This window comes from Ptychodera flava, chromosome 1 (assembly GCF_041260155.1).
Source record: "Ptychodera flava strain L36383 chromosome 1, AS_Pfla_20210202, whole genome shotgun sequence".
NCBI classification, from domain to species: domain Eukaryota; kingdom Metazoa; phylum Hemichordata; class Enteropneusta; family Ptychoderidae; genus Ptychodera; species Ptychodera flava.
Genome location: NC_091928.1, coordinates 48,411,038 through 48,483,126, shown reverse-complemented (window position 1 = coordinate 48,483,126; position 72,089 = coordinate 48,411,038). Strand labels below are relative to the sequence as shown.

Below are 72,089 nucleotides of genomic sequence, written 5' to 3'. Positions count from 1 at the left end.
TACTTAATTAGTGGGTTGTTTCATTCAAGTGATTTATTGTACCGTTGTTCACATACTGACAGTTCCGTGTTTCCTGGTCGTTGTCGTCTTCGAACCCTGGGCACCGTACTCCTCACGGGATCTTCGGATCGGTCGAAGTTCGATGGAGGGTCATACCTACACTTAACGTTTCAAGCCTATTTTTCATTTACAGATCGTGACCTTTGTCCGCCAGTCTGACCATGCAAGAAACTTCAACATGGGATGTTTTCGACGGATACACTATGTCCCTCGTCCAGTTTCTACCGCGCATACAGCTTCTGGATTCATTGATATTTCACCGTTCATTTTGTAGAAGTCCTGGCTTTTCTATTTTGGTTTTCATTGATTTTAAAAGTTTGATGCATCTATGTATATATTTTGATGCAATTTTGTAAATAGCCAATTTTCATATTGAATAAATGATTTGTTTGAAAACTACTACCACTACTACTACCACTACTACTACTACTACTACTACTACTACTACTACTACTACTACTACTACTACTACTTCTACTGACGTAATCTGCTTTTACAAATGAGGTTTGCTTAAAGCACATTACCTTCTTTGTCTATGAGACTGTATGTTATATTTTCTGCAGATTCAATTACAATTTCAGCTGATACTTTGCAGGAATACTGTCTGGCAGTTTTTGAAGCACATCTGATATCATTCCAATGGTTTGTACGATGAAAATTTGTAATTCTAATCATTGCACATCTTTCAAAGCTCCCGCCATCTGGCTGATCACCTTCTTGACGAAATCTACTAGTCGCCCTGGAAATTCAAATTCATTACTCATTTTCAATATTTTTGTATTTAAATTACCAGTAATGTGTCAATACCATACACTGAAAAAAAATGCAAAACACACGAAAGAAAAGCTATTTTGAAATCATAATTCACTTTTTATGAAGTAAACGAAGTTGGTGCAATAGGAGGTGTCAGGGTACGTAAAAATGCTAATGTGAACGTCGGAAAGTACTTTTAAACGACCATCACTGACCAAGTTGTTTCCTTGAAATAGACCATCACAACTGCCAATTTAATCATTCAGTTTAATTCATGTGTTAGTGAAAATATACCAATTATGATTAAAATGTTAGCATATATCAGTTAGGAACGGATCTTACGAATATGTTTTGTTTGATGCAGGTTAAATGTTCACTTCATGCGCAATTATTGCAGAATTAAGTCTTCTTGGTTCTTTCGTCAAATAACACGCTACACTTAATGTTCTTTTGTGACAAGTGCTTCGAATCAAGCAAAGTAATTGCAATTATACATACCAATCCGAATAACTCATCGGGTTACCATCTGTCCATCGATAAGTGCCATTCGAATCTGATTTAGTTAAACCTTAAGATAATTAACAAGTAAAAAAAGAAACCTGTTGATGCAAGATGTACTATTACAATGAATACGTATTAGAAGCTAAACATAGCCATTATAAACAATTCAAACTTACCAATGTACATCGTTGTATCAGAGTATTCCCTTATGTAGTTTGTGATAAATATTGACTCTTCCTCATCAAGAACGCTGACAAGATGGGCGCCTTCATGCAAGCATTTACTTTCAGCTTGGCTCCAACTTATATCTATATCATCGTGAAACATTCTGTAACAGTTTTTGCCGTATTGCTTCCATGTACTGTTTCCACATTTGTAATCTTAAACAAAAGCAGAACAGAAATCAGGTGCAGCCAACGAACAATGCACTTTTAAAGGGGTCTTTACTATGATAAGATATTTTGTGCATGACAAGTAATGTGAACTGACTAATTTTAAGTCATGAGGGTAATTAATTAGCTGTTCATAATTTGCCCTGCCACTGAAAACTTTTCAACTTGCCCTCCCGCACTCAAATTTCATTTTTACCCTCTCCCCACTCATTTTTGCCTGTTTCCCCTCTCCACTGCCAATTTTTGAAGCTCCCCTGCCCTGTGGCGGAAAAAACTTACCGATTTCCCCTGCCCTGCAAAAAAGTCCCCCCCCCAAAAAAAAAAAAATTGTCATTCCATTTCCCCTGCAGACATGGAGCTACCCTACACTGTGATGAAAAAACCTGTCGATTTTCCCCTGCCCTGTGAAAAAATTTCCCCTGAAAACACAATGGCTCAACTTCCCCTGTCCCCGGGACAACCAATCGATATCTGCCCTGCCCAACAAAAAAACTAAAATTTGCTCCCCTGCCACCTAAAAATATGTCCCCTGCCCTAGAAAAATTATAATTTCCCCTGCCCTCAAATATTGCTCCTGGAATAGCTTTTTCGATGAATAGCTTCGTTGGCTGCACCTGAGAAATATGTTGAGAAAATCACTCAATATGTTACATCACACGTTTTGAAGAACGAACGTGTAGTATATGGTCAGTTTGAAAAGCTTTGGCAGTAAAGGTGAGAACAAAATGTAATCTTTGTAAATAAATAGAACATGAAAGAATTTAAACCTTTCATTTGAGACCTGGTAGATACTCATCTGTAGACGTTTATCTCCCTGATACGAGTCCTCGTGCTACATGTTTCCCTTTGCACCATGCAAAAGATAACAGAAACTGTATTTTCATTACTTGCATAAACATCAGCGTTACTGATGGCAGATTAAACAAATGTGTCCCTTATAATGATTGTTTGTTCATAACTCAAGGCAGTTGAATTAAAAGTTCATAACTCTAGTCGGGGATGGGTCAATTATGACACCGCACATCAGATGGCACACAGATTAAATCAGTCATGCTAGCACCTTATTGTATTATTCCTATGCAAATAAGATGTTAAACATGTTACGGGCTGGAAGGAAAAATCTTCAGATTCAAAGTAAGTCCCAGCTCACAGGCACAAATAAGATTGTCAAGAAAACCTAAACACCTCTTAATTTTCTTGCACATGGCTTAAATGATATCGAGATTGATCACAATGTTTTGTTTTAATATTTTGCAGGTACAGTCCAAGTAAAAAGCAAACGCTGCTATAAATAATGAGAAATCTTTTGAAAGAGTGTACGGTGAAAGTCTGGCTGTACGAAGAGAGCTGCCTATGCTGCTGGTCAAATTAGGAAAAACTGTACTTGGCATTTATTGTGACTATATTCTTTGAATTTAATAGCCGTGAAATATGAGTAGCAGCACATGAGTTGAACTTACACTACAACATCTATACCAGCCATGTTTTGCTCGTAGATATATGTGTATATGGAGAGTACAGACATTTATAATTTTGAAATGTATTTCTCGGTAAACATCAAGGTAGTGCCAAAATTTCACTTCTTTGAAATTAAAAACAAACAGAATAAGACAGTGAGAGGGCAAGGGTGATTAATCGAAGGACTTGGAAGAGTAAAAATGTTCTCTACTTACTTGAATAATTTTTGTTTGAAACCAGATTTAAATTGTAAGGAATAGCCTTATACTTTGCTAGAAATCCGGTTTTCTCTTCTTCCTTTCTTTGTACCCCCTCGAATTGCACAAGTAGTGTGGAAGTAGCTGACACCACATTTCTTGGAATGGTACTGCCGCAGAATTTTCCCAGAAGTAAGTATTCACCAGCTCTCTGTGGATTGAAAATCTTCACGGAATTGCACAAGCAGTTCCAATCCCCCACATCAAACGATAGGAATTCTAACTCAATTGCTTTGTCTTTATCCACAGTAATTGTCCAATTCATCGATACTGGTGAAGGATATGCATGGGGATGTGCGTCAGACATGATATATCCGCAATTTGAGGTGGCGATGACCTCGTCACACTGTTCAAAAGCCATACAGTAACCTGGACAATCTGTATATGGAAAAGAAGTAATAAATTCATCATAAATGTATATATAGGTCATACTATCAAAATAGTAATGGGCTAAATTGAAGTAAAACTTAAGGAATTAGATTTTTGAAAAAATACTGGTGAAGTATGGGTTTGACAAGAAGAAAATATTTTCAATTTTGTCCTGTGGTTCTATAATAGAGGTTTAACATAGCAATTTTACAAAATCGGTGGAAAATATTGATACGAATGCTGATAATGGTTCATTGTTGTGTGATTTTGTGAATATTTAACGAAATATCAACCACTGTCGTTACACGATTTCGTGAAAACTGCTTCAGACAAGGAACAAATCATACAACTCTACTTCCGTCATTTTCTTCAAATTTGTTGTATCGTAAAAATACTTTATTTGTCCAGATGAGTTAGAAATCAGAGAAACAACGGAAAGTGTGGTGTCGGCTTCATATCTTAATCTCTTTTTTCAAATAAGACAGAATAATCTATACAAAAAGTTATTGACAAACGGAACGATTGTGATTTTAAAATTATCCACTATCCAAAATTTGTCTAGCAATATTTCCATCTGCTCCATCATCGTCATCTATAATCCTATAACACTAGGTCAAAATTCGTAATAGTTGTAAACATAGACTAAAAAAGCACAGAACAGACAGTAAATCACCGGTATACACAACAAAGTCAAATTCATGAAAGAAAGATATATGGACCTCTGGCCAAAAGACCAAGAAGTGATGTCGGGTGTTTCGAAAATAGTAAGCGCATCCTGCGTCACATGTGGCATCGGCCATATAACAATCTGTATGTTAAATAGGTAGTGGTCACTAACTATGGCCCAATGTCACTGATCACATTAGCAATCATTTGTCGAAGAGAGATATTGTATTTATCTACCAGCTTGCGATACCTGCCAAAAAAGCTTTTGAATGTAGAGACAAGTCTTTCTCTGGCGTAACCTTGATTTAACAGTTTCTAAGAGAGATGGCTATGTCTCTCTACAAAATGACCATATGAACTACATGCTGTTGCACATCGAATAAGCTGGGAAATGCATACCCCATAAGTTGATGAGAGTGGAATATTACTGACGAGGAGTGGGAAATTGATGATACTAAAGTTGACATTATCTCTCTTGTCATATAGCCTGGTAGAAAGGAGACCATTAGAGTAAAATTCAAGGAAAACATCCATATATGAAGCAGAAGAGGCCGTTTCTTTAGTTTCTTTTATCTCCAATTCTGGAGGATAAATCATAGCGAGATAGTCACTGAATTTGGATTTATTCATTGATATAACATTGTAAATGTATCGAAATGTTACTTTGACAGTTCTAGCTAAAGAGACCTTTTTCTGTTTGATTAGATTCTGGATAAATTTTGCCTTGTATGAGAATAGAAATAAGTCGGCAAAGGAGCACAGTAAGTACCCTAGGAATTCCTATACACTGCGTGAAAATGTGTCCTCCAAATTCAACAAATATGGTGTCAATGAAAAAATCAAGCATACTGATGATGTCTTTCTCTTATTATTTTTTAAAAAATATGCAGAATTATACCCTAATACTACATATTTGTGAACCGTTTTTGTAGAAAAATGCTTGGTTGATGATGTTTTTCGAGCGTTCTTTCAATTTGTTACGTGGTATAGTGGTATACAATGTGGAACAATCGAAAGTTTTAAAAGATGTTGATTTTTGAAACACATCTTGATTTCAAATTATCCAAGAGTTCCTTAGAATTTTTTGATACCCACATTTAATTTATATCACTTCAAGCATACCAATCACAGTATGCCTGAAGTCCCCATTTAACGGTACAAATATTAGAAGTCAGTATCTTTGATAACTCTGTTGTTGAACATTTTGAAGAACCTAGCTTTGTACGGTGTTTTGTTGAGTTTTGGCATCGATCAAGTATAAGCTAGGCAACTAATTATGGTCATCCTTCTTTGTAATATTAAATTTATCCATAAATGACGTATGGTTTGCCAAAATTTCATTTGACCAATTATGTCAGTGTGTCTAGCTCAACATGCTCCATTTTAGCCAATTTCCTGGTATATTCTTCAACAGAGTCCATACTGATCTTAAAATTATTGTTCCAGTTGATCATGCGAGGTTCTCTGAACTTGGGTCCAAAAGATAATATCTTACAAAGGCGGTGATGTTCAACCAAGTTCAGGTCACCAGTGATGACGTGGCCAACAGGAGTATATGAAAAGAGATGTAGAGTAGTCACAGGATGCTGGTGTTTGAAGGAATTCATAAATTTTTAAATGCCGCAATGCCTTATTGTAATTGAATATTTTATTGGAGATTGTCTTGGTGTACCGATGTACAGACTGTTTCTGAAAGTATACAGGTACATTTGATGTAACCTTTTTGTTGTGAGGTATACTGCTGATATTAATGGCATCAATTCCTTTGTTTGTAAATGCGAGATGTATGAAATGACGATGGTGACAGTCATAGGTTCAGCACGACATGACTTGTACAGTCTGTACAATGCAATATCAGCAATAACACTGACCAGTCTGCATGGCTGTTTGATCTGTCAAAGCCAATCCCAATGCATAGGCATGTAACCTTCTCAAGTCCTTGATGTAAAGAGAAAATAGCGAAGTAAAAATGTGATGGAAAACTCAAGCCATATCATGAAATTTGTCATGGCAGTTGAAGGCGGATGTATGTTTAGGCCGATGGTAACGCCTATGTCCATGACTACGTCTTCTACGGACAGAAGACTCAAAGAGGCACATCACATTCACTTCTGAACGATCCACATAGGTATCAGGATGGCTGAAGAAGACGTGGATAGCGTTATCTTACCACAATAAAAGGGAAGGAGTGAAGACAGTGAAAATTGGGACCCTTCTTTTCAATCATTTCCCAAAAATTTACCAGCCCCCATCTTACCCCGAAATAACTTATAACCTCTTTTATGACGTAACCTTTGAACCCCTTTCCATAATTACACACATCTTTGATGTCATTATTCTGTGGCTATACTACTTGTAAAATGTTGTGTCGGTGTTCTTTTGCTTGACTTTGTGACCGGTAAAGCACACTCACACGCGCACGCACGCACACACACACACACACACACACACACACACACACACACATATATATATATATATATATTATTATATATATATATTTATAATTATATATATATATAAATATATATATATATATATATATATATATATATAATTATAAAGATGTCCTCGTAAGAAATTAAAGTGCTCGATGCGTCAAGCAGAGCGTCATGAATAATAACACGAATTACTTAAACTACAAAGTAAATATATATATATATATATATATATATATATATATATATATATATATATATATATATATATATATATATATATGCAATCTTCAGACAGAAGATTGCAGGATGCGTATAACTTAGGTTAGTAACACATATTATTTCTTTGTTCTAGAAGTAATTTGTGTCATTTTATATTACATATATATATATATATATATATATATATATATATATATATATATATATATATATATATATATGTTATGTTATATATATATATATATATATATATATATATATATATATATATATATATATATATATATATATATATATATATAAGAACAAGTAGCTACGTACATGTACATGTTTATATCCGTAAGTGTTGCTTTTAGATGTATATATGGATACTTAGCCCATCTAATTTCGCTTTACACATGTCAAAATGTTCCAACCTATAAAGTTATTATTTACATAAGGCGCCTGATACATGTAGGCCAATTTACCTAAAACACGATTGAAAGTTATTTGGTTGACTTTGATATTAAAATAGTTAAATTTTATCAACCTGTAGCTGAACAATATTTCAAATTACCTATAAAAACAAGTGCGTTGCAAATAAAGAAAGGAAGATGAGCTTACAGCTTACAGCTAATTAAACCAACATTAAATCGATATCCAATTATCCCTTATCCCTAATTTAACCTACATGGTGATATAGAACTTGAAGAGGTTCATCTGTAATTGGAACTACGCTTCAAAAAATTGGCTGACAAATCACTTTTAGCTGGCTATCTTCAATTTAGGCAAATATTTAAAAACAATAACATAATTTTATATTCAATGCATTTCGACAAAAAACGTAAGCCATAGACTTACCCATAATTGTGTACAAAGCCTCGAAAGCTGTCCCAAATTGGTCAGCGATTATTTTGAAAACAAATGTCACTTCATTTGACAATGGTGAAAAAAGAGGAACTTTTTTCTGGGATACACATATCCTCCTTTGAATGTACCTTTCATCGACGACAGAACGGCTGTACAAAGCAATGTAAGATGAACAAATACTCTCTATTCGCATCAGCATATTAAAATATGTAAATCTCAGCTGAATATACTTGTGCTCCGCTGCGATTATAGTCCATTTGCAGTAGGTATACGGCTTGTTCTTCCGATACCGTGGAAAGAAATTGTTAACGCGAAAGGAGCCATTGCTGTCAGTCAGATTACTGGGCGGGCCAGAAGCAGTGCATTCCTTACTGTTACGCTCTGTATAATAAGATAAACATCAAGTTGAAATTTGAATGATGATGAAACTCTTTCCTTAGTTATAATGCAACATTCATCTGTTCGTTTAAAATAAAATGCAGTAACTCTCAGGATCACAGTTTTGTACTGCGTTTGGTCATGGTGCTTTAATTTCTTATTATTAAGTGACATTTCTCGTTATTTTAGTTCAGTTTGCGGGGCGTGTAATTTTGAAGTGACTTGACGGGAATTATCATATGGAAAGCACGATCTTAAGAATATTAACCGAAAATTATCATTAAAAAATCGATTGAAACAATAATAACACAACTTGCACCTTTTAAAACCTTTTGCTAACCAACGCTCGTTGTCCACATGTTTAACAATTACTAGTGGAAGGAATTAATTTGTACATACAGCCTTTATACATAAAAATGTCGAAATAATTGCAACCTACCTTCTTGCAATATTGCAATAATTGGCAACCGCATAGCAACTGCTTCAACTTCAAAAATGATGTTATTGCTAACTTGCGCACGGCCATTTGTAGATTTCTTTAAAATGTTGCGTGTAGAATATTTCGAACAGTTAAAACAATAGTCTCCGACATTCTGCAAATAGCACAAGGAATCGCAAAACAGCCCTGAAAATTGATAAGAGAAATGGATCAGAACTGCTTTCCTGTTTTCAAAACTAATCTGTATAGATGATTCAACTTTAAGTTTATACGTCGCGTAATTTTAAAGTGATAGGGCATGCATAATCATGTGAAGAGGACGATTCGCGGAACATTAATTATTAAATTATAATGAAATGTCGCTTAAAACAATAATCACAATAAACACAATAGGAACTAATTTGGGATGTGTGATCATGAAGTAATGTCAGTTAAATCTGCAAATGTAAGCTCGTCTGCTTTTCATTTTAAGTTATACACTTGTTTTCATGTAATCTGTGATATTGCAACATTCAGCTAAAGGGCACCTAACACTTATGAGAAATTTGAAAATATGAGGGTACAATTATACTGAATTAGTTCAAATCGTGTTAATATAATTTTCACCGAATAACACTGCTATGCCTGGCTTGTACTATCCATGCCTCAATAAGATGTTCTTTTAACATCTGAACTCTCAAACACAACAGTCATAGTAACTGTGCATTTAGTGTGCTGCCAAAAGGGCATAGGAATATTCTGCCATACTGTATTAGAATCTGCAATCATACAAACCCAACTCTAACTGAGTGATTTAGCCTTGAATCTTCAGAGAGTAATGCATGAGTATGGTATTCTAGAGAAGTAAAAAATATCTTATAGGTAGATTGATAGGCACACTGACTGATTGTCGGGTATTAGTTGACTGATTGACTGTTGGATTGATTGCATTTAAAAACTCACAAATATTGTTGTCTGATGTATCATTATAGATTTATGGACACGATGGCTTCATGTTACTTAAGGTATGTAACCAGTATTTCCATGCATAATAACAGTGACTTATAGATGAAAACACTTTACTTTGATAATCTTGTTTCCAAGATTATGCACTATGAACTTGATGTCTTACCAATAAAATCGCCAGGCCGAAAAGCAATTCTTTCTTCCTCTTCTACAGGAAAGCTCTTATTTCCATCTGTAACATTGGTGAGTCGAAATGTATTCTCTTCGACTAGATAAAACATGTATGGTGAAATAAGATTGCGGCGGTAAATTCCAGGCTTTAAGAGCAGATCCCCTTCTGTCTGTGCCGTGTAAAGTTGCCATTCCTTGATGTAACCAGTACAGGGAAGCCTTGAAAAGGTGTCGATAAAAATAGCAGGGCCGTCACGCACTGAGGCCATTTCACCAGTAAAGTTTCTTACTCCAATTCTCTCTGGACACTTAAATATATCTATGAACAAAAAACAGCATTAAGTCTACGACATGAAATTCATGGGGGCAAATAAGTAACCGTTAGCGAATTGCGAGGTAACGAATGTAAAATTTGTACACATTTTACAAATTTTTAAAAGATTTACATATGTACAGTAAAATACGTGTTAATACAACTCGCATGGAAGTACACATATGCATGAACGTAGATATATGATTTCAAATGTGTATAGGCGCAGTCTATCTGCATGGATACATAGATGCATAAGTACGTAAACACACACACATACCAAACATACATACACACATACAAAATACATACATACATACATACATACATACATACATACATACATACATAAATACATACATACATACATACTCTCTCTCTCTCTCTCTCTCTCTCTCTCTCTCTCTCTCTCTCTCTCTCTCTCTCTCCTTATAGGTTTGAATGTGTAAGTACGCGTGTATGTATCTCTGTACATATCTATGTATACATGCGGAGGGACTGTTGTGTACGTGTGTGTACCTGTTGCAATGTATCGCGTACTCATTTGAAATAATGGCTACGTTCTTGCATACGTTTACCTACATGTGTGTTGTATGTATGTGTACATATGATGTATATGGACATAGTCAACCAATCTTGTTTCATCTCTAAAAACGTCTTAAATCTCTAAACTAATTGTTTCACATTCGACGCCTCATACATGCATTATTTTCAATATAAGAAAACATGCACTTCTGAGAAATCGACATCGAATGATTTGCTCCTTTGTTCTCCCTGATACTTATCAATTCAATTGAACTACTTTTGAGATATTAGAGTCACTCTTGTAATTCGAAAACTATTACCCTTCGAACGATTACATCACAGGACATACCTCTGGGCATGAGCACGAGTTCAAAGCGATTGTCGTGGAAGATGAAGTCTTGCTGGAATGCAATATACGTGGTGTTCTGAATTCCATAGACAATCTAGAGAAATTAAAGGTAAATTGTTGTTGAAGTTAAAGTGTCATATATTGATAAAATAACACTAAAAGCATAAAACATCATGATGATGATCATGATGATGATTTTGTTGTTAACACCAACAACAACAACAACAACAACAATAATTAAAATATAGGATGGTTTTTGCCTAACAAAACACTTTTTGCAAAACAATACAACCATTTGCATTTTAGTGTATCGTATTAGTGTGGTCTACGACTTTTTAGATGTATTTTATAAGAAAAGACTGCTTTGCATTACACTCGAAGTGAAACTCTATGATGTTATCTAGCCTGCGTTCGCAAATTCGCGAAAATTACCATGGCTGACACAGATTACAGACTGGTTACATAAAATATCAGGGAGACTGGTAAATGAAATTAACACTTGGAACTGGAGTTTTAATCGATGGAATGCTGCACAAGTCACAGCTCTGCTAATGTTACATTAAAATTCGACTTTTATCATACAACACAACGGAAGAATAAAACTTGTTAGCTAATGTTGCGTAAGTGACTTGGATTGATAAATAGCGTATACACGAGCACTCATGCAAAGCATGGTTGCTATGGGAACGCATAATGGCGTAAAATAAAAGTACTGTAACATGTTTCTCGACTTTTTGACACTCCTTAGAGTGCCAGTACTTATTACTGCTTGATAAGAAGTAAAACGTTTTCATAACAGTACCAGATAATAAATGCTATTGATGATTGCGAGCCGTTTTAGTTCTAAAAGGAAAGCATCATTATCCACGGTTTCAATCACCGACTCACAAACAAATATACAGAACTGAAATGCACAGGAAAAGAGCAATAGCATTGACCTGGGTAGTCGTCTAAAATTAAATCTATACGAATTTTTCCAATAAAAGACATAAACATTACCTCCTGGGGGCTTTCATCATCGCCACAAACCATCGAAAGTAGATTGTTGGCATCTCTTGTGACATCGTAGATTTCCAATGCCGTCGCACAGTCGCCAGGTAACACGAAATTTTGGATTATAACATCAATAGTATAGCCTGTGTTGGCAAAATCGTCAACGTTACAAATATTTAAGACATGTAGAAATATTATACACAAAGTGGGTAGGTAGGTAGGTAGGTAGGTAGGTAGGTAGGTGGGTAGGTAGGTAGGTAGGCAATTAGGTACTGTACGCTAACAGAAAGAAGAAAAAACCTCAAATTTTTGGGACTGTGAAGTCCATACATCGATTTTGTTGTGGCAGTTGATGTTTTTGGCATCTGTGTACACATACATATCACTGTTTGATTTCTTCAAATATGTTTATTCAAAGACAGGAAAATCATCTGAAGGAACTCACAAGATGACATACCTCGTTGTACTGTCACAGTCCAATCACAATAATAAGTTTGAGACTTTAACGTAATTAAGCCTATGTCTAATGGATCAAGAACCATATCATGCCCATCAAAACAGCTGGCGGAGTAAACTAAAAACATAAAAAAGTTGCGAAAAAGAACACTTTTTATTAGGTTAGTCATTCATTAAATATAAATTTATCATAACTTGCACCTTTATAATATAATGATGACTTTTGAGGAACGACAAATATTGAAGCCTTGCGATTAATGTCATCGCTAAACGATCTCGCCGAGCACTAATTATGTTCTATGATCAAATTGCTCCCTGTTGGTTCCTTTCATAATAAGGTAGTTTATGTGAGGGGTACAAGAACAGTTTTAGCAACAATGCGTGAACACTGCGCAATTGTAGTAAGGCTACAATATTCGCTAATTTATGATCTGTGTCTCGTTGATTTCGTCACTTTACTCTGAAGTAAGCTCAGTGACATAACATTTTGCTTGAAGACTAATTAGTTTACTTCTGTTTACAACTCATAACTCTAATGACAAGCAGGCCGAGCAAGCATCTATGATAAACTAGTCCAAAGCCATTTACTCGCAATTTAATAGACATAGATGTAATTCGAACTTTGCTTCTCCGCCTCAACATGTAACAGAGAGGAGAGATATTTTATTATGTTAGCTTCCATCAAAGTCTTACCAATGCATCCTTTCTTACCAACCGGTTTTCGATCACTCTTTTGGTAGCCTGTTACCACAGAATCGTTAAGACATCTCTTGTTGCCGTAACACCTTTCATCCTCAGAGGCACAGTCAAAAATATCTGTTACAAAATAAAGAAGAACACCACACAATAAAACAGAATGGCGATGTAGGCTCGTATACATAATATCAGTTTCTGACAATTTCCAATGTAGTCGGAAAATCAGGAAAAATCGAATAGAGACAACTTATATTAATTATTTGCATAGCTAATAAGCTTTCACAGTTTTGCATATATAGCTTGAAGGATTTGACCAAAGGTATATTAAGTGGTGATACAATGACAGTACTCGAAGAAATTAATTATTTTTATTTCAGCTACTTATATATATGAATACTTAATGACCTTAAGCATTTATCTGTGGTGAATTTTTTTCATTATGTTGATCATAACACTTTCAATGAAGTTGCAAACATGTAGCAAAGGTTCAAATTTGCACATAAAGGCAATATATAAGAAACACGTGAGCACTTCCAGTTCATATCTGATTTTGTTTATGTTTCCTTTCAAAAAAATCGCACAGTACTTACCAGCACAGGCATCCAATGCTTTAAATCCGTCGCACGAACAAATCATGTGACCTAAGTCATGTTCACAGATATCATCACAGCGGACTGTTATTTTTTCGAAGACACAATCGGTGATATCTGTACGATAACAACAATTACAGTTACTGAATCATGATCAGCAATATTTTCCTTAAATATCATGATTTTTTGGTTAAGAGATAATTATGATTAAAGGTTCACCAAATTTTATATTGTCCTTTAGTAAAGAAAAACATTTATATTAATACGAACATCGTTTCTGTGGATGGTTTCTATATGAAATGATATCGAAGCAATCCTCAAAACAACAGGATAGAGTAACAGCAATTTAGTAGCCATTAATACCCTAACTTCTGACAGTTATTAAGTAAACCGTTAAAGGCATTAATGTGTAAATTTTGAGTTCATTTTGAAATATCATGGTGTCAATGACACATGCCCGACATTTGGTTTGATGTGACAGGCCAGAGTGAGTGTACAAACGCTATGTAGTGGCTCCTCTGGACCTTAGCTTGTATAATCGTATTATTTGAACACATTTGGATGAATAGTCCATCTAATACCAAGGCGAAGTATGTAATTGTTGACAGCTTTTGCAAAGGACACACACATTCCACAATACCAGGCAGCTGGTACGTCAAAATTACGATGTCCTCTTGTAATATTTGTATTTGATGTACAGGGATTAATGTAAACAATGTTTGCTAATTTATCAAGCAGTAATATTTAAGAAAACAGATAATATTAGCTCGGAGGCTTTCGTCTGTGGCTAAGTAAGAATATCACCAACATGTAAAATTCTGACTCACACTTACTGATATTTTCACAAATTTACACTTTTGCTGTTTATATTTATTTTTTACATACTTTTTGCCGATGATAACTTCATTCAAACTAATTCCATTTACATTTAAGAATGCACCTACACACCAAAGACAAAGGTGTAATGGGTAGCGGTTCACAATATTTTTCAATTCGACCACAAATGTAAAGAATGAAATATTTGGCATTTTTTTGACCAAAAATAGCAAAAATTGTCACAAAAATACAATAATGCATGTTTTGTCCAAATTGAACATACTCAACCAAGTGAACCCCTAAAAACATACATACCAAGATTCAAAGCAATCTGACTCGCTATTTCTGAGAAAGTGATTTTTTAACAAAAAGTGACAAAAATTACCCAAAAATAAAAATATGAAATTTCGCCAAAATTTGAAGTCACTAAAGTAAAATCGCCCATAGGTATCTGCATAGCAAGTTTCGAAGCAATGAGAATAGTTAATTCGGAGAAAATAATTTCTGCCTAAAGTGTTTATATTTGCCTTAAAAACAGGTATAAAAGTTCCAGCTCAATTTGGAAAAAAACCGACAGAGGTTAACCCAAGGACCATGCATATCATGTTTGAAATTATTTAACGAGAACGTTTGGAGAACATGATTTTTTTTAATAAAAATGGGAAAATTTGCCCCAAAATACAGAAATGAAAATTTCACCCCAATTTGAACAAATCCGATAGAGGTCAACCAAAAGATTATGCATATTATGTTTTAAAGCAATCACACAATAAGTTTTGAATAGAATGATTTTTTATTTTAAAAATGGGAAAATGTGCCCTAAAAATACAAATCCGAAAAGTTCATCACAATTTGAATAAATCTGACAGAGGCTAAACTTCAAATCATGCATACTAAACTTCATGAACCCCAAGATTCACAAAATAAGTCACTTAAAGGAAAACACATCGATAAATAGTACAAATGTGGTGAATCTTACCATCCAAAACACAGGTTGGTGGCGTGCCACTCCACTGTCTATTTCCTTGACAATGTATTTCAGAATTTCCACTTCCTGACAGATTGAATCCATCATGACAAAAATATGTCATCACAGTGCCAAACACTCGGCTGTTGCCTTTGCTTGCTTCCATTCTACCATTTTTTGGAGACTCCAGTGGTGGACATGTTGCATCTACGTCATTGAAAACACAGTGGGGATGAGATTATCTACTAATACAAGCCCCTGGTATTGAAGCCCTTCCCTGAAGCAGTCAAAGGACTGATGGATTATTCAGTTGGTAATTGACTGTTGACCAATAGGCTGGTGGCAACAAAGGATAGACTATTGATCTTTTGTGGCTCTTTGCTCCTGGGCTAATGGATATGGAAATGATTTGCTTACCCTTTTAGTAACTGTAAAATAAATCTACATCTAATTTATGATAGTCTGTTTAGTGTTCAGCATATAATACTATTAAACTAAACTTTCAGCATAACTAAAACTAAGGTGTGATCAATGTTCCCCAGAAGAGTAATCAGTTTCAGTGCAGTTAGATATAAGGCCTACTTACAAAATCTCGATAAAAATAGCCGATTATGATATGTCACACTTGTTAACTTAATTACGGTGCAGCCCGTATACCTGACAATTGTGATCAAATCATTACATTCATCAAATAAACAATTGAACTAATATGAGCAAATGGTACTCATCAAACTAAAAGCCTTATTAAAGGGACAAAGTCGCCCTTTTTCATGAATTTTGTTTGATACGATATACTACTTATATTGTTTGACATGCTGAAAGACACTGAATGAATGGGTGACCAAGCAAATATTCGACCCCGGTTTTTGACACATTAAAGGAAACAAGAGCGAAAATGAATTAATGGTCATGACCATTAATTCATTTTTACGATGGTTAAATGTATCGTGTCTAAAACCAGGGTCGAATGTATACATGGTCACCCATTCATTCAGTGTCTTTCAGCATGTCAAACAATAAAAGTAGTATCTCGTTTCAAACAAAATTCATAAAAAATGGGCGACTTTGTCCCTTCAAAACAAAATGTAAGGAAAGTTAACGTTGACCCATACCATGTATGATATAAAGCTTTGAAATATTGCGTTATTACAGAAGTTCATTAAATATGCAAATGGCCAATTATCTTAATGCTAAACTAAAATGACTTTCAACAATTCATATGATAAATGAATTATTGCAGAACGTGGTTGAATATCAGTTCACCTAGTGTTGATGCATAGCCCAATTACATTATTAAATATGTAAAAGAGTAAATAATGAGATTGTCAGCTTATTAACCATTTTGCATATAATAACTAGACATAAGTATGACCTACTACGTCAACAACCTTATGAAATTTAGTGCGTAAACTTTTGATGTATTGCGTATATTGTATCATATAAGTATACTGATGGCGAAAATAAAGTGACCTCATTGTTTGAGACGTGAAAATAACCGTGCTTAATTCGCAATAAAGTATAGTTGGCACGCGTGCGAGCTTCGATAGTTTTAAAATGGGGGGTCAGCCACTTGTTGACGTCGGTAAAAAATAATCCCCCCTCCCCCCTCCTAAAAGGCAGAAGAAACTGACCAGTCCCTTGCGACATAATCAATTTTACAGCCTCATCTTTATCGACCATTACAACACCCAAGGAAGCCCCCAAAACACCCAAAGACGTAAACAAATATACAATAATGACAGCAGCAAACAGTTGTTACCGAAATGGGAAGTAATACTCTGTTGTTCAATGTTGAAAAAATATCTTTGATATTTTGCAAAAATCTTAAAATTATTACAAACATTGTATTTTAATGGAAAAATATTGAGCTATGTATTTCTGAATTCATCATCTCAAGTGTTAACATATGAAGTGCGGAACAACAAATTTTCAGAGAAGCATTATAACCAAATTTAACCATAAATTAAATAAACCTATCAGATGTGTGATTTCTGAGAAAAGGGTTTTACATAAAAATTTCTTAAATCAAAGTACTGATGCACCGGTTTTGCATGTAATCATGGTGGACAGATATACATACTTACGTTTAGTCTCTGGATGCCATATGATCTCAAAACTCGATCTTATTGTCAGAAATACATGTGGCTAATGGGCGATAAAAATTTTGCGACTTACTTGGATTGATACAACTAAAACCACACACATCATCACAGAGACAACGCTTGTTTCCAGAGCAATCATTGTCTGATGAACACTGTCTTTTGCAATCTCTTCCCAAATCAGATGATCTTCTTGGACAGCCATTCTGTCCTGTAAACAAAGTAAGTATTTTGATTTCAAGTTGAACTTTACCTTCTTGGTAAAACCCTAATTCATGTGTTGAAAAAGTATTCATTTTAATAAAGTAAGTACAAAAACTTTGAAAGTTAAAAGTTGACCTGTAAAACTTTTTCAAAATAGAAACATGTTTTTGACAGAGTAATAATGGCAATATACTTATCATTCTTTAATATCACTTTGAAGCGAAAAAAGGGCTTGGTTATCATGAAAATCTCAATGCTTGTTGAGGTTCTTGTAATTGTTTTGGAAAACAATACTTTATTACTGAAAGTTCATTCATCAAAGACATTACATTACATTACATTACATTACATTACATTACATTACATTACATTACATTACATCACATTAAATCACATTACATCACATTACATTGCATCGCATCTCATCACATTACATTACATTACATTACATTACATTACATTACATTACATTACATTACAATATGAAGGACTCTCACTTTTTGCGGATGTCTCATGAATATTCATTCATGACCATACTATTTGTGAAAAAATCAGCAATATTTCTTTAAAACTGTATTTGCTTGTAGGTTACTTGCTAAATGTATCAACATTATAATGAGGATCATCCACCATACCTTCAAAATACTTTTTGTATCTTGTAAAAGATCTTAATAATTTTTTCAAATTCTGTTAAAAATGATGTTCTCCCTTGATATATTTTTTTCACTGCACTTATCGGTATATCGCCCTACATCGCAGTAAAACGTTACATCATCACAGTGAAAATCCGTGCCTGTATTTTTCTAATGACCGAGGTTGACATGTAATTGCATGCAACTGTGAACTAACTACGATTAAGGCTAACAACTCGGGGTGTCCTGCACCAGTTGAATATCGGTTTGAATTGAATCCAATTTTTCGATGTCAGAGCTGATAAGATTTCTTTTTGACACGCACTTTACGATTGGGTTTGGTTAGTTAGTTCATGTCATTGTGGCAATAAGATTCCTTCTTTTTTTGGACGCAACACCGTCTATTTAATATTTTGAACATGTTTTACATCAAAATTATTTTCTATACAAAAATTAACCCCGAATGACTTGACCATATTTACCAATTTTCCTGCACTGCACACACCAATACGGTATACTAATATACATGGAAATTAAAATGCTATTTGAATGCAAATAACGATAAATATGACAACCCTTTTTAAAACAGAATTGCATACTTTTATTTCCATATCATATGCCTAGAAACGTAAAAAAAAAAGTCTATCTTTCGTAATTAACTTAGACACAAAATGTCAAGAAACTTCTGGGTAAAACAGTTAAAAGGTTACAGATTAAACAACGCCCCTCAGCTATTTTTCTCCCCCCCCCCCCCCATCTTACGAGGAAGTAAACATACTAAATAGATCTGACAAGCACTCCGTCAAAAAGTAGGACTGTGGGCGCAATGATGTAAGTTGATTGCCCTTTTTAGTATTTAGGGAAGCACTTTGAATGTAGTGCTTAGCAAGCCGTCTTTGTTTACGGCCTGGGGGTTCCAGAAATCTGAGAGGGGGTCACTAAAAATTGAAAGCCACAAGGGGGTTGCTCAAAATAAGGAAAGAAAGAAGGGGGATTACTCAATTCTTGGTGCAAAATAAAATGAAACACCTCTCAGATTGCACCATTGCACACATTAATTCCTCAAACGTTTCGATGCAAAAGAGGGAACCCCCCCCCCCCTCATCTTGCGCTTTCCCCTTCGGGTATTATAACAGTTTTACTCAATAAAAAACAAATTGAAAACACCTTACAGATTGCATTAGACTACAGCGTTGCAAACATCAATTTCTCGAAATTTTCCATGCAAGAGATTGGGTTTTCCTCTCTGACACTTTCTCCCTCCGCCTCTTACATGTTCTCCCCTGTACTTTCAAAGTCCGCCCTTTCAGATATCCTGGTGAAAACCCTGTCATGCTACCCATCGAAATTAACCGACGCTATATTTTTGGATAATGGTTTTAGCGTGAGCTTTTATATCTATATTTTTTGTGTGGCATTGAATTTTACTTTGTTGGTTGCCCCTTTTTCCAACGTCATGAGATAACCAATGATAGTGTAGTAGGGTACATCACGATTTAAAAGGTCTTTACTATACCTGTATTTTTGTAAATTTACAAATACATGTATTGATATTTAACTTTTCACTCGGATTCGAAACGCGAACATCATAATGATCACATCATGAACATTTGATACACTCCTGCTACATGTCATCATAGCTTCTATTTATTGAACACTTGCTGACACACCTGGAACTATAAAACACAAAAACAAATGTAGGGGGCCTATTTTCCACTTTATAATATATACCATTCCGCCAATGCCATTTGTTCTTGAGAAGGGTTATATGTAGTAATCGAGCGCATGTCCAGTTTAATGCTCAAGCTTGGAATGTCTGTCACAATATTTTGCAAACGAACATTATTTATTTCTCCAGAAGTGTACGATGAGGGCTTCTCGATGAGAACATAACTTGTAGTTCGACATGTGTACTTAAATTTCGTCCCTTGCGTGTTGACAGTGAGGGAGCAAGCTCTTGTTCACGTACAAAGAAATCACGATACATTTCGCATGGCAAACTTCTCAACGACGATTAAAACATCATAAAATTATTTAGCGAAATATCTCAAAAAAAGTTATCTGTCATAATTGTGTTCAATTGTTTGTTCTTAATTGCCGTCAAAACACACTGAGTATTCAAGTTGATTTAACAATGTCGTTACTAGTAATAAGTGAAAATCTGGATGCTACTTGATGTCGAACATTGTGGAAATTCAAATACTGTTGCGGATATTTTAACTTATATTCTGTATTCTCTTTTAACCTACATTCTTCAGTTGGTTAATTCTTTATCAAGTTTAACGACATCCGTTTGCTTAACACATTTTATTGAGTGTGGCGATGTCATTAATATTAATTAGAAATGTAGAAAATATGCTTGAACTACAGCAAGAACTCATAATTTACTCAATACTTTCTACAGTGATTGACATGGTCTAGAATACTATACCACAAAAGTGGAAACGTCAATTTTGTTAGTCTTTTTTTGTCGAGATAACTACTTTACATTTTGCCATTTGACTTCCCAAAACCGATTTAAATTTAAATTAAACACGCCGAGCAAGAAAAAATCAAACAAATAAAAACAATAAATAAAAAATAGGCTAACAATACCCTTTGTCATGGTCTATTTTCTGTTTTAGGTGACGTTAAAGAAAATTTAGTATATTTCACTGGGAACCTCTCAGCAGACACGACAGTGACGTAGCGGGGGACTATCAATTGATACTTTGCTATTGGGGACGATCTTTGTCCTGCAGCAACCAAATAGGCAACACTGACTGTCAGTACTGTGAGTGAATAGAAACACTCCTTCATCTGCTCATTAAATATTTAGCACTGCTTCCCTTAAGTGAATATAAACGAAAATTTTAGTCGGTCGGTAGAATAACTGTTAGATAGAAAAATAGTTCCATTGGGATTGGATATTAGTTGAATGCAAAAAGACCTTGAATCTACCGATTATAGCAGCTATACAATTACCTTATCATCAAAGCAAAGAGTACTGCCGCCTGTACTGAATATACACTGCAAGTAGCACGATTTAAAACACAAATTGACATTGACAACAATTACTGTAGATTGAATGAAAATTCACAACTGTTCAAAGACACCTGGTGCGTGGAAGACTCCATTTGGGCACTGAACAATACTGATGAACTTTGTTTAAAATTAAAATTGGCCAAATGCTTATGAACTACTTCGTCACTAGGCATGAGGCGCTCTCTCAGTATCAAAAGGAGTGGTACATTTTACAAAAATACCTTACCGTCGAAAGCCAGCACATTGTATATGAGAAAGCACCAATATAAAGCTGTCCAGAGAAGACTTTTTGTCATGTTGCAATCGGGTTTGTAGTTAGCGATGTTGAGAGAGCGGCAAGTCACCACTCGGACTGTGACGAGCGATGATCTACTGGCGCATATCTACCTAATACTAACGTAAATGTACTTCAAATCGCATGGATACATGCCACCTTCATAAAATATGATCTCCTTTGATGAGTAATGGCACTAGTAATGAATCGAGTGATTGGATAATAATGTTATTTGGGGAGGTGACGATATGGTCACTGCGTTTACACAATTAGGAAAGGTTTGTTGTCGTAGACACCTTTTCAAAGTAGTATTCGTCCTTTCCGAGTGTTTGCTTTCATTTTTCACATGATCTTACATTCTTGTATACAGTCAATTATATGATTTGTAAGTATATGTTCTGGGTTTTTGCATGTCTGCCGAACTTGACCCCGTCACAAGATGGCCTCTTAAGATATTTTCTTTCTTCGATTAACACATCGCTGCAAAATCAAGATGACTTTTCTCCCTTTTTGATGCTGGAGTTAGAGTTTTTTATTCAGGGCATCTTTTTCCAAATATTTCTCTAAAGAGATGGACATGCATGAATGCCAGGACAGTGTCGTGTAATTTGGAAATCAGAGCATTACTTAATCACTTAAAGCTTTCGAAGAAAAAACATCAAGGAATGCTGATTCAAAAATGTACTTGCGAAAACTTCAAAATTGCAGTTTTTGCGGACAGTTGATGCAAGAATCGCCGATGCAAATTTATCTCCGCCAACTCAACTCGAATAAAATGTTCGAATAAACAAAATAATACCCGAGTGTAATAGCAGCGTAATGTGTCACTGCAAATTACAAGATTCAATTGCCGCGCTAAAAAAAGAGAACCAATCGAACAAAATGCTCTAAACGACCGGGAATCGGGCATTTAAATGTGAAAGTAGACAACCTAAATTCATCTGCTTTTCAATTTGTTGGCCTCAGTGTTTATGCATTCTGATATGCTTCCATTTAGTTTCTTGTGCTTGCTTTGATTCATTTTCTCCCCTGTGTCATTTTCAGATGACATCACCTTAATAAGAACTGTTGTGAGTACGTTGAACTCTGTGGTACAGGAAATTTTGTTGGAACGTTAAAGAAATCACTTCAAAAGTATATGTCGACAGTAGGCAAATGAAGATAAGTTGACATCGAGGAATATGTTGTGCTGTCAAAGTCAAAAAATTGTAATCACATAATGATGTTTCTTCATACAACTTACAGTTTACTATCAGTCTTGTTACGTGTACTGCCTTACAAGCAGAATTCTGAATCTATTTTCTATGATGCATTGTAATAACTACTTTTAACAAAGAACTCCATAATTCATCGATCAAATTACTAATTTAAGCATTCAAATAAACAAATTAATACCCGAGAATAATAGTAGCAGAATATGTCAATAATAATTGCCTTTAGAAAAAAGGGAACAAAGATAATGTTGTTAAAGGACTGGCAAATATTCGTTCAATATTAAAATAAACAACTGACACTAATGATATTTTGACAAGTACTTGTAGTCGACCGTGAAACAGGAAACCATATGTGTCATTTTCAAATTTGCAAACGAAAATTAGCACATTTAATAGAGATTATATACTTTCATGACTTGGACGAGGAAACAAAATTTAATCATGACATTACATGGCACTTCCACAAAATTCAACTTTGAAGAATGTTCACATTATCGTTCAGTTTACGGAACACGATATAATAACTACTGACCGTTTGTTTAACTCTGATACCTTTAGAGATGGTAAGGCGTCAACTGTGTACTAGGTCAGAACAATAACCTCTACATGCAGATATAAACACAAGACATCTAAACAGCTTCTCTCAGTTTCCGATAGACCGATTTACTCATTTTCATGCTCGATGTGTCTTTTGTGCCAGGTTTCGGGCGTTTACGGCAGTAAGAGTAAGTGAAGTTTGATTTGCCCTAACGCTGTACAGCAGGTAGTATCATGCATCGTAGGCGCTGTCCGGTCGATCACGTCGTATCTTCGTGCACAACTCTTTGAAGTTTTACGTTATAAATGTGTGATATCATATTCTAATTTTGATACACGGTGACATAATTGTGATTATAGTAACTATACCGTGACATTATATGAGAACAGTAAAAACACTCCGCAAAACTAATTTCCTGCTTTTTGTCATCATGGAGACAAAAGATTCAGGTGTGTTCTTTAAATAAAACGAAATATTTGTATAAGAATCGTCTTGATATACGGACGTTTCGATTTGTCGTTCTCTTACGTTTTACGTTCGACGTAAGCTTTTATCCTCTAAAGCTTCTATCTGAAATTTAACTTCATGCTCTAGTAAACCCTGCCTCTGCGCTCTGTCTAGATTTGCAGTTTGAACTTAAAATTTCATCAAAACAATTGCCATAAATGTGTCACTTGAATCGAATGGCATCAATCCATTCGATTACTTAAAATAAGAGGACACATTTGACGCAATTCCAAACTCAACTATTTCAGGATGTTACAATCCAGTTAGGATCTTTAAAGCAGGCTTCAACGATAGTTTGTTCGAAACAAGAAATACATGTACACATCCTGCTCGCAGTGAACCATCATATATTTCACTTAATTATGAAGTTTAACAGAACTTGTATAACTTTATTTTCGTACGAATCCCACCCAAGTAGGACAGAATCATGGTAGTAAGCTAAACGGAAACACATCAACCCTATTAGGTCACCATGCGGTAGCGCGATAAAAACTAGCATTTGGGTTTGTTGACTGAAACTTTAAACCGGACGCTTTAAAATATGATTCAGTCATATATTTGCAGTACCTTGGCGTTGCAAATGATCCTTCAATAGATCTCAATTTTCTGTCACTGCTTTGAAAATTAATAATAGCTGCATTGCTTCTTGTTTTCAAAACGACGGAAGAATAACACTGGCACTTCTCTAATGATGTTTACTGAGTGAGGCAAACTTTTTATGCTGTACGCCCATGCGGATGTAAACGTTTAACCCACTTGAACCACCGCATTAGTAGTCATCAAAATCGATTATCCAAATAAAATAATACAGCATATATCAAAATTGAAGTGGATAGACGCTTACAGTACCAGTGTTACGAATACAGAATTTGTACAGTTGAATTACAAACTTGACTCAAGTGACTGATTGGAATGTTTTATACCTTCTCCAGCCTCAAAAAAATTATATAGCAAATTGAGTGCAGCAAATTTCAAAAACTTTGCACAAGTAAACCGTCGTTTTTAAGTGTGGATGGTGTGGCGACAAGCCGACATCATCATTTGAATGCCTTTGGTTTCCATTGTGTCGTCATCATTACCTGAGGTGACTTTGAGAGTGAGGACTGACATTATTGTTTCCTCTTACTAGCAGAAAAGATTATGACCTAGGTATTTTCTCGCCAAGTTTGAAGTGAAATGACTTTTTTCCATCTCAAATTATGTTGAGCTATAGGATATTCTTCTTGTAGCAAAGTTGGTTGCTTCGAGTTAGTATCGTAGTGAATGGCATAGGCAAGTTAGTCTATATGTATAGTTGTGGGGACAAATGAACCCTGTAGATAAATCATTATAACTTCTCCGAGTTAATCGATTAAATAGCGAAGGAGCGGGTTTAATTTACTTTTCTGAATTGTGTGAACGGCTCAATATGTTCGTACATTTTAAAAGGCAAAGAATGCTAACTTTCGATGATTTTTTCACTATTTTTGTCATTAATATCAAACATACTTTCTTTTTTTCTGCTCCCCAAAGCAAGTTGACATATAGAGTATTCAGTTTGTCAACTCAGCCTGTACATGGGTAAACTGTGTTGTTACTTGTGACAAGTGAATTTTGGTCCGGACTGGAATAAAATGTAAACAATAAGTGCTGTTTACATACATAAGCGCTAATTTTGACGAGCTAAGCAGAGAGTGTCGACATTCTTCTATGGGGTTAGTAGAATAAGAACTTGCGATTGACACACAAAATAAAAATAATGAAAACATCAAAATTTAGCATAACTTTGATAATTCAGATTTCGCGATAAAGTTTGTACTACAGAAGATTTAAGCTTGGACAATTTGAGGGAAGAAAATGCATATTGGTAGAACGATATCAAGAATGACAAAAGTAAATAAGGTCTAAAACTTTAGGTACTGGAGGTCAACTATAGGAACAGGCTTGGCAGAGGAATGTTTCAACAGAGTCCTTCATGGTTTCAGCAGGTCTACCAATGTATCAGTTCATGAACAATGACAGGAAATGACTCAAGGTCAATGGAGTAGCCTGTTTCAGTCACTGCCACCACTCCTCCACATAATAGGTACACTGCATACATATAGGTTAGAGATTACAGAATCTCCAACTCAGGTATGTGGGCTGTTTCAGTTAATGCCACCACTCCCGCACATTTGCAGGATTTCCCCTTTACCTAATTTGCATATTTTGACACTGACATGTTCATTTTAACAACGTCACATCTCAACCCCTGGGTCTACCTGTACACCAAATACTGTGATGGTAGGTGCGGCGGTTTGGGAGCTTTTGCGTGTGACGGACATACATCCGCACATACATCCGCACATACATACATACATACATACATACATACATACATACATACATACATACATACATACATACATACATACAGACATACATACATACATACATACATACATACATACATACATACATACATACATACATACAGACAGACAGACAGACAGACAGACAGACAGACAGACAGACAGACGCCACCGAATCACCATATAAGCTCTTTTTGGTATTTATATACATACCAAATATGAGCTAAAATCACCAATATCCACGAGGATTTACTTGACTCGTCTACTTTTTTTGTCATTTTGACAGAGTCTCTTGTTGTTATTGAACGTCAAAAACCATTGAACCGATTGTTTCTGAACAGTTTCTCTTGAATTCAATATAGAATATTTATCTTGGTTTCAGTGAAATCAAATTGAGTTGGTAAAGAATAGTAATTCCTGTGAACGCTGTCTTCTCTTCAATGATCGACCAACTTCAGACGCGTTGTGATGTTGAAACTAGGAATAATATGCAAATATAAGACCATCCATCGGTAAGGGATGGCTCGTCAGGCCACAGGAGGGGTGACCGTTTTTCCGTGTACCTATATTTTACAAACCTATTTTTGGACTTGACATGGCCTGAATTTCATTCACCGAATATCCTTAATGTTTTTTTATTCCCAAGCAGTGGGCGCTTTGATTGCGCCCCCTACGACGACATGCTACCGATGCTATTGTTCAACATAACACAGAGGATGCACTCTGGACGTTCATCAAAGCTGCTGAGTGTTTGATAAAATATTTTGATTTCCAAGTGATCTTTTTTTCAAAATCGTCACAATCAAATGTTCCCAACCATCGTAATTGTTCGTATTACCGATTTCGTAACAGGGCAACAGATCTTTCAATTGTGTTACACGGAAAAAGTCTTGTCTCCCGCTCTTGGAAAAAAAAGTCCGCCCTTCTCGTCCGCGCGCTGATACAATAGAAAGAAATGCACATTGCAAGTATAAACGCTTAATATTATCTTTCTTTTCGCGAACTCTATCCTTGAGTACCAAAGGATCAAATACGACATTGTTAGTTGGAAATTTCATTTGATAAATGGACTACGTACTAATGAATTCATTTGTGCATGATCGTAAAAGAAGAAATGCAGACCGTATCTTCATGTCCACGATTGTATTACATGCATATGGTTACACATTTTCGGGTTGACTTACGGAAAGAGTACTAATGATTCATTTACATAAGCGTTTCTTTCTGAGAATCAATTCACAAAGATATAACCGAGTGAACAGATCATGATACTTCAAGCAAATCGTCTGCATATCTTTGCAGCTAGCTTTGCACAAATTTGGTCACAGTTGAAAAAAGAAAAACATCGAGTCATTCATTAAGAACATAAAAACAAGAATCATAACTGCAAGCTAGGAAAAACTTTCATTCATATTTCCATAAAACGCTTCCTGAAATTACACTTCCTATACAATTGTAACTTAGAAATTCTTCACCAAAATTGGCAAAGCACATGGTCAAAACACGCGTTAACCTAAGGGCGTGTCTCAACTTTGCAACAAGTCTCAATAACAAATTAATTCATATACACAGACATGTAAATGCATGGATGAGTAGAAAGACAAAACACGTCATATTAATGTTTTCTTGGCGAATGATTATTAACATTGTTTATACGCATAAATGCATTCATCAAGCAGTATAGTCAGGAGAACATTGTGTTGAATTGTGGGTGAAGAAACTATCGACGAGATAAAAATCGCACACTTCTCAAGATTTCTCAAGATTTCTGAAACTTCTCAAGATTTTCACCATCAATATTTCCTTTTCAGCTTTAATCACTAACAATATGACTTGGTTGATAACAATGACTTGTTTTCTTTGTCAGATTTTTCAGCTAGCTCTTCTGTAACTTTTTATTTGCATTCCCAGTGCCCAGTGTAATTTGCTGCTCCGTTGTTTTCAGTGAACCCCTGCTTTAAAAGGGTTGCAGCAAATAAATAAATAAATAAAATGAATTCTTACAAAAAAATTAAAATACCTGGTTCACTGGAGAACATAGCAACGGTGTACGTCATGTACCAAAATGTGAGAAACGTCGTCGATGAACGTTTAAAGGGGGGTAATCCCGCAAACGGGAATTACAGAAAAAAGTGCAGACATCTGGATAGCTATTCTTTGCCGCCCCATCAGTGAGAGCTACATCTCAATTTCAGTCGGGCGCAAACATTGAATATTATAATAAACGCTCTGAGATCATAGTATACACTAATCACAGCTAACAGGTACAATTACAGTCTCCTTACACATGGAAGATGGACCAGCAACATTGAAACGTGTTGTTGCCATTGGTTTTATTGTGTACGCGACTTTGTAATGAGTTGTCTTCACTTTCTTCGCCATTGTTCGCTTCAGATAAATGTACGTCTCGGTATTTCACTGAGAAAAAATCTGAACACAGCCATTTTCCTTATTAACCACAATCACATTTCCATATGGCTGATCGTTAGTTATACAAATCCCCGTTGGCATTTCGGCTCTTTCATTCACACTATCAATACGGCATACCAGTTTGCCGCTACTCTCATATTTCAGTACACAAGAAGAAGTTCCACGAACGCAAACGTACACATTTCCAGTTACATCCAACGCTATCCCCGCGGGTAGCGTCACTCGATCCTCACCAAAAGAATAAAGATACTCTCCCTGAGAATCATACACTTTAATGCCATTATTTTTGCGATCTGAAACGAATACCCTGCCTTGAATGCCAATGGCAAGATCTAGTGGACAGGCCAAGTGACCTAGACCTTGCTTTCCGAAGGATCTGCAGTGTTTACCATGCTGGGTGTAAATGTGGATACAGCTACCATCGCGATCTGCTACGTAAACTCTACCATTGACAGGGTTTATAGCAATGCCGAAGGGCATTGTCATCATGCCTTTTCCGAAACTTTGTATCACTCTCCCATCTTCATCGTGAACCAACACTTGACCACCTTTGCTATCGGTTGTGAAGACAACACCTTCATTCGACACTGCTGAAAAGCGTGGGTAAATTCCACTTGAAATATTAATATTGCTGAATTTAGTCGTAGATCTGTGTTTGCCATCGAGAGTAAATGTCTGCAGTCGGTGGTTATCACTATCACATACTCTTACTCCACCATCTCCGCTCAGAACAACGCCATACGGTTTCTTAAACTTGCCTTCGTCCGATCCATTTCCTCCAAATCTACAAATCAAACCTTTCTGTTGAATAACTTTCATGGTAATTGGTGAACCTATTACAGGTTTCTTGGACGCACACACCGAGACTTCGTGATCTCCTGTCATTTTGGCTCGGATATTCAAGTTCCATGTTCCGTCACCATTACTAGTTGATGTAATGTCTTCTTGGCTGCCGTCTGGCATCACAACAACCCCTGCAGGCACTGTCTCCGTAATATTCGCGTCATCATCTCTTGTAGCTAAAGTAAACGTGAAATCCTCATGAAGCCTGGCAAACTCAGGAATATGCGAGAAATGAAATTCGGTCTCTGTACGCAGGTTGCCAACAAGGTTTAAAGTTCTTGCCTTGCAAATATCATCACTGCGTTCGAACTTCATAAAACCGGTTTCGGATGGGTCAACTTTTGTTTGTCGATTCAGGAGTTCCACCATTTTCGAATCGATTCCTTTCTTCGAAGTCATTAGTTGTGTAGAGTTCCCATAATGCACCAGCGTTTCCGCATATTCTCGTGCACTTCCGTAATCACTTTCTGCAATCTCAAGTTCCTTCAACTGAGCGTTAAGGTTTTCTTTCCTTCTATTGTATTCGTCTTTTAATTCGGCCAACACTTTGTCACCATTTTCTTGAATCAGCTGCGTGGTCACTTCAAGTGTCTGTTGAATGTGTTGCCGAATTTCTTGATTTTGTATCTGGTAGCATCGATCTAACGATTCAGACATTTTCCTCACAGAAGTAATACTTTGGCTGATTTCTGTTTCTTTCGCTTTCACTTCGTCAATGGAGTCTCCTAATTTTTCGCTGTAGTCTGCAGCAGCGTCATCTAAACATCTCCAATTGTGTCCTGGTTTCGGATGACCAAGGGCAGCACACTTTACACAAAGCGTTAGACTGCATGTATCACAGAAATATTCGATGGGATTGATTGTATGGACGGTGCAATAGCTTGGTGGCTGTACAGAAGCGGGGTTATCGAACTTTGTGGTGAGGTACTCCTCTAAGGTCAATAAACGATGTGACCTGGACGTTCGAAGACGACCGTGTGCGAGAGAACAATTACTGCACAGGTCAACATCACATTCAACACAGTGTTTAACACGCTCACCTTGATCACATCCTTCGCACTTATATTCTTTGCTTTCTCTGTAGAACGCTTCGATCATGTCATTGACAAAGCTGTTGTCAGTAATACCGGAAACACCGCAACTTGGAACTTCATGTGAACGGCGACATGTTGGACAGATTATTTCTTGAGTTTTCTCTGCCAGTTTGGCCAGGCATGACTCACAGAAGCTGTGTAGACATGGTAGTAATTTTGCAGTCTTGTATCGCTCCGAACACAGACTGCACATGAGAAAATGCTCGTCGATTTCGTCAGGAAGCTGCGGATCTTTAGTTGCCATAGTTGACACCGTAGAATTATAAACACTGTGACGACACACCAAGGTTTGCAACAGCGCCGCCTCATGCTTTCGTGATGAACTAAGGTAAGTGTTTCCGGGTTCAGAAAGCGGTCTTCGAGTTAAATTTTGAATTTCGTTAACGTCGACAAATTCTCTCCTTTCCTGCCGTACCTTGTTCCGTACTAATATAAAACTACAATGACGACAAAAATTGTCAAAAATCTTTTTTTCTCGATTCATCAGAGAGAAATCTATTTTGTGCTCAGCAGAATAGTATCATTTGAGACGTACTCCCTAAAACCTGTTTAAATGGAAAAGCATTTCAAAATGTACCCAACATTTCAGTGCCACTTTAGTGTCAAACATACCCAGGTCTCTAAACTCTCTCCGCAAATCATCAACAGAAAATAGTTCGATAGTAATATTGGCCGAAATAAGCTACTTAGCAAAACTGATGGATGGTAAACTGACGTGTACTCTTATAGGAAATAATACAACAGTCAACTTTTCAGAATGTCATCCAAACGCGAATTACACTCACGCTAGTCAGCTGCTTCAGAATCTATTCGTCACTTCATCATCCGTAAACTTCTTTTAAAATTTCTTCTCGTTGAAATTACTCGAAAGTTGTCATTTAATGTTGTACGGATGATTTGATGGCAAAAGGCGTATTATTTTAAAGAGACAAAATCTCATTGCCATTTTTCATGAATTTTGTTTGATACAAGATAATACTTATATTGTTAGACATGTTGATACTGAATTATATGGGTGGCCATGCATATTTTCGACCCCGGTACCGGTTTTAGACACGATACATGAAACCATCGTGAAAATGAATTAATGGTCATGACCATTAATTAATTTTCGCCATGGTTCCATTGATCATATCTAAAACCGGGGTCGAATATATGCATGGTCATCCGTTCATTATCTTTCAACATGTCAAACAATATATTAGTATATCTTGCATCAAACAAAATTCATGAAAATTGGCCGACTTTGTCCCTTTAAAAGGCCCTATAAGAGATTGTGTGTATATTGCAGCTACAAGTCTAGCATGTGACGTTAATTGCAATGATCTGTTATTTGGCTTGGATCTGTTTGCTAAAGATCTACTCATCACAACGGCATAAAGGACAGTCATCCTTGCATCGCCCCTGTTTCTTGCAATCAAGTAACGTATAGTATGGTGGCCCCGACACGTCATGGAACTTTATTACTTTTGAATATAAACTCTAATTTTTCTTTACAACATCTTTGATATTTTGTAAGAGATTTTATTTCTCCACAGCAAACTCTTAATTTTGTACCGGAAACTTTATTTTTGGGAGAACTGTTTTGGTTAAAAATCTTTAACTTTAAAAAAAAATTTTAGTTTAACTTTAAACCAAATATTTGTTTCCTAACAGTATTTTTATTTTGTAAAACAGAAGTAAAAAATGTTCAAGAGTACCAACTCAAAACTCGTTTTTTCTGGGCACGAACTGTGTTACTTAAATGGATGATATAGCCCTCATGTTCTTAGAGCACAAAATAAGTTTTATATTCCCAAAATAAAATTAAATTCTTTGTGGAAAAATGATTTTCTCAGAGACTCAAATTGAACTACTTTCAACTAAACTATTTTTTTATAAATGGAGGGAAATTATTTTCTTAAAACTACAAAATTAATTCCTTCAAGAGATTTTTTTACAGTTGAGTACGATTTAAGGATTTGGTAAAACAGAATTGAGAAATAACGAAAACGAAAGAACGAAAAAATCAAACGTACTTTTCTTGAATGCGTCCATATAAATCCATCCTGCAGTGTATTAACGGTCTTAATCTTAGAGGGCGTACTGTCAACTATGCTTAAGACCGAAGACTGCCGTATGGTAACGTTTCGAGCCCTAGGTAATCCCTGCCTGATGGTATCACGCGCCTCGACACTGAAAGACTCAAACATTTGCTAAATCCTCACGGAAACTTGAAGCCATTCCCTATCATTACAGAGAACAGAAATCCGAGGTCACTGTGCAAGTCTCTGAACTAGAGAAACAAATTACCAAATACTTTATATCGACATTTGAAATTCAATATAGAAATCATGTGAGAAGCTGAAGGTACAATATTTTATGTATGTATGTATGTATGTATGTATGTATGTATGTATGTATGTATGTATGTATGTATGTATGTATGTATGTATGTATGTATGTATGTATGTATGATTTATTTATTTTTATACTCGTTCATCCATTTATTATTTTATCGATTTGTTTGTTGATCAATTATTTCTCTTTGCTTTAAACTCAATGGTAATATATAATACGTCGATTTCGTCATGATCATGAAGACGACAATTTACTTATTTATCTATATATTTATCTATTTATTTATTTAATTATTTATTTATCAATCATTTTCCTTTGTTTTAAACTCAATAGGAATTGTAAAATACATTGATTTCATAATGAGCTAAAAGACAAAAATACATGTGTAGAGCATGTTTTGATACACAGCGTGTTATTATATTTAATTCTGACGGCTTGTGTTACGTATATTTCCATGATACGCCGCCACAGTAGGGAGAAAGGCTGCCACTTACGTCACGATGAATTTCCATAACGCTGACAAATATTGGCATGTATTTTAACCTTTATTTAGGGTAATACAGGCAAATTAAGAACAATATAGAGTAATATGCGCACCATATGCTTGGTTTGTATTTCTGTGGTTTGATTGATCATGTATTTTACCTTCTTTATCGTGCATTTATTGATTTCGATGTCGATTTCCAGTGACTTCGGCACAAACAGCTTTGTCTGTGTCTGCCGTGTGACGGGACGATAGTTTGAAACCATCGGCAGCCTCTGTTGACTGAACAATCCGTCGTTTGGGGCGCTCTCTAGTACGCTACTACCTCCACATCCCCCCACCCCCACCCCCGCCTCTTCGAATGGAGCGTAGAGAGCGCCCTTGAACGACGGATTCAGTCTCCAGGCTACACTATGTTGAAACAGACACTAAACACAGACAATAAATTAAAAACACACCATTATTTTGAGGAAACTAAGAAGTGTTATTAGTTAAGTCTGAGTCCGACAATAGGGCCATCTTTTCATTAGGTATTTCGGAGGTTTCCATATAACCTTTATTGAGGAATTTCCGAAAATAGCAATCGGTAAAATCTTCGACCTTCGAGAATGACACCTCGGGACGTTTTGTGGGGGCATATTTGAAAGCTCTTGAAGAAAGAAACATTTTTCAAAAATCGAAAACTTTATTTTTTACAATAGAGTTAACACAGGGATGGCGCGCCAGCTCGGCCGCGCCATTCTGAATTTCAAATATCGGTAAATAATGAGGCTATTTGTTTCCACAGTACTAGATTTTACACGGTAACCCCTAAGTTTTATCCTCGATGATGACCGTAGAGGTGAGGCATTGCTGGTGATTCGACTGTGCAGTAAGCCAACCACGCACATGTAACAAACCGATGTGCTGAATTTTCAGCAGTAAGTATTCGGCACCAGAACCATCAGTGAAGCTTACTGTATCTGTAAAAATATACCCACCTATATGCATACACCATGGAGCACGAGGTGCATGGTAGAGCGCTATAAGAGACATTGGCCGCTGCATTGGCCACCATATTCCTCAACATCTGCGGGCGGGACCTGGCGCAATCAGGGCATGTACGCATTCTTGACTCGGACAGTTTTGCAGTGTTCACGGAGTTTGTGCAACGAAATTTGAACATGCCCTATCTACTGAATATTGCTGTGGAAATAAAAAAAAGTATCCAGGCAAGCGCTGAGTTGTAGCTGTGGCACTAAATAGTTTGCAAATACGGGTCCAGGTAAATATGGCAGGACAGTTATCAATGACATTGATAAATAAGAGTTGGTCCCCACTGATGTGCAGTGTGAAGTCGATATGTCTTGTGGGGGAGTTTTCTATGATCTATAAAGCAAGGAAATTCATCTCTCGTACCCTATCTTTGTTTTCCATTCTGTGCAACTTAACATGCGATTTGAAAGGCAAAAACTCTGCAAATGTTACACTCGAGTACGACAGAGGTACGTCGGCAAGGACAAATTTAGCAGCACAGGCGTTAAATGCACAGTTAAAACATTTGATCGTCGTTGATGTGGAAAGCGATATCGACATACCTAACGAGGAGCAAGTGATAACATTTTAGAAATTAACCCACCATACAGAACAAAATGTATTTACAGGTTCAGCCTAAATCTACTAAATCAATCGCAAAAAATGATGTCAGTATACATGACGTGACTGATAATGCTATTATATGAACGTTCCCGACTATGCGGAGACTTGTTCGACTTATTCTTATTTCAAAGAGGTCGCTTTTCTCTACATATCACGGAATATTCCCCTTCTTATTATTTCCTGTAGTTTGAATAGCGTCATAGCATTATTTGTCAAACACAAGGTATATGGTCACCGGCCATATATTGAAACGACTTGAAACTGAGAAGACCGGTGCGGTTCTGATAACCCGACCAACTACAATTTTTACCTTAGCGCTAAAATATGTACGCTAAAGTTAGCGTGAGTAAAATAAAAAGTCAAAATCACACATGACCAACATTCCATGACAGTGCTATAATTTAAATATTTTTCAGATGGCCTTACAAGATTTGTAACCAATGAATACAAAAAAATTATACTGTACGTATTGAACGCGTAGCGTACAGATGATACTTTGGCACAGCAGTTTACAGCCTGCTTAACAATTTAAACGCGTTCAACGACTTTTCAAGTACTGCAGAGCACAGAGGAAATCAAATAAAATATCCAATTGATTTATCAATTATGTTCATATTTCGTATAATTATTAATATAATTTGCTATGCATTATCGGCCTGTGATGATCAGATGATATGGTTTGTAAATTGGTGAAAATGGTAAACATTACTTTGGTTTTCAAGTTATTATGCCCAACTTCTTCACTGGCATTGAAACTAAAATTTTGTCGCCATACTTTCAGCTAAATTCATTGTTTTTACATCCACTCAAAAATTTTACAGATAGGTAATTAAGCTATTCAAAAACACACATAAATTTAACCCACGGGACTTCACCACATATAGTGTGAAGAAAGTTTATAGCTTCGAGTACACAGAGCAAAAATATCATCTTCACGAACGCTTCCGGACGATAGGGGCCGATTGGCAGATTTGGTGAAATTAGATTCATATTGTAAAATGTGTCCTATTGTCTTCAGGACCCCTGTGTTTCGTTTAGCATACGGCCAGTGAAATTTACATACAGCACGGTTTTACCACAGGCGTCCGTGGACTGGGCAGTATGCTAGGTCGATCGATTTTCTGCTCGATCTATCGATCCCGTACCCGATCTGCCCGCCACTGCAACCTAAACACCCAAAGGTTGCAGTGGTGGGCAGATTTAGTGCAGGATCGATAGATCGAGCAGAAAATCGATCGACCTAGCCGACTACCCAGCCCATGCGCGCCTGTGGGTCTCGCACAGTCGCTTGTGGTTCGGTTCGATACTCAGCGACGGCGCCTGTAGGCTGGAAGGAGAAGAAGTTCGGCAACAAAATGGCCACCATACACAAATCGCCGGGTTTGGATTTCCCTTAGAAAAGGTACAATTTATTCAATAAACTAGCATCTATATATCTATATCTATAGCTATATCTGTATATATATATATATATATATATATATATATATATATATATATATATATACACATATACATCGAAGTATACAGATGTCCTCGTGGGAAATTACAGTGCTCGATGCTAAAGCAGAGCGTTATAAATAATCACATAAAATTACTTTAAGTACAAAGTAATATATATGTTACTTAAGTTTCAAGCATCTTTAATCATCAGACAGATGAAGTGAAAGGATTCTTAGCTCGACAGTCTTATATGTGTATTATCGGGACGTACCATTCTATTTGTAGGTGGTGTTAAAATTTGATAAATAATATTTGTTTTGGTGGCGACATTTTGAAACCAACTCCGAGCGTTTGTAGCTTTTCTGATATACAAAGATTACATCGCTTGCTTATGTTAGAGTAACTTGATGCTTTGTCAATGATTGACCACGAAATGTCAAAGACCTGGTGTGCTTGGACAACTCCGTGTAGTGACGATATCTTTCCTTACGGAAGGATTGCATGTGATTAGCGAAGCGCGTCTTGAAGGTGTTATCAGTGAGTCCGATGTAGATCTTCTCCATGTTGTCCCCCGTTGATAACTACTTGGTCTTGTAAACCACACCTTTTACTTGACAATTACCCTTCAAGGAGCATAGACTTGTCCCGGCGATTACAATCAGCTGGTCGATCTTGACGTTGGTCTCCGGTGCTTATTCTCTTATTATGTGATTTGAGTATACTAGCCAATATTCTTCATACAACTGTCACTCACTTTAATTGTACTGTGTTTCAATTGAAGATCTTATTAGTTTAGATCCTTTTGGAAAGTGTTTGTCAACAAGTTGAAGGAATTTCTTGCCGATATTAGTTTCCACGTTCTTACTGAAAGGGGGCGGGGGGTTGAACCATGTGATGTTATGTTTCCTGTTATTGTTTCTCCTGTTGATTGCTTGGTCTTGACATATTCAGTTTGGTCTGTTTGGTCTATATATATATATATATATATATATATATATATATATATATATATATATATATATATATATATATATATATAATATATATATTATTCCCAAACTTCCTGTCTTCCAAATGCTTACAGGGGCCTCGCCGTGTATTGAACCACAAGCGGCCGTGGTGGCTTGTATACTTTGGGGCGAGCAGCTCAGCTGTTTTCGCACGATAGCTGCCTTGGAACATCATTATGCTCTTCTAATGAAAATAAACTGTCTTGAATGGTCCGAAAGTGGGTTCATCTTAAAAATGAATACACCACTGAGCGGTAACGTGCAGCCTTTTAGTTTCCACGTCTCTGCAATTATAGCCGTGAAGTGCAATCTGGGACACTGAAAACTTTCAGCGCCGCCAGAGGCATGATGTGGCTGAAGTTGAAGGGTGGTGGCATCGTTTTCGGAATCGAAAGGTCGAGTTCACAGGAGTGATCTACTATGATATTTTCACAGCAGGTTAGGGTGCCATGTTTTTCTCGTCGATCAGCCAATCAGCATCCAACAGCCGACATAAATATCTGGATTGAAGTCCAACACACTTCATACACGTCCAAGGACTTGCAGAAAAAACAAAGACCGTCAACATGTACCGCCTGACAAGTATCACGATTTTACTGCTGGCACAATTGTCTGTGCTGCTGGCGTTAGGTTTTAGAACTCGTGACGCAGGAGGTAAGTTGAACTTTCATCTTTTGACGGCCGCTGCTTCCTGCGACTCCGACACATCTTGACAGCCAAACTTTCACCGCGCACGGTGGAAAGAATCCCACCACAAAGTTTCCGCTAAAACCCAGCTTTACACGGGGGATGATGAACATTTTCTTAAACATCGACAAGAGACCTATACAGTAGCTCTACTGATTACTGAGAAATAGGTTGGTTCGAACGATAGGTTGGCTTGAACAAGAGTAATAGTTGATCTCGGTAAAAAGATCAAACATTTAGGAAAGAATGCTTGTATTATACGATCCTTCTAACACAATCAGTCAAAATATTGTGTGTGTATAAGATCGAGCGATAGAAGAAAAAATGTAAGCATTGTAAATGGCAGCAACTGCTTGAACAGACAGTAAATTTTAGTGTAGCCGTTTCATTGTTTTAACCGTTCACAATGATCCCCCATCCATACACCATTCCGCAGCCTATTAATTATCAGTATATATCATAGAGGGTATACCTCCATGGTAGATATCTACATGGAGGTATAGACTCACTTTTACCTCCATCACATGTATATGTAATCATAGAGGTACGATCGAGATCTCCATGACGTAATTCACCAATGAATTGATACTGTCAACTGTTGTTGCGTAAAGTCAACGTATTCAGTGCTAAACGATTGTAAACAAATTTATGATAATCAGCTTGGAATCTGTCTCGAAGTCACCGCTTTTTGCGTGGAAGCGGATATGAGTTTGCAGTAATGCTAGCTTCCTCGTGATGCAGATCGACCTATCTGATTGAGTTCATGCCAACTGCCATTGTTTCTACTTGCTACCGCGTGATTTGTCTTCTCGCCTGTGACAGTGTTGTCTAGGTGTCGTCGACCATGACGTTAGCTTTAACATAATTAAGACAGTACTGGGGGATACTCTCTATGGTTGAGGAAGCGTGCGTCAACAAGGCCAACTGTTACATGTATTTTATCTAATACTGAATTAAAACAATCCCTTCCCCAAACAAGCGCAACTTCGCCTTTGTCGTGTTAGTGATTAGTCAATCTCTCACGAATGAGATTTGAAATTTGATTCCAAAACGGGTTACTGACCGAACGTCGAAAGGAATACGACCTACACAATTTTCGTCAATTTTCTCGAAAGTGAATGCACTTTTATGCGGCAGGATGTCGATACACAATGAGCTTCCTTGCCATCAACAAAACACCGTTCCATCGTATAAACATTGCTGAGTCACGGTTATCGACACTGCTGATTAACGGACAAACAACAAAAGCAAAAGACAAAAATATATAACTTTAATACATAGAACCACCGTACCTCGTGGAGGGACGGTGATAGAACGTTCCTTAGGGACAGACATGTTTACTCTCAAACTGTTCCAAAACCTTTTTTGTCTGTAACTTGTGGAGGCTTATAGTAAAGATTATGGCAAAATTAAAGGTTTTAACTGGTTATTTTTGTGAATATCAAAAAATATTTTCCCTATAGAGTTAGCAGAAGGATGGCGACGAATTTGAATTTAAATTATCTGTAAATATTTTGGTACTTTCTGTCAGTACCAAATTTTGTCAGGTTACTCTCATTTTTATATTTGATTTCCAAAGGGGATTGTTTAAAGTTTAATTGATGAAAGTTTAAGAAAAAGTTTATGTATTTCATTCTCGAGGCGCGAGTGAAAGTGGGCGCTCTGGGAGTCCCGAAGGAACCAGGTGAATTTGCAAGGCTGGCTTGGCTTGCGACCACATCCACAGAAATTTGTTAAACTTTAAATAGGAAAGAGATATACCAACCCTTGTTTCACGGGATATATTGAAGGAATAAAGTCCATCAAAATCTGGCGGTTTCGTTCATATAATTTTATAGCAAGAGTAAAACGAACGCATCGACAATGGGTCATCACGTTGACATTGGTAAAAGGCTACTTCCCATCACAGTGAGTGGTGCGTGCGATCGAGCCGTAGGCGCGCTTGTACGTCCACACCGCGCCGAAGCGCAACAGTGGAAAACTGTTCATATGCGTATGTAAAGACCGTAACAACACGTATGGAATAAGGGTCTGCTGGCAACTCGCCTGAGTTTGTGATCTTTATTGAGACATACACAAGCACAAGTGACACTATATATCTGAGACAGACTGAGAAAGCTATCAAAATTCAGTCCCTCGTTCTACCCTCTCTCTCTCTCTATACTTCAGCTTGTACCAGGAGCTATGAACGCCTGTGCAGCAATGGAAACTGTATCTATGAGTGGAAACTCTGTAATCTGAAAGACGACTGCGGTGATGGGTCCGACGAGAAGGACTGCAGTGAGTTGCTTTATTTTATCGGTGTAAACTCAGTTATGGTGACCATCGACTGAACATGTGTTTGTGAAACTGTCGTCTATTTTTTCACTGCAAACCGTGTGACTGACGTGACCAATATTCTTGAAATATGACAGACAGTATATTTTGCGGTAATTTTGTAATCTTGACAAGCGCAATGTAGCGCGTCAGGATCGTGATCGTGTTCAGAGATTTCTGTTCTCCTTTAGGTTTTCCAGTCAGATATCAGAGGTGGATTTAGAGATTTGCTCGCGATTCCAGCACCACCTTAACCCTTTGAGCGCTGTAATTTTCTCCCGCCAAAGTTTTAGTGCAAAAATTTTACCAGCTTTTTGTGAATTTTTCTGTGATGTTTTGTTAAATGGACATCACATTTCATTGGCTACAGTTTTTTCTCAATATTTGAGCAAAACTCTGAGAAAAATTGACTGTGGTTTATTTTATGAAGGGAACCAAAATAGACTTTGGCGCTCAAAGGGTTAATAATAACACCGCTCCCCTTATGTAATTTTCTTTGTCTTCGCCGATTAACATTAGCTGCGCCGTTCAAGAATAAAGTTGGATTAGGAACGAAACCTAATTGAAAATTACAATTTCACAGGTGTTCTCTACGATAGATGCCATATTGTTTACTATGTCATTCTTACATTAATCAAATTTTGACTCCGATGGCCTAATAAAAACTAACTGAGCGAAAGTTGTCAAAATGGATGAGTTGGTTTTGACCACTTTCTTAGTTTATTATTTTCCGCCATGACGTCTTGTCCTTCCCCATTCCTTACCCATACAGCTTGTCTGAGCGAAGATGGCAAGTTCAAGTGTGGCAATGGCAAGTGTATCTGGATGTGGGACACGTGTAACACAGAAGACGACTGTGGCGACAACAGTGACGAAACGGCATCGTTCTGCGGTAGGTTAAGGCGTAAACCCCTGGTCGGAGAACACTGTTCTTGCGCCCGGCACTTTGAAATTTAAATGAATTTCCGATACAAGACAACAAATTAGTTCAGTGTGTTATGTATTTGCCTGCGTGGCAGACATACAGAAAGCATGATCGATCATTTTATTACTAGCTGAGTATCAATGTTAAATGGCGGGTTATACGACTGCTCGAAAAATACACTCTAATCTGATCATTTTTCGTATTTTCCTCTTAGGGTTGTATACAGATCCAAACAGGTGTCAGAGTTCATGAAGGTAGTATGCGCCTCCAAAGTGAAAGACGTAAACTTTTGCACAAACGTTTCTCAATGAAACTTTCAACCATTCTCTTACTAAATCAAGAACCAAAATCAGGGGTCATCGTGCAAACTTTGGTACTGTTCCTAATATTTATCTAATATTTAAAATTTGAAATTCAAAATACATCCTTGTGTTAAGTCTTTGCGTAACGATAAAATTTTCGAAAAACTAAGAAGGTGAAATTAAAACTTCTCTCAACCCAAGAGCTTTAAAATAAGCCCTAAACACAGCAAGTGGTATATCAGAAAAGAATTGTATAATTTGAGAGTCCGAATTTCTGTCCCCGAGGCGCATTCTACCTCAACTTTAACTTCGTACAACTCTTTTGTTTGATAGTTTAATTGTTTATACCTTCGTACGTGTGTTTGTTTCTATGTATATATGCCTATCTGAATTGATCGAGCCCTCTGCGTGCTCACCTTCTGTTCGTAATCACGCCAAGTCTTTTAAAACTTTACAACTTTGCTGAATTTGGCTTCCTCTCTTCGTCGACAGAAATGGCCTACTGCGACAACGGAGAGCCTGTGCATATTGACCACTTGTGCGATGGTTTCGAACAGTGCGACGACGGCAGCGACGAGTGGGAGTCGCTCTGTAGTAAGTATGACGTTTGGGTGATCTTCGGAGGGCAAACGAAAAACAAACAAACTATACCAGGCTAACATAAAGCAAGGACATAGACATCATGCCCGAGTTTGATTTACTGCTGCAATGAAAGTGAAGTCGTTTGATCAACAATTAAGCGGTTTTCAACAAAACAATCCATATCCGTCGATTATTTTAGGCGTTTAACTTCCAGTAAATTACTCGATAAAATAAAAACTTATTCAAAGTGATAAAAAACAGGAAAATGAAAAAGATTAATCGGTTTTAGGTTTCCTTTCAATTTTGCTCATGATATTATTGATTTTGATAATCTATTATTTGGTATTGTAAATAATTGCCCTCGATGTGTCTCGATATATGCGGTCCTTGCTCTGTATTGTATTCGATGACATTTAAAGCTATTGTGGAATATTAAAGTTGATTACTTAATTGCGGGAATTTCCCTGGTTTTTGACGGGTCGGGGCCGCGGCGAGGACACATTGGGCTATTACCATTTGACCGTAGCAAAGTGACTCTCGTCATTGGCGATGTCGAGTGGCACGTACGAGAACTTGATACGATGCAGCGACCTCTAATGCACAAAGAGCAAAATCATTTTCTATTACGCGAGGCCAAATTCATTATGGTCACCCGAAATGTAACTTAGATTAGATAGGAAAAGACACGGCACGGGCGCATGCGTGGAGGATTTGCTCGTCACGGTCCATCCACATACATGTACGTGCATTTTCCAGTTAAACTATTACATATTTCTGGCGTTAAGTTTATAATATATCATATCTTGTGAGATTCAAATTCCTTATTATAGGTCGTTAGATCTTCCTGGTGATAACTATGTAATATGTCATGCATTATTATTTTCACAGCTATGCCGTTGATCTGAGGTCTCGTCCAAGGTCCGCTGTATGCAGCAAGACGTGACGTAGCGTCCGAGACTTGAAAAGAAATCCTCGTCTACTGTATCTACAACTCAAATAATCCATGTTACGATCGAAACTCATAACTTCCTATAATGTAATGTATCCAATATTATCAAATTTGGCAGTACGCCTTTTTCTTCGGATACAGAACTTTTAAGTGTCTCCTAGTCAAGATAGCAAAATGCCGCATGATGAAACCTTCCGGATTGTTTTAATCCTAACGGTTAAGCAGTTCAAATCAATTGAATCTTATCGTGCATGAACAATATAGATGCTGGCGTTATGTATTCATACTTTATTTGTTGTTAGCCGTTTTGTTACTTTTGTTTCAATGAAGCTTTAAATGAGTACTAATATACTAACCCTTTCACGACCGTGGTTTCTCCCAAACCCATTGTCTCCAATGGTGAATATGGACGTGTTCACTAGCTACTGGGATGAACAGGTTAAGTTTCGCGTAAAAACTTACGTTTCGGTAACTGGGTACTACAATGACCACGTCATCTGAAAGTTGTATCCATACCCGCATCACACAAGCACATCTCTGATAACCATACGTTATATCAGCCTAAGGTGATTCTGTTAACACTATGCGGCTTAAAATATTAGATTTGTTTCTGGTCTTTGCCAGCATCACTTCGACACTTGGTGTCACATTTGTTACCCCTTCTTGGTAAGGTCAACAAATTGTCAAAAAATCCGTCTGAGGTACAGCCTGAATAGTAAAAACTATTATATTACTGAAGCTGATGTTAAAATAAACTCTTTTGTGTTGTTTCTCTCTTTCCTTACCCACGAAATGACAAGAAAGGGAAAGGCATTTCACTGTTAGTGCAAAATTCTATTTCGGCAATTTCATATGATAGTGGTTGAGGACGAAAGAAAATAAGAAAATCACAGACTGCATCACATTTATCAAATGTCAACGACCAGGAACAAAAATACCTCCCTTTTTTCCCAAAGCTCACAAATTTTCAAAGTGAAACAAATAGGTAGCCACGTTGTCCTTGGAAGCATCAATTAAATAAATATACTATGTCTATGATATCTTCATAATCGGCAATGTAGTTGACAGCCGGCCTTACACAGTGCTTGAATCGCATGGCTGCTAATAAGAGCATGTCACACAATCTCTCTCTCTATCTGAAGAAAATGTAATTAAAAAAGTTACTTAACCTCAATTTGTGTAAATGTCTTCATTTCAGTATTATTCTTGTCAATGTACACAACATAAGACAGAAATCCACATTGTTGTATATGGTCTGCTGGAATCTTTTCGTGTCCCATTTAAACACTCAGTGCAGACATCAAACAGGATGGGCACCGGGCACAGTGCTCTCGCTTACATATTTCGTCCCTAAAGTGGATACTTTCTATATCTTCAAGTTCTTTATCAGCTGAATTTAAACGAAAGTTGTCGGGGAAAGCTTTAACCTGAAAGTGTCCAAACGATGAGAGCGAACGAAGTATTTTGGTGTTTGTTTGTTTGTTTGTTTGTTTGTTTAATAGTCTGTTCTACACTCAAAACTTAATTTATCTGATGCAATGATAGCACAGCTACTGCATTTTGGGATGCACCATTAGATCCTGAAAGAGATGGCCAGGATTCTGACATTTCAGTATTTTTGCACTCCGAAATATGACAAAATATCTCACGGATTTTGCACAGGAGGCAGGCTATTTTCCCAAATTTGTACTTTTTTCATCAGCCGATCTTCATGTGAATATACTTTTCTTTCAAAAATTAGCCTTTGTTCAGACAATCTTCCGACATTATTTGCTCTGCTCCACCCCGGGTGTGATTTTACCACCCTCCCACGTCCACCTGTGAGTGAGAATAGGAGCCTCTGAGGAACCCGCGAGCTCCACAAATCCTACTTGAGTGGACTGGCGAATCCGTCGTGCGAGGGCGCTCTTCCGTACGCCATTGAGTTGTGGGGATCGTGGTTGGATATCTGGCGCTGAATATCTGGTGCTGTAACCATTAAGAACATTGAGTACTGTCAGATGCAGGTGCGGAATGCTACCAATGCAATATATTTGGTCCAATAAACTCCATCGCATCGTAGTAAAAAGAGAAGAGTTCTCTCTTGTAATGAATTTGCCAGCCTCATATTCGACAAAATTATTTTAAGCCTGTACAATTTTTAAACGAATTCCACTACCATGTTTTGCGAAATATAGTTTGCGGTTTTGAGAAAGATAATTGTATATTTTACAGATAAAATGTTAAACTTGGAAAGTCAAGTGAGGTTACTACTAATAACTGCTGGCTAATTGAAATGTCAAATGTGAAATCCCTTTTGAAATCTTCAAATTCGTCACAAAGTTTTGTTGCGAGACCTTAGGGGACATCTAGGTTGTAAGGTTTGATTTTTGCAATGGTATTTTCAGTCTACCGAGAGTCCAGAGCCCAACGGAATCACCGTACCAAATATTTCAAAATGATATTTAACATGTTTTGATAAAAAACCAAACCAAATTTTCTTTACAAAATTTTACTTCGTAACTGCCCCGGGGCCTGCTACGATTTGAAATTCCCCCTCTCGCTAGTTGACATTCTTTTCTCTCGACTCCACACCATGAAAATTCCCCCACTTACCCTCTCCCGACCATAACAAACTCCTGTTGCGCTCAGCCCATTACGAAAGCTCCTTATTGCCCTCCATGTGGTTCTAAAACTTTCCCACGCACTAAAGCCAAGTCCTAGTACCCGCTACCCTTCCTGGAGCAAAGGAATGAAATTCCGCGTCAGGTAATGAGAAGTATGACCGCCTGACCGTTCCCCGTCTAATGATACGAGAAAAAATGCCCGCTAAAATTCGCTCGCCGACATATTTTTTCTGTGATGGCGGGTTTACTTGCAGCTCCTATTCAGTTCGTGCTCGAGCAAGTATGTTTCAACGGTATTTGTCTCAATAGTACTTGTATATTTTGTCATGGGACAGCTTAAGCTGCACGAAATGACCTGTGTAGTCTATTGGTTATCCGTGTCTTCGATAAACCATTTCAACTTTGGCTTGAAGTTCCATGATTAACTAGCTGATTGTTGACCAATGATCCTGCGATGTTGGCATGTGAGCTACTTTTACCATCAGATATGTTAATTACGGAACCGTCTGACCCGAAGAACCTTACAAGTATAAAGATGCATGCTATACCGTCTGACCTTTTGAACAAGGAACCCATCATTCATTTCCGTGCTTGAATAGTTTGTAGGAACTAGTCTTGCAAACTTTAACATCATGAAATAGTATTCCTCATATATTTGCAGTTTGAGAGAGAGAGAGAGAGAGAGAGAGAGAGAGAGAGAGAGAGAGAGAGAGAGAGAGAGAGAGAGAGGGGGGGAAGAGATACTGGTTTCTTATCTACTAGTTGTTCTGGCCGCCGACAAAGATACTCATTTATATTCACTTCGGGGTAGCAGTGCTTAACATTTCACAAGCAGATCAAAGACAGACAGACAGACAGACAGACAGACAGACAGAGACACAGACACACAGACAGACACAGACAGACAGACTGAGGACAGATAGACACAGACAGACATAGACTGTGGGGTGGCCTATGTGGAGAGGAAATCATCAAGAAAAAGCAACCATTTACTGATAAATGCAATGATCTATTTTGTGGTTTGTTTTGTAAGACTTCCGAAGTGCTAATAATTGGAGTCATAACCTTTTATTACCAGTGATCAGAATTTATCGCTCTAGCAAGAACATGCCTTAAAAAAAGTTTGGATCGCTTCCAATGTTGAGAATTTGGTTACAGTGCAACCTAGTAAGGGGACATTGCATCGTAGATCTCGGTTGTCCATGTAACAGCTTCAAATGTGCCACGTGCTTGTAAACTTCCTGCTATTTCTCAGATTAAAGAATTAAATGTGATATTCTCCTCCCTTAAAGTAGTACGCCCCTGGAAATTGAAAGACTTAAACTTTCATTTGCCAACACTTTCCGTAAAGAATTATAAACCATTATTTTCAAACTCAAGAAAAAAAATTAGAGGTCACTGTTAAGATTTTATTGCTAAACAAATTACCCAAAATTCACATGTACCCATACTTGAAATTCAAAATGGCCTCCATCTCTGCGTTACCTCTACTGAGAAAAAAAATCTATTTTCAAATAAATAGGCGAGTGAAAACTTTATTTACTAAATGAGTTTCCAATATAAGCCACATGAGTGGCAGACCAAAAATGCACCGAGAAAGGTTGGGAGTCCGAGTACCTAACAGCTGATAGCCTTTAAATAACGATGACTTTAATATCGATTGTTTGAAATTAATTGCGGCTACTCATGCAGATTTCTCTCTTCTCAAGGTTACCAAATGTTGTTTTCTTGTTCTCATTTCGAAATGTCATGTTTTCTGAGCTACAATTATTGTGTAATTTGCTACCAATGGTCATCAAGCGTCAATTACTCATCATTTGCTTTTTTTTAACGATGGAATAATTGTTTCAGGTCAGCAAAAATAACAGGAAGTGTTGGTTTTGAATAGGTGATATTAATGAGCAATAAATCGTAGAGTTCGTGAGCTTAATTTCAGTTACTATTAAGAGTGGTTCACTGGACGAAAACTTGTAACGGCTCAAGTCACTCGTCATCAGTTCAGCAAGTGTCAACGCATTGTAAGCTATTAGCTCTGTGTTAAAGTCTATGTGTTCCTATTGAGGGCTTCAGACTACTAGTATAACGCCGAAATATGGAAGAATTAACATTGTGTTAAACATGGGGCTCTATCCTTTCCTGGCGAAAAAAATCACTGACTGGAAGAGTTTTGTTTATCGACTGCACATTTGCGTAAGACAATTGAGATTGTATAACTAAAGTATAGGACTTAGTGATACAAAGTCCCTTCGATGTTTCATCACCCAAAAAATGTTGGTGAAGCTGTCGGGGTCAGATCTCGAGTTCACCCGAGGAAGCTAACACAGAAGTTCGCGAACAAAAGCATATTTTCTGAGCGTTCTCGAGACATTTTGACCCTAGAAAAAGACAATAGCCCCTAGAAAAAAGACTAGAGCTTATGATTTCACGTATCAGTCGGTGGGTATGCAATTTCAGCATCGGCTGTCACAGTTTCTTATTCTGTAGGTGTATTCGAGTCAGTGGACAACTCGGAAAAACGAACGCGCAATCGAGACTCGCTTGTTTTCGGGGGTTTACCGACAAAGTTTGTGATAGAATGAGGGACATAGGGAGCTTTATTGATTAGAGGGAGACGTTAAGTTTTCTTGATAGGCAGAGGAGAACACTGTTTGGCCGAAGAGGGAAATTCTGAACATATCGCGGACAGTTTTCACGTTTCCTCACTCGTTTAAGATACCTTAAAAAATTAAATTTGTTGGTAAACCCCTCTGATTGCAAGTTTTTTGAAATCGAGTGGTTTGCTATCACTCATTCACAGGGTTGGACTACAAAAATATGCGTGATAAATTCTACAAAGGGCAGTGTATGAGTAGGTAGGCCGTCATTTGTGAATATCCGCACGCCGTATGCACGCCGTGCAAAAGAACAGCGCCCCCATGTAGGTGACAGCATAAAAGGGTTCAGCTCAAGTTAATTGATGCATTTTTTGGGGGCGTGACGCTTATTTTAACATTGAGTAAAATAAGTGAATAATGGTTTGGTTTATAAATCTCTAAATTGACTGCATGTACATCAATGTCAATGCAATCATACCTACTATATTTCGACGATATTTCTCGGCCTTCGCCAGTATTTTCGATTCTTCGACAGTTACTAGTTAAAAATCTTCGCTTTGATAAAGTACCACATATTTGGCAGCTCGTAAAATACACATCAGCACAAAACAGGTTTGTCGTCATTTAAATTCTTCCTCACTAGCTTGATTTGAGAAAATCCAAAAATCCTTGTGGCGTCAGAGATATTGTCGGGGGAGGGTGAGGGGGGGCTGGTGAAGGGGAAGGGCGACACTTTCCATGCAACGGTTTACGGGAAGGCCGGTTCATTTAATGCATGAATCAGGGAAGAGTCGCCACTTTTTGTTGGTATGGAAATGGAAAACAGGAAAAAAGATATACATATTTTGAACGGTCTACTGAAATATGAATGCACAACAACAAGGTGTTTGAAGTGTATGGGGAAATTATGAAATACAAACAAGAATTCATAGACATGACACAGTAGATGTGACTGTAATTGTAATGCCAAATACATCGTCTGTACATTTCACAAACATAAGTACAGCCACCAACCCTATTAATTCTGATGTCCAGGCCCTTAGAGACTGTTACGACAATTTTCTAAAACTTTTTCAACGATTCAATTGTGGTCTGACCTAACCACAGTGCACAGAATACTATTGTTAAGTTCTTTTACACATCTGAAAGTCATTGCGGTGTGTTTAATATTCTTACGTTAGCTTGCATAACACTACGCATAACAGATATTTTTAGAACAATAAGAAACGCTTTAGTGATTTGTCTGTTTTACATGAAAGGAGATCCGTAGTGCAACTGTGAGGCTGGACGAACGATATGGCATCAGACAGTGGTGGCGTAAACTGACACGCTGATCTAATCAGACTCCCACAGGCGCAAACTATAAATTTTCTCTGTATTTCGTCATGGGCTACACCGTTTTATAAATTATATGAAGCTTGAAATGATACAAGCCTATTTGACATTTTATGTAAATACCACTAAAATTGCTATTCCAATCATAATACGCATTCATGTGTTAAAACTATCACATTTTCCGTGCATTATTGACATTTAATGTAAAGTGGCATAAAAATGTATAGTTCACCATCCATTACAAGCCGTAGGCGCCTCCGTCGGTTACCTAGCAACAATTAATGTCACGAGATGGTTGTAAAAAATTATGTCGTTTAGCAAATTTTTCGATTGACATGTTTACTTTGGTTGGTCTGTCTAAGTTTCGAGTCTGTTTTCTCGATAAAGAAATCGCTTCATGGCGATCAACCGGTAAGGTGAGTGACACAACTTAAATTTCGCGATGCATGCCTCGAAGTATTCAGTGACTGTGCATCATGGCTGGAAAAAACACATTACCGCCCGTTTCTGGAACGGTGGCAATATGTTAACCTGAAGTAGCAGTCTTCATTTCCTACCTGAAATGAAAATCAGGGGAAAAAGTCTGTTTGAAACCAGTAGCTGTAACTCTCGATGTTTTTTATCATGATTTTATACGTCAATTGCAAGATGATTTTCTACCCCTCTCAAGCATATTGAAACAGCCACTAATTAGCGTTCCAACTCAGCGTCTACAAGGGTAAAATACACTGATATTGTTGGCATGAACCCCGATTCACTTTTCAACAATAATGATGCAGTGTACACAACGTACAGGTAGAGCTGACAAGCTGAATGCTATGTAGATCAACATGTTTTGGCAGTAGAACAAGATAGTCAAGATAAAAAACAAAAATAGTGAAAAAATAACCACGAGTTATTTACAGTTATTGTCACTGTAATTTGGATATCAAATTTTCATAAACGTGAACGTGGCACTGACATCAAAAGAGATTTAATCCAGTAAGATGAATGGATATTTTTTTCTCAAGTGCATTGGTATCAGGGTAAGACGAATACATGATGCTAAATTCTTCCAACAACAACTTTCGGTCATCCGCCCTTCTTGAAATCCTGTCTGTACCAATACCTTTCTGTGACGATCATATAAGATATTATGTTACGGTAACCGCCATATGTTATTCTGCTTCCTTCAGGCTGTCGGCAGCAAAATAGAAAGGAAAATAAGAGATCATCGCCTGCTAAAGACCATAAGTTTCATTTAAGTAAAAAGGGACTTAGAGAAAATTGAACAAAAATTAAGTTTCTTTTCTTCGTAATCCTTTTGAAATGGTACAAGTCTACAATTATAGTGCCATTTTCGTCACCATGCTTCATTGTTTGTTTGCCAGTAGGTTCTTTACTTTTAAGGACGACTTATGTATGTATATCACGATTCGTCCTGGTATCCTTGTCATTGCGTGCATTTGACCTGTGTTGACCTTAGCTCGGTTTCTATTACTTGGCGGCTGTTTCGGTCGATAGCGACCCCTGGCCTCTAAAGTTTATAACAACATTCCCTAAAAACAGCGCAAAAACTAGAGATCATATTTAGCTCTTGTGGTGCTGAGGAAGTTGCCCTAGTAAGGGAATTCATTTTGGAATGCTCCAATCCTGTACTAGTATCATTTGATTGATTCACGTATACCAAAAGCCGAAATTGTCTCTTCGTACAAGCCAAATTCTCTTACAACTTAATTTCGTTAACTTTATCGGCATGTTACTGTGTAGAGTGTAAAGTCCTCGCGTAATATCACGAAGTTGCCGACAAGAAGTTTACTACGAGATCGAGACGAGGAATCACGCATGGACAAGGACATCTGCAAAGTGCCATGCAGTCCCGAATGTCGCACAGTACACTTGAAACGATAAGCGCTGTTTTGCTGAGCACAGCCTTAGACGATAGCTACTGTCAATGCCACAGAGAATGAAAACGTCCGTCTTTAACGTACAGAGAGGCCCGTTATTTGCTTTCTGGAGATAAATATAAGCACTTTTCAAGATCCAATGACATGTTATTCCTCTCAATTGGACATTTGTGTAAACCCATTCTTAACTGGTTCTTTGACCGCCGCAACAAAGGGACACGCCCCCTCACCTTTGAATCACTCTCGCTTACGATATGGCATATAACCAAATTTGAACAGGGGTATAACAACTTGTATCCGGCACACCCCTTAAAATAATGATGGCGCCCGACACCAAAGACCGCGTTAACGGGAGCCTTCACGTTACTTCGACCTTTCGAAGGTTCTGTATGACCGCAAGCGCGACCGCAGGGCAGTATGACGTCGGAGACATAGCTCTTCGGGACATTTGAGAGGTAGCTGTGTCTCATACTCCCAATCGTGCTGGGCTACAAACACTGCTTATCAGAAGATTTGGAATAACAAAACGACCGCGATGAAAAAATCAAGTTACTCTGTTGTGCTAATTATCCTGGGAACGATTGATTTGGTAGTTAGCGGGGACGGTTTGACCGGGGTACCGGCTTGTACTGACTGCCAGGCGGCTTGTCAAAGCGTCTCTCCGTCGGAGTGTCCGTACATGGTTTCTGTGCCCAAGAAGGGGTCTCAATGCGCGCAAGAATTCCCACTGAGCCCCCAGTCAGAGCTGAACAAGATACAAGAGAGGTTTGAGATTTACAAGAGCAAGGCAGAGACCCAGACAGAGTATATCTTGAACAGGTACAACCGATACCAGGAGAGGGAAGCCAAACTGTTCGAGTACGAGAAACAGTTGCAGGAAGCCCGGCGAAGCTGTCAAAAGACGGTGGTGAAGTTGAAAAGGCGGAAAGACAGACTGAAGTGGTCAAAGAACCAGCTCATGAAAGAGGTGGAGAGACTGCGAGCACAGGTCGAGGAACTCACGCGGAAGGGATGTGATAAGGACGGTAAGTCTTGCAAAGCATTCAGCAGCGCGACGGGTATTTGCATAACGCGTACACACTTAGCGAGATCGTTGGTATTCAGGGCATTTTGAGACAGTGTGAAAAGCTGTCAGTGAAATGCGGTTATTGTCTCTGAAAGACAGTCCGCTGCACAAAGGCAAAAGACCCTCGTCTACGGCTACCCTGACACAACATCATGCAAAGCATGGGGTTCCTACCTCCATGATTCGAGAAGGGTAGGCGTGTCATAGGATATTAGGTTTGTCTTTTTACCTTTGCAAGTGGTAAAAATACTCTGACTTTGTGGTATCAAAGTAAACACGATACCCCCATTGGGAAGGCACAAGGCTTACAGATGGGTAAACTTCGGGCTTTTGACGTCGTACTGACGTCGATAAATCACCGTGATCCTTTGACTAACACGAATGCAGCGTACACACAAACCAACGATCTCGAACAGAACTATTGCTACACAAAAGTTCATGTAATAGCTTGTTTAGATTTGTCCGCATCCCTGGGGCTGTTCACACTTTATAAAGTGGCGCAATGCAGCTGCGTGAATATTCTCAATACCCTTTCTCCCATGAGGCTGAAGGCTACTGGAGGACAGACTGTCGAACCTTCAAGATGTTACAATTTTTAACCCTTGTACAACGAATTTTGAAATTCGTAAGGATAATCAAGTTTCTTGGTTTTGTGCTTTTTAACAGAAAATTAATTATTATTAGGCCTAATAGAGGCATTTAAGGGTCTGTTATAGAGTCAAGACAGAAAAAAGTGGCGATGTCGAATTTCAGATATCGGTTAATTTAGATCATTGTTTTTTCTGAATAAAAAAGTTTGACCGCTGATTGTATAATTGCATAGTTGATTATTAAAGAAATAAGTTAGTCGAGCAATTGCAAATCATAAGCGAGGCTGTAAAAATGGTTTAAAATTTACGTTTTCTCTCGATAGTCCTCTAAAAGCAAAACAACCATGGGAAAGTTTACTCCCAAAGATTTTGTGAAACACCTCATACTGGTATTCAGCTCGTCGACACTGCATGTGTATGCCAGATGCGGGCTCTTATCCTGGACAATTGAATGCACGCAGTAAAAGAAAAATTCAATTGTCTAAAACTATGCATGCCACACGTAAAGGCCACTGTCAACCCGCATATTACGTATAATTTCAAAATATTTTATGAATTAGACAAAGAAACTGTGGATGGTAATTAGACAAAGGTATTATCCTGAGAAATTTTTCAAAAAAATAAATTATAATTGTCATTACAATAATGGCATTGTACTCCCAGCTAAAACCAAACAAAGCGAAATGAGCATTTGTCATTGTCCCCGTGTGCTATCACACCAAACGGGGTCCATGTTCGTTGGTCGTTATCGTTGTTGGTGGTACTGGTGCCAGCCTAGGGACGGTGAAGGCGTTGTCTGTGTCGACTTTACCTACGAACTAGAGTCGAATGAAACGAAATTCAAAAGTTTTGCGTCAAGAAAAAGGCGAAAATGCACTCCATCATTTGTTTCTTCGTCAAAGACAGTGTGAATTGTTGGAGTCAGATATCGGATTGTAAAATCATCGCGTCACATTTTTGTCTTATTTCATTCATTTCTAATCGTTAAGAATGCGAAAGTGAACATCGAGCAGTGTTTTTGCAAGGCGCGCTGAGACACGACGGCAGCTGACAAACTCCGTTAGGCCAAGAAAAATAAAAAGATTTTCTCGCATCCTCACGCTCGTCAATTAAGACCCGCCGCGTCAACCTTTTTTTCTGCTCATGAGGAAATAAAATGAATAAAACCCGCAAAAATACGCGAAGATAGTGCATAACACAGTGCTGTATAAAACAGAACTGTAAATAAGATAAATGACACTAATATTCCATTCAGTACTGTACACATATGTCACTGTTATATTAAGCTGTCAAAACTGTGCATTGCTGCACTAAAAGTCAAACCACAGAACTGTTGCTATACAAATATACTAAGGCAACACTGCTGTCCATTTATCTCTGCGTGCATTCCTACGTTGTTTTCATGTTTTTTGCATGTTCCTATTGGTTGAAGACTAAAAAAATTGAGAAGAAAAAGCCCGCGTCACCGCATCATTTTTGCAATATGTCGAGGATGAGAAACAAGCTTTTTATTTTTCTTGGCCTTATAGTGAATTAATATTGAATATGTCAATCTGTCTTCAGGTTGTGATGTGCGGTTTTAACAAACGGTAATTTGATCATGAGTCCAACGTTACTTTCCTGAGAAATGTTTGGCTCCTTGTGCGTAAACACTTTACCGCACATTTACATTCTGAACCCGAAATAACTAGCGATCACCTCGGCGGCACCGCTTTTGGAGTTTACAAAAACATCAAATACCGTGAAAAAATAGGTACACGTCACCGAAAAGGCAGGTCGACGTCACAAAATAAGATATGAAATCACGCGTACATGTTTTTCAGTTCCCTATTTTGACTTCCTCGCGCTCGTAAAAAAACAACTCCTTTTACACAACGTCACACCTTTTCAGCTCCATAGAGCTATCACTCCGCGGGAGTTTGATGCGTTGACCCATTCACGATGGCTGACCCCACTGCTCTCTCAATGAAGCGTAAAACCGCCTTACACCACATACTGGCAAAGTTTGTATTAGTCATAGGGTGGTCCAGAAGACACAGTCATTGTGCTAATAATAATGTCAACTGTGGAACTTATGGCGTTATAAAGCATTCCCATTGTTAAAGTTCGCGTGAGTTGAAATTATACTGCATGGGTAACATCACGTATGATGTGATCGACTTCCGGATATTTTTTAAAACAAAGCAGCTGATTATTCCCTCTAAAAGTGGATGTAAAATGAAGAAAACTCCTTTTATTGTCTTCGGGTATCTTGTTACTATGCAAACAGTGGGTGAAGTAGAACCCTGCATGCATTGTATCATGAATACAGCACTAAGGCGATCGCTCTGATAGACAGTATCGAGAGTGTTCTTCTCGGCGTTTCCAAAAACAGGAGATCTGCCTTGCACGGAACCTTTGACACGGCGACATTCATTAGGCACACAAATCATATTTCCCTTGTAAACGCAGCAGAATACCCAAGATTGAATAGACTGGGAAATAGCATAGAACGACTACTACAATGGGAATGACATTGAAGTACATATATAGCGTCTTTAGAGGGCGCCCTTAGAGACTGAGAGCCTAGCCCCTCGAGTGATCGCAGTGGGGAATACGTGAAGATGTCGAGCGTGAAGTCGAGAGATATGTGCTTAATCCATTCGATATTAATAACACCGTGCGTAACGGTTTTGCAGACCAATAAATCATGTACTCTTTTGACAACAGTGTTTGCCAAAGAACAAATCATTATGTCGTCGGTGTCTAAACTGTTTTATGAATACTAAATGTAAAAATAATCGACGAGAAATTCCGTTTTTTTAATTCCCAGTGTGGTGTCAAATTTAATTTTAGCTATGCGGGCTCAATGTCTCAGTTTTGACCCGAGATACAGTGGAAGCAATCAACGTCTGTGATTGAATAGAAACTTAATACATTATGAGAATCCAATGTTCCAATATATGATACCGTCACAGCAAAGAGTGACATGATGTGTGAGTTCTGCTTACAAATTAACACCATTCCTGCTTCGATCGCAACATGTAGATCGACGAAAACTTCACTTACACGTGATAATTTGACTTTTTAACATAAAATCATATTTATTGTGTTTCCAGTATGTCATTTCATGTTTTGCTTGAGTTATAAAACTTATAAATTGTCAAGGTCTAACATTTATTTCTAACATTTATTTCCCGTAGTCAGATAACATACAATATATATATATATATATATATATATATATATATATATATATATATATATATATATATATATATATATATATATATATATATATACATACATACATATTTGTGTGTGTGTGTTTGTAATCTGAAAATGGGAAATTGTCCGACTGCCCGTATGTATGTCTGTCTGTCTGTCAATCTGTATGTATGTAGGTATGTATGTATGTATGATGAAGATGAATGTATGAATGTATGAATGTATGTATGTATATATAATATATATATATATATATATATATATATATATATATATATATATATATATATATATATATATATATATATATATATATATGCGTAAAATATCGTGTCAACATTTATGTATAATTATTATCATGACTTCAATCGTCCAAAACTCAATTCAGGCGGTTCAAGCTGTCAACGCAATATTTCAGTTTTTTCATCATGAATAAATTACCCCGAGTGAAAACTTTGTCAAAAATGGCTCTAAAACTCCAATTGATTATTTTAATGATTACCTCATTTCATTCAGTAGTTTATTTGTCTGTTTCTCCCCTGACACTTAAACTCTGCCGTCCGTTCTTATACCAGAGAAAGAATACGACTACGGTGAGGTGCTGCACAAATCACTGTTATTTTACGAGGCGCAGCGTTCAGGGAAGCTCCCGGATGATAACAGAATTCCCTGGAGAAATGACTCGGCCATGGACGATCGTGGTATCAACGGCGAAGATCTCACCGGTGGCTACTACGATGGTAGGTAACCTCTGAACTATGACCTGTAAACACTGATATTTTTCATCTATGGTTTTGGATATTTAAAGTAATTCTTTTAATTATTTTCGCGCTTTCGGACGGTGTAACCTACGAGCTCTGACTGTAATTCTGTCTGAGGAGTGGTTAATTTCCTTTCAGTATTTCAAGATTTTGTGCTTTTATCAGAATGAATTTAAATCCAGACTTTACTTAAAAACAGAGTGCGCCTCAGGCATAGATATGCGGATCCACAGCGTCTCACAAGTCGTGTAATCCGAAGATTTTCTGGGCCGATTTTGAAACCAGTAGAGAAAATTTAGCTTCGCCAGTCCTCGACTTTTGATGATTCCTGACTGTCCATGCCACTGACAGAATGGATAACACGTTTATCGTGATACCCCTAATGATTCTATCGTTTCTCCACTAAATACATGTACTTTATCCAGTAAAAGTCTGCGGTCATACTGATTTTTGATACGGAAAACACGATTGGAGCTATTTTCAGATTCATAGCATGATTTCCAAGTACTGCCTTCGCTTTTTAAGAATACTTGTAAGACACCTTAGTTGGCAACTGATTATTGCGAAGACACAAACCAAGGAAAATGTTAACATTGTAAATTTCGTTCAGCTATCTACAACGATGGCATCATCCGAAAATAACTCCAATTGTATTAAGAAGCAAAGGGGAAGAACATATATTTACATACCGTTTGCTTCAAAGCTTATCAAAATTACAATCAATAAATGCAATCCTTTTTGCTGCTTTTATCATAACATTGTTTGAATAAGTAGACTGGCAATTAATAATAATATTCTCCACGTTTTACCATCGTCAGCCGGAGATCACCTGAAATTTGGACTCCCGGCGTCCTATACGGCAACGGTGTTAGCGTGGGGTTTAGTTGAATTCCCGGACGCCTATGAAGTGACGGGCGAGCTGAAGTATATGCTTGACTGTCTGAGATGGTTTGCCGATTATTTCATCAAATGTCACACCGGAGAGAACGAGTTCTACGTTCACGTGAGTAGAGTATACAGTTCTCATGTGCTTGTATGTGACGAGTTGCGTGTTCACAGGAGTGTTACGGTCACTCCTACACATTTCAGACGAGCGGGAAAAAGAAAACATGGTTATTCTTTGTTTACAGGTTCACTTTCAAGTCAAATTCAAAAGGACAAAGTAATGACTTTTGACCCTGTTTGAAGTAGCTTCATTTTTATTTGTCAGTTTCGTCCGCTCTGGGATTGCTGCCCTTGCAATTGAAAGTTGCTCATTGAGGAAGGAAAGTTGCTCGTAGAGGGCGTTATGTTCTTCATAATGCCGAGAGCCAAAACTGTACGACTGCGGCATATCTGCTGTTCGCGGTTATCAACAAATTGAATACTTAGAGGTTATTACCCAATATCGCCTGTTCCTGTGTCGTATCAGCATGAGTGTCATTTGTGCTGCGTCAGACACGAGACGAAGTCGAGTGTCTGACGCAGCACAAATGACACGAATGCTGATACGACACAAGGAACAGGCGATATTGGGTAATAACCGATTTATCATATACCCATGCCCATAATTTTAGGGAATTTTTACTAATAGAACGAAAAACCTTTAATTTTGAGGCTTTACTTTATTACGCCTTGCGCATAAATATCAGAATGTTTATGTGAACAGGTTTCATTCATAAAGTATACGACGAAGATGTCAACATCACGCGCGACATCGCTGCAAGTCGTCCATATCTCAATGAAACCCAAGAAGAAAGACACCGGGATACAAAAATCGTCATACAGAAGGAACATTTTAAGGTGCAATATGCTATTACAACTGTAACCGATCAAAAACTGCACAGCTTTAAATCTATCCTGATTTCGATCGTCGTACGGCACGGAGCTCGCGCGGAGAGGGGACGCCATTTTGTTAGTTTACCTTTAGAGTTGCCATGTCAACAGTCGTCGCGCGCGCGACATCGCTGTCACGCCACGCGCTCACTACATGTTCGGTGGGAGACCGTGCCAGTGCCGGCGCCGTGCGAACGGCAGTATGTTTGCTAGAACTTGACCAAAAAAATACCATGGTAAAACATTTCAAGACTCAACGTGATATTCCCGTATTTTGCGACCAGAAATACCCGTGTTCCTCGAAGCCCTTCAAGTTTTTACGTCGGCGACATCGCTTCGCAGGCGGGGAGCGGCAGCCATTTTGTTGTTTACGTTGTTTACCAACAAACTGCTAATGTAGTTCGGGAAAACTCTAAAACTGATGACGTTCATCGTGCATATCTCGACGTTTACCGTGAAATATCACGGCTGATATTTTACGTTGAACGTCACTAGGATGTAGCAATATCGGCATGGGTAGGCCTATATGATAAAATCGTATGATACGATTAATACTCGATATTTTTCTGTCATGTTGGGTCTGCGGTAATTTTTTTAAGGTAATATGCTCCTCGAAAGTGAAAGACTTAAACTTTTACTCTAACTTTCCTCAATGAATCTTTCAATAATTCTCTTTCAAAATCAAGAATAAAAATAGGGGGTCACCGTGCAAATCATGGTACTAGAGAAACAAATTACCCAAGATTTACCGATATTCGAAATTCAAAATGGCCGCCATCCCTGTGTTAACTCTATGGAGAAAAATAAAAGTTTTCGAATTTCGAAAAACTAAGCCGTTAAAAAGTTTTCTTTCACCAAGCGCTTTAAAATTAACCCCCACATGAGGTATATCAGAAGTGAATTGTAAAAGTTTAAGAGTCCGAATATCTGTCCCGAGGTGCGTTCTACCTTAAAACCAAAATACGTAATTAATCTTCTCGGATTTTGAGTGATATTTACAGGGGCTTCAATGATTCAGACATTATTAGCGTAACGTTAACCCACATATTTTGTGCATCGCCGGAAGTTGGTGGTGTTACATGACTTTCTACTATGTATGACATCCCAGGTAATCAAGACTTCTATGCATTGCATCGCGTTGACAATGATACTTTTCCGCATAGGCGTATTGTAAAGTGTAGAATACCCGGGCTTCATATTTTGTCTCCACTCGGAAGTACTGGAAGCATTTCACCAGATGTTCAGTGTATCGAAGGAACTCTGTTTTACGCACAGGGTGTAATAACGCTGAAACTAGTCAAGGCAGCTATTCATCAATCTACCCCTCAGCTCACTGAGAAATAAACGACACTGCTTCAGGAAGTAGAAATCTATCATTTGTTCAGTTATTGTTAAAATATTGTCAACAGGTAATATGGCCCTGTTAGTATCATGGAAAGTGTTCTGCAGGTCACTGTCCAACTTTCCATCTCGTGCCCGCAGAATATGCTGGCCTCACTCTTCCTGTGGATACTTATTTCTTTTTACTGTACTCTGTGACGTGCGCTACGGACGTTAGCAGGAGTGGCACATCCGCGGGCAATAGTACACGGGCAATAGTCTTGCGCAATGAACCATTGATTCACATGCGGCAGCGGTAAAGCAGTGGAATCGCTCGTCTGAACCTCCGAGCGGAAGCCATGATTGTGCGTCTCCCACGACATCAAAAATGGCCAGATTTTTACAAGAAGGGTAGTGTTTATCGCTTAAGGTGATCAAGCCAGAGACTCGGAGATACAGTTATTGTTTGTAGCTGTTTTAGAGAGCCGTTTGGCACAGGACAAATATTTGAATTCCGAAGAAGTATGAACATCTTTGCATACTTGTAGAAAAACGAAGTTTTTATGATATTAGCTTTGTGACAATAGAAAATTCAATTTTTACAAAAAAAGAACGCAATAAATGACAACAATTTTGAATTTTAAAAATACATAAACTTCCATACGCAGCTTCAATATTTGTCTTATTAAAACAACATGACCCTTGGTTTTGTTTTTCACGCTGAAAGAGAATATTTGAAACTTTCAGTTCCGATGAGAAAGTAAAGGTGAAATGTTTCAAATTTAATTTTTGAGTCGCGCTTCGATAAAACCAACCTCGAGTTTTAATTTGTTTTGCTCGATCATTTCCCAAGACTATATTAAATCGTGATTCGCTTTCAAAGTTCATGACCAAAAATGTCGGCGATCTTTAAAAATCAACATGTTAGGATCATAGACAAACAAATTATTTTCAATTTACTTATGTAGTATTATTATTCAAATGTTAACGCTAATGTGGAAAATAACACTTTCAATGTTCACAACAACCTAAACTTCACCCAGTCCAAAGTCTTCAAATAGTCCATACAGGAAGATCACGTACCGGTAATGATATAAATATTATAAATTTTGATCAATCGTAATATTTCCTCAGGAAAGTACACCGTACCTAAAGGTGGTATGCGTCTCGATAGTAAAAAACTTGGACTTTCGCTCAAATTTTCCTCAAGGAATCTGTCAACCATTCACATACAAAATCAAGAATGAAAATCTCGGGTCATCGTGTATATTGTGGTACTAGATAAATAAATTACCAAGGAATTACCGATAGAGTGGCCACTATCCCTGAGTTAACTCAATGGGGAAAATAACGATTTTGCAAAATCTAAGACTGTGAAAGTTTATCCCACTCAAAGGGCTTCAAAATGGACACCCACAGGAGGTACGATCAGAGAAGAATTTAAAATGCTTGAGAGTCCGAATGTCTGTCCCAGAGGCGCATACTTCATCAAGGGATTTGACAATATTGACGAAATGCCTGATTGAAATGTCAATTATTACATTGGTCTCTACGACAAATCAATGAAGCTATATGATATCACTGAAACGAATGTGGCAAGGCCATTCAAAGCATTTAGATGAATGTACTCATGAACACAAAGGCCATGATTCAGGTTTCCTAGCCCACAACCCACATCCCCAGCAAGGCGAATCAACAACGTGCCAAAACATTAATTGCTCACGGTACCTTCACGATTGATATCAATAATTAATTGTCGCTTTCAAAAGAATTCACCCAACTCACCGTCACATTTAATACCGTTGCAGCAGTGTATCATGGAGGTAGGAAGGGCCCTACCTCCATGCATATATCAAACGAGTCGACCAATGCTTTCGCCTGCAGGACGTACGTAAATTCTCTTAATCTGTCCACACACGCAATGTGATGTTACATACGGCTAGCTTAAAAACTGGGGGTAAAATAAGTTGGAATATCGAAATGAAGGTAATTTGACCTGCATTCGATCTCAGTCGGACCCGCCGATCATCATTCCCAGACCATTAACTGAAGCCATTATTGGGAGACATCTGCCAAGTCTATCTACCTTCTTAAATAAACATTGTGAACGCTCCAATGTAATTAGGCGGGGTGACACTTTGGCAAAGCCAAGCCGCGGGTGTAATTTGGCACTTTGATGGAGAGGGATTTGTTCAGACGGGCTGAGATATTGAAGAGCATTGATGGCTGCATTCTTCACCGAGCACTGATGCTTGGAATAGTTGCGGAGTCCTGAATAGAAAAAGAATCTGGCTTTCCCACAAGGACAATTTGTGACCTTCAATGCGTGAGAAACTGCCGGCAAAGTGTGCATCCGCTTCATTTGATTATCTTTAGACAATTAAATTCGAAATTATCCGATTCAAATTACTTTAGAAGGTAATTTGAACTTGTACGGGATGATTGACTTTCATTAGCAGTAGCTTTTCATGTACTTTCCAGTATTTTTGTTGTTATTGTTAACCCTTTGAGTGCTGTATTTTTCCCACCAAATTGTAGTGCAACATTTTATCAAATTTTATGAACTTTTTTGTAATTTTTTATAAAATTTTGGACCAAACGAACACAATATTTTATTGGCCACAGTTTTTTATCAAAATTTTGGCAAAAATCTGACAAAAATTGACTCAGGTATATTTATTAAGGGCAACAAAAATTGACTTTGGCGCTCAAAGGGTTAAACAAAGCTTATTGCTCTATTTCCAGAGCCAGGCCGACACCTGGTGTCCAACTGGCTAGCACTATACCGGTCTCTGCGTTTGTACTGCCCAGTGTTCAGCTGACAACAGAATTCTTGTCCAGACTAGAATTTGTTGTTCATAACTGTATGCATAGCATGTGTGTTGGTGTACGCTGGGCTGTTAGCCTATTTTGTATTCAACAAATATTGTGGGGATAAGAACAAAGCAATCTTTTATAACAAAACATAAATTCTGAAAATACCGAGTACTAATAAAATATGACCTTCCGTGACTTTTAGCTTTGTTGAAACTAACTCAAATGACATAAGAAGTTTACGGAGGCGGGACAGCAACAAAAAACGATAAAACAGGGTCAGAAAAAATCAATAAATTGTTCCTCGGAATCTCCACTTCTGTTTTTGTCGATTAGGATTTTTGGAATTCCCGTAAAAAAATCGCAGATACTTCTGCATTATTTACTTTATTTATAATTTCAGAAATGTTTTATTCAGTCTCTTTCCCAGCAACTCACGAATTCCGTAATAAATGTTGTACGAAAAGTTGTTGCTTGGATGAGTCCGAGGAAGATGACTAACAAGAGTGCCAGTGTAACTATTGTATCGTTTGAAGTATGATATTTCTATTAAAAGGTGCAAGATAGTGTTCTTGGTGATTTCTTTATAATAAACGGTATCAAAATTTGCAGCTACGCATCCCTTCGGCAACTGTGTTCCGGTTTCATCATTTTGATTACAAAGCGAGGCACCGCGGACCAGTGGTTAGGGTACCGGACGTATTATCAATGGATGGTGAGTTGGTGAGACGCTGGCAAGGTGTTATGCCCTTGAGCAAGGCACTCACCCAGACATCTCATCATCGCCCCATTAGGTAATTGGTAATGGGTACCTCATCCTGTAATTGGAGATTTGCCCGTTGGACGATGGATTGAATTGAAAATTACATTCGGTCCTTAAACCCTAATCACCGATGATGCAACTGTCATGCCGTTAATTTCAGAACGAGGTGAACGGCGGAAAGAAGTTCAAAGTTTTGAAATGCACACGACCTTCTAACTCCGCGGTTATGACACTCTGACCCAGCACTAACAGAGTTCCGAAATCTTTAATTTTTTTCTCCTTCCTCTTTTATTTTTCATAACATATTTTATAGATCGGTAACGTGCAAGCAGACCATGGTTATTGGGGTCCGGCTGAAACGATGACGATGGACCGCCCAGCGTACCCGGTCAACGCTTCTCATCCGGGTTCCGATGTAGTGGCGGGGACAGCAGCCGCGATGGCGGCCATGTCGATTGCTTTCAGAGACCATGGTAAGACAAAGCGAATTTTCTTTATCCAAGTTGGAAGTAATTTTTTGTTTATTTATAAAAGTTTACTTAATATTTCTTGAGTAACTATTTCTTGTAATTGGTATTATTATTATTTGATAAATTTATTTCGTTCTATTTAGTTTTTAGCCCAATTATGCTTCAGTCTCGTGTGTGATTAAGTGATTGATTGATCGATCGATCGATCGATCGATTGATTTTCATTACTTGTTTGTCTCTATGTCTCTACGCGATCAAACATAAACAGTAAAATAATGTTTGAATAGTAACAATTGCAATGCCAAAGCCAATGGCAAATGTGAATTAGAAAAAGGTCTCAAATCCATACGAAATATGAACAACATAAAAACATAGAGGCAAAACCTTACATTTTGTTATTGTTTCATTTATAATATGTTTTAATTAGAGACCTAAATATCTTAGAACAGAACTACTCCGGGCTGCCTCGGTTTGAAATTATTTTAATGAACCTGAACGCATGATGACGTTAACCGCGCAAGCTGGGTTACTCGATAATTTGTACTACGACCGCGGTGCATTAACAGTTAGGTGTGATTTTTTTCCAGACAAGAGTTACTCCGATTTACTCTTAGCTGAGTCGCGATCTCTATGGCGATTCGCCGAAGAATATCGCGGGAAATATTCGGACAGCGTCCCTGAAGCAAGCGTCTACGAGTGAGTAGTACATTCGATTACTTGGTTCATCCACGGCCTCCACAAGGAGGGATCGAGGCACATCAGAGAAAGTCGGCTTGTAACTTTTACTAAAGCCCCATTAGCTGCATCGTTTTGCATCTTTATGCATTATTTTGGATAATGTGGTTAAGTAGCTTACGCGAAAGTGCTGACTGCAGTGTGACCACAGCACATTTTTCAAGCACACGGAAAGTCAAGCTCTTGATTGAGGTTTGATCTTTTGTCGAATCGATAGTGACTCTGTCGATCAATGCTACATTCACGGTGTTCCAGAATAATATTGTGATTCCCTCGTCATATTGCCATCCCTTGATTCTTAACATATCACAAATTTACATTGAGTGCAACAATGTCCGGTATGACTGCGGTTCACATTATGATACTTTGTGTAATGTTTCTTATTTATATATTTACTTTGAAACCAGTTTTAACGAAAACACATTCTGGAAAATATAGAGTTTTTTGCTACTTATATTTTACATAACGTTTCTTAGCTCCAATGGATATATGGATGAGTTAATTTTCGCGGCGCTGTGGCTTCACTACGCTACCGACGAACAACACTATCTAGACTTCGCCATCGACAACTACTATCAGCTAAATCAGGGTCGGCCCTATTCGTATGGTTGGAACGACGCCCTCGGCGGGCTCAGGGTGAGAGGAATTCATATCTGCCTGCTGGTACAGACTGAATGTGGCTAATTCTAGAGTCACTTCAATGTTTGTAAACGCATTTTTAGCGGTTCAGACTTTTTACGAGTCCTTGGTGCAAGTCTCCGGTATCAGGGGAGGGACGAAAAACTGTTTTACTTTTTTATTCCTTTTGTAATCGACAGTTCAGGATCGTTGTCGTCGTCTGCAATTAAAAGAGAACGAATTGGAACCAAAATGGTCATACTATTTTACTCAAAAAAACATTATTCACACAAAATTAGGTTCAGCTCTACCACTTGAAAAGCCATGTTTGGACGAAGGTAAAATCTTTAACACAACAGCGCCGTCACAAGTTTGGGCGTGACTTTACAGACACGCCATGGCATTCAACTGTGCTAACTTTCGTTTCCAGATCAAGTGAAATCTATTAAACATACTCAGAGTTTTGAGTAGTAATCCATAGACAGTCTTCCCCACTCTACTGTCTATGATTAAACAAATTTCTTTTTGACTTGTTTAACTCATTAAACATGCGCATAACATTTGTCTGCTTTCCAGTTACTATTGTACAAGTTCGTGAAACACGATCTATCGTACCGGAAAACTACAGCATACATCGATAATTGGTTGCCGGGTGCACGATTACCATACACTCCCCTCGGGTTAGTGTTTCGTAGTGAGTGGGGATCTCTGCGATATGCCGGTAAGTGGCGCTGTCGCCCGGGGGCGCTCGCATAGAAAGGTATACAGTGTGCCGCCCGAATGGGTTACGTTTTCACAAATTACGTAAACCTGAGTGGAAAATTGTACATCCAACAAGGCCTAAATATGGGTCAGTATCAAAGGATATGTCCCCACACTTCAGAGGAGAATCTTCACATGAAGTAAAATTATGATAAGAATTACCCTAACAAAGGGTATATCTTTTTTGAATATTTATGGGTATGTATTTTCAACTTGGGCGGCACACCTCTATCAAAATTTTGGAAGTACACCCCAGCATTGGGCTCTGTCGGTCGTCGTTTGCCTTGATTTTGAAATTTAAACTATAGTAAGAGACTTGAAACTGATGAAAGACCTAATCAAATTCAAGAATATTAGTTACAGGTCAAGGTGAAAATCTTAGTACTGATAAATTACCCAGCATATGATGTTTTATATTCACAATGACCGACATTACCATGTCTGAATTAGAAAAATTAAATTTATCAATTTAAAAAGAAAAACAGGCGGTCCTTGAAATTTCGTTTGCTCCAAAAACTTTCAAAATGAGTCTACACGCAGAGCAGACATGAGAAAGTATTGCGAAAGATTCAGAATTTGAATAATTGTTTCAAAACTAAATGCCTTTTATAAATGCAGCCTGGCAGAACATTTCTATCATAGCACGGAGACCGACCTAAACCACAATCATAATTTTGTCGTTTCAGCTACAACGTCCTTCATAGCGCTGGTAGCAGCTGAGTACGGAATCAAACCAAACATCTACAGGCCATGGGCCAAAGGTCAAATTGGATATATCTTAGGGGATACAGGGAGAAGTTTTCTCGTCGGTTATGGAGTTAACCCACCGGTAAAACCCCACCACAGGGGCAGGTAACTGTCAATATTTTGCACGGTCATCTTACTACATGGTACCAAACATGTGATGCATTCATCTTTTGGCCAGAAGGCATAATTAAATTGTTCATCGGAATCGCCGCTTCCTCTTCGCTTTCAAAGTGATATTGATGCCGCCCCTTTGCGAGTTTATAACCTACTGTAGCGTAATTTATGTATACATTTACCGTATAGTGACGTCATATATTCGTCTTCACCATATTATTTGCCAGGGCTAGCAAAGATTTGTTCTGGAGTTAGAACGCTGTCATCATTTTAGCTTTTACAATTATTCTCTCTCCCTCTCTCTCTCTCTCTCTCTCTCTCTCTCTCTCTCTCTCTCTCTCAGCTCTTGCCCCACTCCACCAGCACGTTGTGGTTACTCAGAACGTGGCTACAAATCACCAGACCCGAATCCCCATGTTTTGTACGGAGCAGTGATCGGAGGACCAGATATAAATGACTATTTTGCAGATGATCGAACGGATTATGTACATAACGAAGTGGCGATTGATTACAACGCTGGTTTCCAGTCAGCAGTCGCTGGTAAGATAAAACGAAAAAATATAACTTGTGTTCTATGTATATTATATGTATGTATGTATGTATGTATGTATGTATGTATGTATGTATGTATGTATGTATGTATGTATGTATGTATGTATGTATGTACATGTATGTATGTATGTATGTATGTATGTATGTATGTATGTATGTATGTATGTATGTATGTACGATGTTGTCTGTCTGTATCTGTATGTCTGTGTGCCGATCAATCCGTACGCAGATGTATGTACTGTACGCATGCATGAATGTATACATTTTATGCATGCACGCATGGATGTTCAGTAACCGCGGTTGTACGTGTTCTATGTGTGTATTCATGTTTCTACCCCAGTCGATTAACTATATTTGCATATTCACCCACCAATCAATCCCTCCATCCATCCACTCACCCATCCATCCATCCATCCATCTGTCTATCAATCCATCCATCCACCCACACATCCATCCTCCACCCATCCACCAACCCATCCACCCATACATCCACCCACTCATCCATCAATCCAGCCATCATCTATCCGTCCATTCATCCATCCATCCATCCATCCATCCACCTATTGGTCTACCAGCTCGTCTGTTTTTATGTGTGTTTACATATCAGGGATGAGACCGTACTTTGATCTATAATCTTATATTCACTTCCTAGGATTAAAACACCTGCAGCTTATTGGAGAATATCCTGAAGATTAACATCACAGCACCTTATTTCGGGGACACGCATGTATTCGCAAATTAAGAGAAAGAGGTGGATTCCGTCGGCGTCATACCCTTATAGCAGTCAAAAAATAATACAATATTACCACATTGTTACAAGGACAAATGTTCGTTTCACGGTGCAGGAAAGTAGATTATCAGACAATTTACTTCATCAAGTGTATTTTGTGATGGTGTAATCATTTACTTTTCTCAAAATATTTCACAATGACAGAAACATGTCCCATCGCGTTTTTCTCTCCATGTTCTACGAAATCATACGCCTTCCTCGTTACATAATGCACGCAAATTGGCAGTCGATCAGGTTCTTAGGATTTAGGTGGAATTGTAATGATATAAGATAAAGCTGTCATCTGCTATGCACTAGAAACATGACATCATAACAAGGTTACATATTTAACTGTAAGGGTCATTCAATAGAACATAAGTACGTTACAAATTTCAGGATTTTTAACAAAAGAATATCATACGAGCAATCTTGCCTTTGACATTACATTTTCTCGAAAATGAAAGTTTTAAATCCCCGCTTTTGCTCAGACTGCGCTCGTGAAGAAAAAATTGGCCACAGTCCATAAAAAATCGGGATAACGAAATTGCTAGCCCGTTTTTTATAAATCAAAAGTACAGTTGTTCATTCAAGTTCAATCGTTGAATTGGTAATGAAAGTGAGCAACATCTAGTTTTTGCTCTACTTTTCGAGTCGTGTGACACAAAACTCTCAACATAATTAAAAAATGGCAAATCTCTCTTGAAATTATTTCTTGTTTCGCTTTCTAGTAGATATTCAATGGTATTACATAGCCTCTCTCTGTCCCTGTATTTAATTCATGCACAGACAAAATCGACTGAAGATAAATTAGCTAAATTTTCATATACAAAAGAGGATATATATATTTTATGTAATGTATGTATTTTTTTAACAAGATCTCAATTGGGTTACACTCTTCGAACTCGTCGGTGTCGTTAGAACTCGTAACTTGTTTCAACATTACAGTTGATGCACGTAAATACGTATACGTAAGTCTATTTCTTCAATAGGTGGAGATTTTACACGTGTATATATGAGGCAGCTAGGTTACGCTGCAATAAGTTGTACCACCTTGACATGCAAATTATGTATATTTCATTGTACCGATGGAACGCGTGGCATGCCACTTCAGTAATCCGCGAAACTCCAAATCTATTTGTCAAGCAAACTAGAACAATGTTGGTAATATTAAGTGTCAATTTAGGATAATGTAAAGTGTTATATAAGGTACTTGACATGCCTGCATAAACAGCACTTCCTGTCCTCATATTGAAGAGTATGCAAATTAATTTAGGGCGTGTCAAAATTGATATACCAGATCGACTTCTACGCATGCTCCAGATAGTTCTACTTCTTTAGCTGCCATTGTTCAGTTTAACGATAAAGGACTTTCACTTATTTTGGTCTAGCTAGATTAAAAGCATAGACCGTAGAAACTCCACTTCCGCTAATGGGAATATGCTAATATGAATACTAACTCCTCACTGTTGCCATAGTGACATTTTCATTCAGTAACCGTAACTTTTTCATATTCTCATTATTTTTTCCGTGAGTGAAATATTTTTCTTAATCTTCTCCGAAAAGAATGTTGAATTAAGCCTTAACGACACATTGCAATGTTGTTCTTGACAAGGGAATTCAAGTTCGAGTTCAACGTTAACATTTGACAGGCTAAACACAGGGCACTTCACGAATTTAGGAGTAGAACAAGGACCTGTATTTACTGAATGCCTTAAAGCTTATCGAGGGTTACGGCTATTTGAACTTTAAATGTGGCTAAATTCATTTCACATTCATTTACATTTAACACTTGGGTGATAAATCTGCGTAGAATTATTAATTTGTTTCGCTTGCAGTGAACAGGAAGTAGATTTAGCAATAATTACGATAGGATAATGAAAAAAAATCATCTTTCTGGGCAAAACAGAAGTATTGCTTTAATCATGTATTTGAATCTTCGGCAGTGAGCTCCCACACGTACCGGCAGTAATCTGTGTCGTTTTTAAACTTTTGAGTTACAGAAATCACAAAAAGAAGACAACGCTTGTTGTGCCTATTTAATTTATATTGAAACCGAACGACGCACCAAACAATATGGCGGCCAATTAAGTACAAAACGATTCCCTGATGATAATCACGGGACTTCCGATCATGAGATTTTTTACTCAATTCATTTAGATCATCTCATTTGTCCAAACAATTCGACAAACTGTTTTGCGTGAAACATTGGAGAAAAACAATCCACAATGGTCCTGGACGTGTTCATTTGTTTTGCTTATGAATATAAAAACTATTTTTTCTACAAAGTGAACTCCTGGGCTCACACGATGCAAAAGTATTTGCTTCTTTTGAAATTTACCAGTGCCTACTGAAATTTAGCGACCATAGTCAGCTGAAATTCATTATTTTTGGTTTTTATATTGCCCTTTTTGCCAATAAAGTTGCTACTAAAAAGCCAAAGTCTTGTCATGCTATTGTTATATTTTCTATGGTTGCGAGGTATTGAGTGTGGGACTTTTTGAGTTGTCACTTTAAGAGGGGATATTGTCGAAAAATACAAATTTAACTAAAATTTGATCACAAGAACTCAGAAACTTTTGAGTTCTGCGAAACACCTTGTTCGTACTTTAGGTATGTTATTCGTATGGCTAAAAAGGCTGACCTCTCGCTCTGCTTGCTGGATCTCGCAAGACTTTAGCCCCGCTGAACACGCTAGTCTTTAATGAATATATGCACACTTTTTACGACTTAGCTAGTGACTTGCGTGCAAATATCTATACGAGAGACAGAGAGAGCGCGCGCGCGCGCGCGAGAGAGAGAGAGAGAGAGAGAGAGAGAGAGAGAGAGAGAGAGAGAGAGAGAGAGAGAGAGAGAGAGATGAGTGGCATAGGGTGGAAGGGAGAGGCGGGCCGGTCGTGTTCGAATAAATCAAAGCCTCGGCCAAGATGAACGAATTCAAAGAATGAAAGCGATGTTACTATATTACTCTTGGGATATTTTCATCATCTGGCAAGTTTCTAACACGTTTTTGTCTAAATAGCTGCCTTGAAATCACGGGAAAATGTTACTGTCACCGGGTTCGTGAATTTGATCAAATCCAAACAGTCTACACGGTGTTGAC

General features: G+C 37.6%; 3 protein-coding genes across 3 annotated transcripts; 2 read left to right on the top strand and 1 right to left on the bottom strand.

Annotated features, from left to right (window-relative positions):
- Positions 1 to 27,550: 27,550 nt before the first annotated feature.
- On the bottom strand, positions 27,551 to 31,082 carry LOC139140007 (tripartite motif-containing protein 2-like). The gene is made up of 2 exons (XM_070708999.1): positions 28,460 to 31,082; positions 27,551 to 28,298 (listed from the first exon to the last, which is right to left on the bottom strand). Exon 1 carries the CDS (start codon positions 31,031 to 31,033, stop codon positions 28,838 to 28,840), a length of 2,196 nt encoding a protein of 731 aa, XP_070565100.1. The 5' UTR covers positions 31,034 to 31,082; the 3' UTR covers positions 27,551 to 28,298; positions 28,460 to 28,837.
- A 7,079-nt stretch (positions 31,083 to 38,161) lies between these two features.
- LOC139140001 (suppressor of tumorigenicity 14 protein homolog) lies at positions 38,162 to 44,639 on the top strand. The gene is made up of 5 exons (XM_070708988.1): positions 38,162 to 38,358; positions 40,561 to 40,671; positions 41,480 to 41,599; positions 42,427 to 42,528; positions 43,405 to 44,639. Exons 1-5 carry the CDS (start codon positions 38,271 to 38,273, stop codon positions 43,419 to 43,421), a joined length of 438 nt encoding a protein of 145 aa, XP_070565089.1. The 5' UTR covers positions 38,162 to 38,270; the 3' UTR covers positions 43,422 to 44,639.
- A 7,582-nt stretch (positions 44,640 to 52,221) lies between these two features.
- Positions 52,222 to 71,428, top strand: LOC139139992 (uncharacterized). Its single transcript, XM_070708977.1, has 10 exons — positions 52,222 to 52,911; positions 57,325 to 57,489; positions 58,329 to 58,513; positions 64,536 to 64,695; positions 65,280 to 65,388; positions 65,904 to 66,063; positions 66,622 to 66,766; positions 67,494 to 67,659; positions 68,012 to 68,208; positions 68,873 to 71,428. The coding sequence occupies exons 1-10, from the start codon at positions 52,422 to 52,424 to the stop codon at positions 68,914 to 68,916; spliced, it is 1,821 nt and encodes a 606-aa protein (XP_070565078.1). The 5' UTR covers positions 52,222 to 52,421; the 3' UTR covers positions 68,917 to 71,428.
- Positions 71,429 to 72,089: the final 661 nt, after the last annotated feature.

What these genes read in the sequence shown, in the direction of transcription:
- LOC139140001 (XM_070708988.1), top strand. Translation starts at nt 38,271, where the DNA reads ATGTACCGCCTGACAAGTATCACGATTTTACTGCTGGCACAATTGTCT. An exon ending in TAGAACTCGTGACGCAGGAG is followed by an intron (nt 38,359 to 40,560) that starts GTAAGTTGAACT and finishes TCTATACTTCAG; the next exon opens with CTTGTACCAGGAGCTATGAA. An exon ending in CGAAACGGCATCGTTCTGCG is followed by an intron (nt 41,600 to 42,426) that starts GTAGGTTAAGGC and finishes CTTCGTCGACAG; the next exon opens with AAATGGCCTACTGCGACAAC.
- LOC139139992 (XM_070708977.1), top strand. Translation starts at nt 52,422, where the DNA reads ATGAAAAAATCAAGTTACTCTGTTGTGCTAATTATCCTGGGAACGATT. An exon ending in GAAGGGATGTGATAAGGACG is followed by an intron (nt 52,912 to 57,324) that starts GTAAGTCTTGCA and finishes TTCTTATACCAG; the next exon opens with AGAAAGAATACGACTACGGT. An exon ending in GGGATCTCTGCGATATGCCG is followed by an intron (nt 66,767 to 67,493) that starts GTAAGTGGCGCT and finishes TTGTCGTTTCAG; the next exon opens with CTACAACGTCCTTCATAGCG.
- LOC139140007 (XM_070708999.1), bottom strand. Translation starts at nt 31,033, where the DNA reads ATGGCAACTAAAGATCCGCAGCTTCCTGACGAAATCGACGAGCATTTT.